This window comes from Bos taurus, chromosome 3 (assembly GCF_002263795.3).
Source record: "Bos taurus isolate L1 Dominette 01449 registration number 42190680 breed Hereford chromosome 3, ARS-UCD2.0, whole genome shotgun sequence".
Lineage (NCBI taxonomy): Eukaryota > Metazoa > Chordata > Mammalia > Artiodactyla > Bovidae > Bos > Bos taurus.
Genome location: NC_037330.1, coordinates 73,937,841 through 74,009,929, shown reverse-complemented (window position 1 = coordinate 74,009,929; position 72,089 = coordinate 73,937,841).

Genomic DNA, 72,089 nt, shown 5'->3' with positions numbered 1-72,089 from the left:
GCTTAGGGTCCCAGCTTTGTTAAAGAGCCCCTGCTCTACACGTGGCATGGAAATGACACACTGGTGGACTTGATGGGATCGTGTGGCTGCAGCAGAATGTAGCTGTTAACAAATGTGAACAGATACCTTATGATCAGTGTTCTAAAGCCCAGACCTGGAGTAAGACATTAGAACCTCAATACAAACCTGGGGGTGGGAGAAAGTCTGGAATTACCTGAAGTTGAATTTCTCACAAACTCAGTGTGACTTGCTTCTCAGAATAGAAATTAGATGATTTACAAACAATAATGGACTGTGGTTTTACTAATTTATCTGATTAAGATTCATACTTGCTGCATGAAGCAAATGAACAACAATAACAACAACAAAAGCTACGTTAGTCTTTTCTTCCTATTGTGAGGGGATGGTTCATTTTTATTTAAAAATTTTAAAAGTTCTGAGTGAAATGTGCAAGGTATTTCAAAGAGCTCAGCATTAACTATCTACTGAACTAACTGATCTCATCAGCAGCAGACAGCTCTTAATGGTACCTTGACAATTAAGACTAAGAAATAAAACCAAAATCTCACCTATTCTGATAGTCACATTGTGCTGCACTTGTCTGTGGGGGCATCCCTCTTTATCTGGAAGGAAAAAAGTAACACTGAGCACCAAACAACAGAGTTGATCTATTTTCAGCAAAGAGTGATTATCTCAGTGAAGCACGTATTACCTTAAATAGAGTAAGGCAGGTACAGTATGTGTTTCCCATTTTAGGAAGAAAATGCAAAGGCAATAGGTCTACTGTAAGAGGATCTTGATTTTGGGCTGGCAATACCAGCTTGGGTGGAGAACTGATGGCAAACAAAGTGAAATTTGGAAATCAGAATGTTGGCTACTTATTTTGTGCTTTGGTATTGAAACAAGATTCATTTTTGTTTGTGAATTATCATTCATTCCATTTTTTCAATATTTATTGAAGGTTTCACTGTGGGCTAGGCTTTGGAGACACATAAATTAACTTCAGAAAGTGATAGTACATGTGCAAGAATGATTGTGACACAAGGCAAGTAATAAGTTTGAAAAAGACAGGGGACAACAATACTTCCTTTACTCTGTTCTCCTCTTTTCCCTTCTCTTCCCTTTACTTTCATTTTCTTTTTAAAAATCAATACTTGCATATGTAATGTGTAAAAGTTTTATAAACAAGTAGGAAATACTAGGTTGACAATGTCAGCCTCTGCTGCCAACACTGGGTGTGGACACTGAGGAAAAAATTTAGGGCAAAGAAAGTGGGATCTGTGAATTTATGGGGAGTAGTGTTTCCCATAAATTTGAGCAAACTCCAGGAGATGGTAAAGGACAGGGAAGTCTGAGATGCTGCAGTCCATGGTGTCACACAGAGTCAGACACAACTTAGCAACTAAACAACAGCAATATTTGCCAAGACAGCCAGATGTAACTTTTTTTGCATGTAAAAAGCCACTGAAAAAGGCTGAGATAAGGAAAATTAAAGAAAGCAGTGCCAGTGGTGTGTTGGTGATTCTTCACATTTATGAAATACACTTGTCAGTTACTTAGGAATTTTGTGAGACAGTTGTTAAACTGTTGGTAGCTTGAAATTAGCCATGATGGAAGTATTTACATCATCAGTTCAGTTCAGTCGCTCAGTCATGTCCTACTCTTTGTGACCCCATGAACTGCAGCATGCCAGGCCTCCCTGTCCATCACCAACTCCTGGAGTCCACCCAAACCCATGTCCATCGAGTCGGTGATGACATCCAACCATCTCATCCTCTGTCATCCCCTTCTTTTCCTGCCCTCAATCTTTCCAAGCATCAGGGTCTTTTCCAATGAGTCAACTCTTCCCATGAGGTGGCCAAAGTACTGGAGTTTCAGCTTAAGCATCAGTCCTTCCAATGAACACCCAGGACTGATCTCCTTTAGGATGGACTGGTTGGATCTCCTTGCAGTCCCAGGGACTCTCAAGAGTCTTCTCCAACACCACAGTTCAAAAGCATCAATTCTTTGGTGCTCAGCTTTCTTTATAGTCCAACTCTCACATCTACACATAACTACTAGAAAAACCATAGCCTTGGCTAGATGGACCTTTGTTGACAAAGTAATGTCTCTGCTTTTTAATATAATGTCTAGGTTGGTCATAATTTTCCTTCCAAAGAGTAAGCGTCTTTTCATGGCTGCCATCACCATCTGCAGTGATTTTGGAGCCCCCCAAAATAAAGTCTGCCACTGTTTCCACTGTTTCCCCATCTATTTCCCATGAAGTGATGGGACCGGATGCCATGATCTTCATTTTCTGAATGTTGAGCTTTAAGCCAACTTTTTCACTCTCCTCTTTCACCTTCATCAAGAGGCTCTTTAGTTCTTCTTCACTTTCTGCCATAAGAGTGGTGTCATCTGCATATCTGAGGTTATTGATATTTACATCATAGCAAGAAGCAAATGCTACAAATCACAACTTAAACAAAAAACAGTGAATTTCTCTACCAGCCTACCAGTATAAATGACAACTCCAAGATTCTTTCACTTTCCTAGTGGGCAAAATTATGAGTATTCTGTATGTGAACGTTTAAAGGAGGCAATATGATAGTTGAGGATATACCAGAAACTGCAGAACTATCCATGGGTACCAGAGTAGCAGGAAACTTATAGACCTTAAAAGAATATAGAAGGAGGACATACTGATGAAGCCCATGTAGCCCACCCACCATATTTTTTGATCATCAGGAATAAGCCAAAGACCATTAGATAAGTGGATAATAGTCATTTGGGGAAGGAGAAATTTTCAATCCTTATGTTAGCCATTGATAACATTTTCCATGGTGTTTTCTGTTAAATAAATTTCATACTGCCATTCTGTGAGAAGGCATGGTATATAAAGGTAGCAGTGTTTTCACCCTATTATTTTATAATGTGGACTTGACTTATATAATAGTATCTACATTAGCTCAGACAGTAAAGAATCTGCCTGCAGTGCAGGATACCTGGCTTTGATTCCTGGTCAGGAGATACCCTGGAGAAGGGAATGTCTATCTACTCCAGTATTCTTACCTGGAAAATCCCATGGACAGAGGAGCCTGGCAGGCTACAGTCCATGGGGTCACAAACAGTCAGACACAACTGAGCAATTAACACTTTCTTTCACTATGTTTTATTTACTTATTTATATCTATACACTTGCACGGTATGCAGGCACAGTAATAATCATGTAAATGGTACAGGAAGGCACAAAAACAAAAATAAGAGTCCTTGTTTTCTAACTTCAGTGGGATGTTTCAGGCTCATCCTGAGACTATTGACTCTATCACCATATCTACTTTTAATGTGCCACACTCTCCACAAGACTTTAGTTGTTTTTGTTCAGAAATAACAATAAAGATCAAATCAGGGGCTCAACATAGAAATTTTAGTATTTTGTATAAGAGTTGGGGATACAGCATGTCAATGAAGCCACCTGAGGTACAGAGCAGAAAATATATATATTTTTTCTTTTTAAAGATAAGATAATTTTATGATATTTTTAAACAAAGTTTCTATATAAGCCCTAATATGAGATTTTAAAAATATAATTTCTTCTTTTTCTAGCAGTTTTGATGTAGCATATTGTCATACCAAGCAACATTTTGTCTTATTTTTATAAGTCCTTTCTTATTCTATTTTTATTCCCTTCCTCAAGTACCTTAGAATGTATTACCCTAAACCATTCCCCTCGTTAGCATTTTAGAGGACGGACTCTACGAGAAGTAAAAAATATTCTACCTTTTCTCCTAAGAAATTATAAAGAAGGTATCAGTTCAGTTCAGTTAAGTCGCTCAGTCGTGTCCGACTCTTTGCGACCCCATGAATTGCAGCACGCCAGGCCTCCCTGTCCATCACCAACTCCCGGAGTTCACTCAAACTCACGTCCATCAAATCGGTGATGCCATCCACCCATCTCATCCTCTGTCGTCCCCTTCTCCTCCTGTCCCCAATCCCTCCCAGCATCAGAGTCTTTTCCAATGCGTCAACTCTTCGCATCAGGTGGCCAAAGTACTGGAGTTTCAGCTTTAGCATCATTCTTTCCAAAGAAATCCCAGGGCTGATCTCCTTTAGGATGGACTGGTTGGATCTCCTTGCAGTCCAAGGGACTCTCAAGAGTCTTCTCCAACACCACAGTTCAAAAGCATCAATTCTTCGGTGCTCAGCTTTCTTCACAGTCCAACTCTCACATCCATACACGACTACTGGAAAAACCATAGCCTTGACTAGACGGACCTTTGTTGGCAAAGTCATGTCTCTGCTTTTCAATAGGCTGTCTAGGTTGGTCATAACTTTTCTTCCAAGGAGTAAGCGTCTTTTAATTTCATGGCTGCAGTCACCAACTGCAGTGATTTTGGAGCCCAGAAAAATAAAGTTTGACACTGTTTCCACTGTTTCCCCATCTATTTCCCATGAAGTGATGGGACTGGATGCCATGATCTTTGTTTCCTGAATGTTGAGCTTTAAGCCAACTTTTTCACTCTCCTCTTTCACTTTCATCAAGAGGCTTTTTAGTCCCTCTTCACTTTCTGCCATAAGGGTGGTGTCACCTGCATACCTGAGGTTATTGGTATTTCTCCTGGCAATCTTGATTCCAGCTTGTGCTTCTTCCAGCCCAGCGTTTCTCATGGTGTAAAGAAGATATAGGCAGATCCTAATGCTGGGAAAGATTGAAGGTAAAAGGATAAGGAGGTGGCAGAGGATGAGAGGGTTAGATAGCATCACTGACCTAATGGACATGAATTTGAGCAAACTCCAGGCAACAGTGGAGGACAGAAGAGCCTGGTGTGCTACAGTCCATGGGGTCACAAAGTCAGACACAACTGAGCAACTGAACAACAACAAAGGCAGATGACATCTAATTTAAGTGGAATTGTAAACAGAAGACACCCACAATAAAGGATGTCTTTGAGATTTTGCCTAAAAGTAACTTTTAACTTTTTATTTCTATGGAAACTTCAGTCAGTACACATCTTTTGTGTCAGATAGTTTTGCTTTTGAGTTACAAATGATATATACAAATAATTATTAGCTCAATGTTATTGTATCAGTCTAAGATTTCAGTTAGAGAATGTCAGATAGTACATCTCAGTAAATGCCAAGAATCATCAGAATGTTTTCAAACCCGAGAGTTTCAAGTGGAACAATTTATGCAAGTAACACTCCCTAGTTCCACAAGACTCAACTGAAATAGACAAGAGCACATTGCATTACAACATATTTAATATTATGTTTAAAATTTTATTTAAATATTCTGTAATTCCTTTACTAATAATTGCAGAAATGTTTGGCCCATTTCTAATAGTTTTCATCTTCACATAAGATTAAAGCAGAGAGGTCATCATTTTTTAGCAACAGGAAATTTCAATTCAAATATCTGTTCTTTTATATACAGAATATGAATATATAAAAGGAATATATTATTTGTGTGTATTTACGTATATATCATATATCAATGCATAGTATGCCTATACTCCCAAATTGTTAATTTGTATTAATTGAATGATTCTCCCAATATAAAGCTCCAATTACCTTATGCTTGAGACTTAGTAAATTTAGCTCAAAAAGATACACAAATGTAGAATATAGTTTTGCCAAAATCTTGATGAGGTTGACCAGGCATTGAGCTTTCTGTTTTTGGCCACGATCAGAAATTTGTTCTTAAGATTTTGTGGTTTATTTTATTTTTTAACTTTACAATATTGTATTGGTTTTGCCATATATCAACATGAATCCGCCACAGGTATACACGTGTTTCCCATCCTGAACCCTCCTCCTTCCTCCCTCCCCGTACCATCCCTTGTGGTTTATTTTAAATGCTTCAGCACCAAAGAGATTCCCAAGAAATTAAATGCTTTCAGGTTGACCTTGTAAAATTATAATCTCTTGTTTTGCATGTCCAGTTAGCATCAGAACTTGTTTAGGAGAGATGCTGCCATTTCAGGGCCTTGTGAGGTCCTGCATGGATATGTCCAGGTTCATTCATATGTCACGTCCACGAAAGACTGCTGGCCTTATTTTCAGTCTTCTGGGGCAACTTGCTATGTTCTTTTGTACCAGTTTTCAGCATATAACTGTTCCCCCTACTCCTTCCTTTTCTATATTCCTGATGCTAGAATTCCTGATGTTTTATTAACTATAATTCATTTTTAACTGCCTTGTGTAATATGTTTTATCTCTGCTAACTATTATCCATTTGATAACCCCTCCTATTCAGTCTAAATAGAAAAATGTTTAGATAGATATGTCTGAGAAATTGACATCTGTAAGTTCATTTCCAGGATGATACATGTCTCCGAAGAGTACTGAATTGTAATGTTGTCAAAATAATTCATCTAAAGAGGATAAGCAATTTATTCTCATGGGCATAATTTTATTTAGAAGAGATGATTCTCTTGGACAGGCCCAAGTGAGATAAGGAGGGTACTGACAATGTACTTGTTTTCTCTAAGTCTACAAATCTTGGGCAATAATTTTCCTTTATCTTTTCATACATGTTCTTAATAGGTGATTTAGAGTCTCAGTGTGAGATTGCCACTTCTTAATGAAAATGGTTGGATGTTTATCCCTACAATAGAAAGTGAAATGATGTTTTAAAACAGGGGTTGGCAAATTGCAGACCGTAGGCCAAATTTTGCCTGCAGGCTGCTTTTGTATGGCCTGTGAGTTAAGCATGGTTTTTACATATTTAGACTTGTAAATACACGCATACACACACACACAATACTATGCAACAAGGATCATATTTGGCCTACAAAACCTAAAATATTTACTCTCTGGCCTTTTATAGAAAAATCTATAAGCCTTCAAGTAGCTGTAATAAAATGATTTTTTTAATCATAAATCACATAGATAATGTTTTCTATGTGACGGGTACAGGAAATTTTGTGTGTATTAACTCATTGCAGTCTCAGATAAAGCTTAAATGTATTGAGAGTTAAAGTATCATCCTCATTTTGAAGAAAACTAAAGGCAGTTATGGACTAGAGACTATACTTATAACCACTATACTATATGGCCTGAGAATCTGATCTGTCTCATGTGGTTGTTTTGGGGGGTGGTATGCATGTGTATGTGTGTGTGAATCCTTCTCTTGACACCAGTCTGCAATTAGTCAAAATAGGATGGTTATGTGATTGGCAGAACACTGTTTAAACATAGGACAGACTATACAAGTTTCCTTAAGCATGTAAAGGGCAAAGCTACTGCTCACAAATTGGCTGTACACAGCAGCACTTCAGCTGGATGAGTAAGACCCTCTCACTCTCAAATGCCCATGAAATTGGCTGCCTACTAATACTACTACTTAGTCTGGGTGATGACTCTTCAGGACACTCGTCTTGACAACCTTATACTTGTTTTATATATAGTTGGTCCCTTATGACTGCTTTCTCTAGAGATTTGTGCTATGTGCCTCTCTGCTCAGCATTTGAAAATATTGTAATTGTTAGCACTCCCAAAGCATCCCTCAGTGCTATTGTAGGAATGGAGAGATTAAAGGTAAATTCTAGGCTTGCCACCCCCATTGGCAGGTTTTAGGCTTCAGGCCTGCCTGAAGCATATTCCTGCAATAGCCACTTTGCTATTCTTTCTGGTAGCTTTTCTTCTCTTACTCTTGGTTTCTCTACCTATAAATTCAGGAAGAGCTTTTGATTTGTTATGAAAAGAGTTTCTATCTCTATTCCAATTTTCTCCTATGCATAATCTAAGTTCTGGCCTCCTCAATTATTATTTCTTTGTTGATTTAGTTTTAATGCCTTTGGTTTTTCAGGTATCTGTTAAAATCTTTACCTGTCATTATACATTCAGTGCCTTTATAAATTTATTCCATTTATAGATTTATAGTGTTATTTCAAGAGGACTTTGGGGAGGAGAGGAGAAGTAAACATATGTATAGGCTCCATCATTTTGAACTAGAACCTTTCAAAATTTATGTGGCAAGAAAATGCACTGGGGGATATACTGATAGGTTTCCTTCCACTTCATGTTTTATTACAGTTCTCCTCCTATATTTTGGGAGACTTCCCATCAGTCCTGGAATAATGAAAATAAGACTCCAAGAAGCAATTCTTCATTTTAAGTTCAAAAATCCATAGTGGAAAACAAAAAACATTTGGGCAAATATATTATTTTCTTGTCCGTAGATTGGGTAGGACTCCATGCAATGGGAAAGAGAAGATTAGAGGAGCTATGTGGACTGGTATGATGTTAGCCTCAAGAGATCACCAAGCTCTGTCCATGCCAGACATCTCTGTGACTATTTCTTGGGAGATGCCCAGACTTGTGTTACTTCTGCACATCATCTAGTCTCCATTCCAATGAGTGGCATGCGTTGCTTAGACTGAACAGCTATTAGGATTTCCTTTTGTCCCCATTGATGAGGATCACCCATTGACAGCTGTCATCAGGGTGCTTGCTTGTCTTCCAGCAAGGCTGAATCCTTGATCTTTTTTAGACTTTAAATGACGTAGACAATGTGAATGGCCTCACTTTCGTGGCCTACCATATTTTTTACTCAAAAAGTGGTGTTGTTCTATACACCAGGTGAGGAAATGGTTGAGATGTGTCTATCAGTCAGGAACCTGGCAGGAAATAGTTGAGACACTTAATTAGATATTTTAAGAAGAGTTTAATTATAAAGGTTTGGACAGATTTAGGAGCACCAACAAACATAGTACTAAACCCTATGGCTAGTTACAGTAGGGCTTTATCTTTGTAGGGGCTGATGGGTCAAGGAGACAGAGTGGCTCCCAAAACCTAGAAAGGAGGGATTATTAAAAAAAAAGAAATCCAGTCTTTTTCAAGCTTATTTGACTAATCTTTTTTCTCATGTAACATCTGTTATCATTTTGTGGAACTTTGGAAAATACTGGTATAGATGTATTCCTGCCTAATAAGGTAAACTAAATGACTTTTCCTGACAATATTCCTAATTTTTGGTTCTACGAAATTTTCAGAATTGAACCTGTCATCCAATAAGTTCAATTAAAAAACAGCCTTTGCTAAACTTTAATTTTCGGAGTTGTTATTCTGTGCTTTGTAGCTGCTCTTTATTGGAAAGTAAGGAACTGTGGCACAGAATTAGTCTTAATGAAGCAATTTTCTAATTTCATGTTATCTTCTGCTTTTCATATTTACCTATGGTTTGCTAGAAACATGGCTTAGAGGAAAATTTAGAACATATTACTAAACACTTGGCTGTTGCAGTGCTTCATATATATCAAGTTCTGAAAATATATAACAATTTCATAAATATCTTTGAACAACAGTACTGTGTAGTATTAATAGAGAAGAATAATTCATTTTGATTTCACAGGGCATATGTCAGCACATGACTTTATGCAAAATAAATTGTTAAGTTCAAGTGGGAATTGAGGATAAAGATTTTGGCTCTTCTGACTTTTGTGACTAGATTTGAAATAAGGTGGGTAATCAATGGAGGTGTGTGTTAGGGGATCAGAGGCTCTTTGGGCAAAAATTCCGCCAGTTACTTCTTCCTTAATATATGAATTTTCTGCACACAGAGAGTTGATTTAAGATCTTTCAGTATGTTTCTTTTACTGTCTGTAGTCTAAACAAGAAGTTTTATATTTTGTATTTTTCATTTCATTTTCTAGATATTAAATTACTCCTTTGCTCAGAAAGGTCATTTAAGAGGGACAGCAATATATCACTTCACTGATACTTGTCATGTAAGTAATACATTTACTGTCATGGGCATCTGTCAGTTTGAGGAGAATGGATTTTGTTCTTTTCTATTACTATAGAAAGTAGAACATTTATTTACCTACCCTAGTCCACAGTATGTGAAATATCTAAGATTCTGTTAACTCTTTAGACCACAGGGGTGCCAGATTACATGGTAGTTTAGTTCAGTTCAGTTGCTAAGTCGTGTCCAACTCTTTGCCACTTCATGAATCGTAGCATGCCAGGCCTCCCTGTCCATCACCAACTCCCGCAGTTCACTCAAACTCACGTCCATCAAGTCGGTGATGCCATCCAGCCATCTCATCCTCTGTCGTCCCCTTCTCCTCCTGCCCCCAATCCCTCCCAGCATCAGAGTCTTTTCCAATGAGTCAACTCTTCTCATGAGGTGGCCAAAGTATTGGAGTTTCAGCTTCAGCATCAGTCCTTCCAATGAACACCCAGGACTGATCTTCTTTAGGATGGACTGGTTGGATCTCCTTGCAGTTCAAGGGACTCTCAAGAGTGTTCTCCAGCACCACAGTTCAAAAGCATCAATTCTTTGGTGCTCAGCTTTCTTTACAGTCCAACTCTCACATCCATACATGACCACTGGAAAAACCATAGCCTTGACTAGATGGACCTTTGTTGGCAAAGTAATATCTCTGCTTTTGAACATGCTATCTAGGTTGGTCATAACTTTTCTTCCAAGGAGTAAGTGTCTTTTAATTTCATGGCTGCAATCACCATCTGCAGTGATTTTGGAGCCCCCAAAAATAAAGTCTGACACTGTTTCCACTGTTTCCCCATCTATTTCCCATGAAGTGATGGGACCGGATGCCATGATCTTCGTTTTCTGAATGTTGAGCTTTAAGCCAATTTTTTCACTCTCCTCTTTCACTTTCATCAAGAGGCTCTTTAGTTCCTCTTCACTTTCTGCCATAAGGGTGGTGTCATCTGCATATCTGAGGTTATTGATATTTCTCCTGGCAATCTTGATTCCAGCTTGTGCTTCTTTCAGCCCAGTGTTTCTCATGATGTACTCTGCATATAAGTTAAATAAGCAAGGTGACAATATACAGCCTTGACGGATTCCTTTTCCTATTTGGAACCAGTTTGTTGTTCCATGTCCAGTTCTAATTGTTGCTTCCTGACCTGCATATAGGTTTCTCAAGAGGCAGGTCAGGTGGCCTGGTATTCCCATCTCTTTCAGAATTTTCCACAGTTTATTGTGATCCACACAGTCAAAGGCTTTGGCATAGTCAATAAAGCAGAAATAGATGTTTTTCTGGAACTCTCTTACATGGCAGTGATAAGATCAATTCTCTGATACATTTGGTTGTAGTGAAGCATTTTCATAGAGAGAAATAATCACTCTTCAAGGGTTGGATAGTGTAATCATTGAGAGAAATAGTGTAATGATAAATATTTAATAATCACCTCTGGTAGGGAAGCGGAGTACTGCTAATTCCTATGATATAAATAATGCCATCCTGGCCCCTTTCAAGTTATAAACTTGAAAATATTGAACTTGAGTTGGGAACAGATGTGCAGTAGCCCACCATTTTATAGGCTGTTCTACCTTAAAGATATTAAAAAAAAACATAAATTCAGGAACAGCGATAGTAGTGTAGTTAATTAGTGAGGAAGCAATGTATTTTTGGCTACTTATTACCTTTGTAATTAATTAGCTTGTATAATTTTGCTGCGCCCAGCGCAGCTTGTAGGGATCGAAAATGGTCGACGCACAGTTTGGAAGCAGGAAACTAGAGACAGAATTAAAGTTTTCAAGATGGGATTGGGAGACTTAAGACCTCTAGGATCAAGAGCCCCGCTGACACATCACTTTTATTGAGCTCTTGGTATGCAGAAAGTATCTGGTTTTTAGATAACATAAGGTTCCCATGCCCCAGTCACATCCCAGAATTGATGTTCTTTGTACTTTTATGTTATCTCCTAGTACCAAGGGTATTACACAGCCAGGGGCAGCAGTCCTCACATGACCATCGAAAGAACAATCAGAGCGTGCTCAAGCAGCATTCTGAATTTGCACGACCTGGTGTTCCACGGTTCATGCTATGTTCCTCCTGAGCTCAGCAAGGCATGACAATCCTAACTAATCAGCCTGATGTACTTTTTGTTTAGATTATACTTAGTTGCTGTATTTCACTTTTATTCTTTTCCCATGGTGTTCTTCTCATGGCTTAGCCAGAGTGACAGGCAGCTATTAACCCCTGAGTAATTTGATTTTCACTAATGGTTTTGTTTAACAACCAACTCAAAAAAGTTTGAATATTTAACAATTGACTTCCTAAGCTAGTACAAGGTGTCTCCCATACAACACAGATAAGAGTGTGAAGTTTATCATTACATAGTTCTGAATTTCATTCCTTGCTCTGTCATTTAAAAACTGGCCATGTGAAGTTTATATTTCTTTTTAAAGTTTTAGTTTTCAAGGTGTAGGAAAGAGCAAATTAGCCAGGATGGCAGTGATCAGGCTCTTGCCCCACGGCCTCTCATTCTCGCCCCACGTTTTGTAAATACATGGTTATGTGACAGCTGAGATTACTTATAGCACTGCACATGTGGTCACAATGTACCTGATTGGCCACAGGGCCCTTTTGTCCTATAAACATATATAAGCTCCACCTGAAAAACCTTTGAGGCTGCGTTATGGCTGCTTTATGGCTGTGTCTGCTGGGTCAGCCACGAGAGGAGAGACTACAGCGTGTCTGCTGCTATGGCTGCTGTGCCAGTCAGGAGAGTATAAATGTGTCTGCAGTTCCTACCACTCCTTGGAGTTTTCTTCCAGCTTTCCTGCTCACGCCTTGCCTACCATGGGTTCAACAAACAGTGTGAACAGTAAGATACAGTGAGACAAAAGGTAAGGGTAAAAGTTATATCTACTTTGATTAGCTGTGTATGTGTGTTAGTCACTCAATAGTGTCCAACTCTTTGTGACCCATCGACTGTAGCCCTCCAGGCTCCTCACTCCATGCAATTCTCCAGGCAAGAATACTGGAATAGGTAGCTATTCCCTTCTCCAGGGGGTTTTTCCAACCCAGGGATAGAAGCTGGATCTCCTATATTGCAGGCAGATTCTTTACCATCTGAGCTACCAGGGAAGCACTCAATTAGCTATTGTCAGGATTAAATAAAATGGGACTTCCCCTCCTCTGGACAGTAAGAGACCTATAGCTAAAGATTCGGAGAAGGCAATGGCACTCCATTCCAGTACTCTTGCCTGGAAAATCCCATGGATGGAGGAGCCTGGTAGGGTGCAGTCCATGTGGTCGCTAAGAGTTGGACATGACTGAGCGATTTCCCTTTCACTTTTCACTTTCATGCATTGGAGAAGGAAATGGCAACCCACTCCATTGTTCTTGCCTGGAGAATCCCAGGGACAGAGGAGCCTGGTAGGAGGCCGTCTATGGGGTCGCACAGAGTCGGACATGGCTGAAGTGACTTAGCAGCAGCAGCAGCAGCTAAAGATTTCATAAGGTCCTTATTAGAACTGTGATCACAAAGGTTTTTTTTTTTTTTTTTTTCTGAACTAAAAGAGAAAGCCATTAAGAGGAATGTGCTCGACTCTACATAATGATGCAATTTGCATGATTCAAGGGAAGATAGGCAGGCTTCTTTAAGAATTCAGACTATACTGTCATCATGAATGAATATTTTTCCTTGGATTGTGAGTAGTTTGGTTACAAAAGTCATTCCTTCTGCCTTTAGTAGTAAGATTGCAAAGAAAATTGTATTTCTTGGAGAGTTGGCCCATGCCCTGTAGTGTTTTGTGAGTTGTGTAGGCCAAAGCCTCCTTCTTGGTTCCTCCTCTATAGATTCTGTGGGAAAATGGTGATACTTTTTCCCATTTGGTGGGATACTTACACAATACTTACACAGTCTGGGGGGATACTTACACAGGTTACCTTAGAAAGGAAGTGGGTGATTTAGGAGACAGGCGTAAATCTGAGGATAGGGAACAAGACTGAGAACTGAGTTTTAGGAACACAAAGGTCAGGAACAGCTTTATATACTGATGAAGTCACTGCGTTCAGTAATTATGATCTTTAAACATTGTAATCTTCTTTATTAAGAAATAATTCCACTCAACATTGTTTAGTAAAAAAGATTATTTGCTTAAAATTAATAACTTCACAGAGAAGTAAATAGAACATAAAATCATAAAAAAAAAAAACTCAAGGAGATATTATGAAAAGTAAATGATTAAACTACTGTAGATCCTGGCTTGTCTATAGCAAGACTAAAAGCTTATGTCTCTTGTTTAAGCTGTTTTTAACAAGACAGTCATTACTTACAACAGATGAGTTTCCAGACCAGATGTATATAATGAGAACCCTTGAAAGTCATGAAGACTCCACAGAGCACAGGAAATCTATATTTACTTGGATTACCAAAAATTAAATCAATTACAAATGCCACTACACTAATGTCTTGAATAAAAGATAAGAAAGAACATTCAGTATTATTTTGAAGAGCTTAACAAAATTAATTAGGATTATTAAATTTTTAAGTGAAGGACATTTGCCCTTCAGCTTTCACAATAAAGACTGTCTTTCTCTAAATTGTTAAACTTGACCATTTTTACATAAGTAGTTGGGAAATGTCAAAATGAAAAAAGTAAATGTGACATATCTGAAACAGTTTAAGGAGAATTAACTTTAATAATGGGAAAATGTGTACAAAATGAGAAGATAAACAATATTAAGGGGAAAAGACACCAAATATTCTTTTTAAATATTCTAAACTGAATATGAAACATTGATTAGTAATTAACAACAACAAAGACCCAATGAATAGTTTTTAATATTTTTTTGTCCATTGGAAGCCATCTTGATGTTTGACTTTGAATTTTAAAAAATGAAACAAGTTCTGGAATGCGAAAACCAGCTGCTGAAAAATATTAGCAATACATTTTCTGACTAGGCAGCTGTTATGAAAGGTGAGGACAAAGGGCTGCAAACACTCTTTAAAAACTAATAAGTAAGCAGAATATGTGCCATGCCAGCTCATTTCCTTAGTCTTGTCAGAGAAAAAGCTACTGTGACAGTAAATGAAATTTTTTGACTACTTTACTATTTTTCAACAGCTATGTTTTCTTTCCAGATTCACCTCATAAGAGTATTTTAAACACATGCAACTTATATTTTTTTCCAAGAGTTATAATATGCAAAAAGTTTATTGAAATAATTGAAGCTTGAGTGTGCCATTAATTGTCTTCTGAAAACATTTGGAATGTTTCACTAAAACAAGTGGGAAATTGCAGCCTTTCTATTTGGAAGAATATAAAAACCATATTTTATCTTTTTACTGAAGAATAATTGCTTTACAGTATTGTGTTGGTATTTTCTTTATGAATTGGGAGAAAATTCAAATAAAAGTTAATAGAATCTGATTTGAAAATGACAGAGTTTAGCGATGTTAGTAAAAATTTATTCTGATGGTGAGAAGCAAATAACAGCAGAAGTTTTTCAGGAGATACAAAAATTCATTAAGAGAAAGAGATAAAGTTCAAGTAAAAGTACTGAATAGGTTCTTTGGTGAAGGAAATGGCAACCCACTCCAGTATTCTTGCCTGGAGAATCCCATGGACAGAGGAGCCTGGTGGTCCATGGTCCATGGGGTCACAGAGAGTCGGACACGACTGACGTGACGGAGCATGCACACAGGTTCTTTTTATAATCTACTTAATGAAGACATGAACTCTGGGAACATAATTTGAAAGATGTTTAAGAATAAATATTTGCTTACATGAAGATAACACAGCAATCACAATTCTTTATATGGATAGAAAACTGGGAAATAATACTGTTGATTCAAGGAAAAGTGGAAATGCTTTGAAATCTACAGCCCACATAGAAAAGAAACTGAATAGAGTATATCCAAAATTTACAGTAATCCTAGAAACGTATATAACATAAATAATTTTATTGATAATCTAGAGAAGTCTTTAATGTGTAAAGCTGAAATAATTTTTTCCAACACTAAAACAATGCAATCAGTCATTCTAAGCCAAATTGTTGTTGTTCAGTTGCTAATTGTTTGACTCTTTGTGACTCCATGGACTATAGCACACCAGGCTTCCCTGTCCTTCACTATCTCCCAGAGTTTGCTCAGACTCATGTCCATTGTGTTGATGATGCCATCCAACCGTCTCATCCTCTGTTGACCCGTTTTCTTCCTGCCCTCAATCTTTCTCAGCATCAGGGTCTTTTCCAATGAGTTGGCTCTTTGCATCAGGTGGCCAAAGTATTGGGAGCTTCAGTATCAGTCCTTCCAATGAATATTCAGGATTGATTTCCTTTAGGATCCATATTGTTTAAGCCATTCTCTCTAAAGTATGATATTATAGCAGCTTGAACTTGGGCCATTTTTGTAGCCAGGGTATATATTAAGCTTTTTATAGCTCTTTTGCTTGGAGAGGAGAGCAGCCTCTGTCAAGAAATGACCTGTATTTAAGACAATTCCACCAAAAAAAAAAAAAAAAAAAAACCACAATAAAAGTGACAACCAATATGATTGAGACAATCATGTGCCAGTTCCAAGGTTAAGGTTTAGATGTGTCATGTCAACCCACACATACTATGTCTTCCTTGAGGTGGCCTTCTCTGTCATGGAGGAGGAAAGTTGATTTTGATGCCTTCCTGAATTGATCATTTTGGAATTGCTCTCCCCAGCAGTGTGTGTTCCTCTCAAAACTTCCACTTCTGCCAGCACCATTTTTGAACACTTATTATATGCCGGATGGTGTTCTAGGTGTTCATAGCATATTAACAAATGAAACAGAACACTGAAAATGGAATTTTGACTGGGGTACATTTGGTAGTTGCTTTCTAAGGTTTTTTTTTTTTTTTTTTGTAGATTTGTTGTTAATTTTAAATCTTTGCCAAATTTGTAATTTTCCACATTCACATTCTTACTACCTTCATATTAAACCATACAAAACATTTCTAATCTGAATGTATGATCTACATTTAATGTAGTCATAGTCATCACTAATTTTTCTGTATAAGAGATTAGCTTTTAGGCATGGATATGCTTTACATTTTTAAATTTCATAATCACGTTACACAGATATGTCATTCTCCAGAACCACTGGAGATTTGTTCTACTTAATGATCAATTAATGCTACTTGAAAGCATTCAATTATTCTGGATATTTTATTTTATCTCATTCCCTGCTCCATATCAGTGGCCATCACTTTTAGGTTAGTGGATTCTCAGCCTTCAGGCAAAACTTAAAAAACAAACAAAAACAACCCTGTTGGTTTGTACATTGCTCCAGGCTGATACCAGAAATGTCTGGAAAATAGCAATTTTCTTAATTGGATTGAAAATATATATATAAGCAGGCATAACATGGTTATGGTTAATTGTAAATTCATATTACTGTTAAAAGTTTTATTCTGATTTTGAGAAACCAGAACATATATCTAAAAGGAAGGAAAAAATTGGGGGCTACAGTGAAATTAATAAGATGGGCATAATTTTGCAGTTAAGATAATCTTGCTAAATTCCTTGTATTGCAGCTGTCAGTTCAGTTCAGTCGCTCAGTTGTGTCTGACTCTTGGTGACCCCATGAATCGCAGCACGCCAGGCCTCCCTGTCCACCACCAACTCCTGGAGTTCACTGAGACTCACGTCCATTGAGTCAGTGATGCCATCCAGCCATCTCATCCTCTGTCGTCCCCTTCTCCTCCTGCCCCCAATCCCTCCCAGCATCAGAGTCTTTTCCAATGAGTCAACTCTTCGCATCAGGTGGCCAAAGTACTGGAGTTTCAGCTTTAGCATCATTCCTTCCAAAGAAATCCCAGGGCTGATCTCCTTCAGAATGGACTGGTTGGATCTCCTTGCAGTCCAAGGGACTCTCAAGAGTCTTCTCCAACACCACAGTTCAAAAGCATCAATTCTTCGGCTCTCAGCCTTCTTCACAGTTCAACTCTCACGTCCATACATGACCACAGGAAAAAGCATAGCCTTGACTAGACCGACCTTTGTTGGCAAAGTAATGTCTCTGCTTTTGAATATGCTATCTATGTTGGTCATAACTTTCCTTCCAAGGAGTAAGTGTCTTTTAATTTCATGGCTGCAGTCATCATCTGCAGTGATTTTGGAGCCCAGAAAAATAAAGTTTGACACTGTTTCCACTGTTTCCCCATCTATTTCCCGTAGGTATAAAAAGTAATTAGAATTTCATATGAGAGGACTTCTGCAGACTCTTAGAATCCACATGGGAGACTGGCTGCAGAGCTATTGATCAGGAGAAATATGTACATATATCTTGTCTTAAATTCAGCAAAAGTTTGATAAAGTTTTGATATTATTTTCACTAAGCTGGAAAAGTGCGAGTGGAATGAGGTATAGTTGAATGAATCTGCCCAATTGTACTGAGGTAGTTTATTTGACTTATAGATGTTCAGTGATGGTTGTGGAGCTAAATTGAAGTGAACCGATCTGTGTTCATCTATACAGAGTGCCAAAGTAGTGTACCTTGTGTCATTCTAAACCTTGTCCTGTTCAGTATGCTGATCAAAGATGTGTGAAGATTTCCAAGCCCAATTTGTTGACCCCTGTGCTTCCTCATAGTTAAACCTCACAAGTCTTTTTCAGCCTTCTTGTATCTGCTGCCTCGCTGGCATGTGGCACTGACTTCTGTTTTTAGAAAATGTATCTTCAACTTCTAAGGTATCATTTTTCTAGTTTCCTACTCAACTCTTGAGTTTTCCGCTTTCTTCTCTAAGTTCATGCCTGTTCATCCCTTAAATATTCATTCTAGTTCTTCACAACTTTACCACTCTCTGGATGTTTTCATTCATGTTCTTGGCTACATACTATTTATAATATGATGACTCTCAAATCTGTATCTTCAGTCTAGACCACTTTCCTGGGCATCCTAACAGTATGTTACATCCCACTCTTGGTGTATTGCCTCTTCTCACTTTAATTAGTATCTTGAAAGTATTTGGCATGAAATATCTTAACCTCCCTTCTCCCCTCAGTCTTAAAGTTTCTGATAATTGAAAAAAGCACTGGCACTGGACACAGAGCTGTGCTTGATTTTTTTTTTTTTTTTAAACATTCATCACCTACTAGTTATACAAATTAGGGCAAATTTTTTTTATCCTATCTGTATTAGTTTTCTATTGTTTCATAACAAATTACCACAAACTCAGTGGCTTCAAACAACTTATATAATATCACTTAACTTTTGTGGGCTTCCCTGGTGGCTCAGACAGTAAAGAATGTGCCTGTAATGCAGGAGTCCTGGTTTCAGTTCCTGGGTCGGGAAGTTCCTCTGGAGAAGCAAATGGCAACCCACTCCAGTGTTCTCGCCGGGGAATTTCATGGACAGAGGAGTCTGGTAAACTACAGTCCATGGGGTTGCAAAGGGTCAGACACGACTGAGTGACTAACACTTTTGTGGGTCAGGCATCAGGGCATACCATAGTTGGATACTCTGGTTAGGGTGTCTCTTAAGGCTGTAATCAAGGTTTCAACAAGGGCTAAGTTCTTATCAGATGCTCAACTGAAGTATCTGTTTCCAAGCTCCCATAAAACTGTATACAACTTACTTGTATTTACATGTAAAATGGGATTAGGTATAAAACTCGGATGATTATAAGGGTTAGTAGCTCTTGTGTGTCTGACTCTTTGCAATTCCATGGACTATAACCCTCCAGGCTCCTCTGTCCATGGAATTTTCCAGGCAAGAATACTGGAATGGGTTGTCATTCCCTTCTCCAGGGTATCTTCTTGACCTAGGGCTCAAACCTGGATCTCCTACATTGCAGGCAGATTTTTACCATCAGAGCCATCAGGGAAGCCCAAGTGCTGTACCTGCAAGAACAATGCTATGTTATGTAAAATATTCCTATGCATTTTTGGCCTTCACATATTAAATATCATTGATGTCTCCTATTCCTTATTATTACCAGAAACACCTTCATATTTTTTAAAACACCTTTTATGGGTGATATTGCCCTATTGCAAGTCACTAGATGAGGGACTTAAAATATCATTCCTAATTCCTAACAAATGTAAGTTTTGTGGCAGAAAGTCATCAAAACACTGTACTAGTCATCCTCATACTCACTCAACAAATTCTTACTGAGCACCTACCTGTGGAAAGTGTTTAGGTGCTATCTTGCGATGCAGTGAACAAGACAATATCTCACCTTCTCTCAGGGAACTAATATAAACAACAGAAGGGATATTAAGAATGGATATTGACCATTTCATACTCTTCCTTTCTTTGTACCAAGACAAGTCTTTTAAGTACGTAGAACTTATCAGTTACCTGAATCCTCTATTCTTTAACTCCTTGTCTGAAGTGCATTTGAAGTTTATTAGGGAATGTTCTATGGAGAACAGACCTGTCTACTATATAATTTTTTTCAAAATATAGCCACAAACTTCCTTTTCAAGATTTTCTCCTGTTTCTTGACACATGCATTTTCTTTTCAGATTAAATTGAACCATTGACTCTTTGGTGAATAGGTCTTAAATTCTTTTACTTCTGTGCCTCCCTTTACACTGTCATTGTCTAGAATGCTCCCCACTGTCCTCACAGTTTCATGTGTCAAAATTGTCTTCCTCAGACTTCCCTGGAGGTCCAAGGGTTAAGTCTCCATGCATTAACTATAGGGGATACAGATTTGATCCCTGGTCAGGGAAGTTCTACCTGGCAGTTGGTGCAGTCTCCCCCCAAAATTGTCTTCATCTTTCAGGGTCTTTCAAGGTCCTTCCATGAAGCCTTTTTTAAAAAAGATTTATCTATATTTATTTATTTATGGCTGCACTAAGTCTTCATTGCTCCATACGAGCCTTCTCCAGTTGCAGAGAGTGGGGGCTACTTCCTAGTTGCGGTGTGTGGCCTTCAGTTGCAGTTATGTTAATACTGTTGACAATATTCTCTTCTCTTGGTTTTGAGCTTGACATAGAGACAGATATCAGGAGTCCAAAAAATATTTGCTAAAAATAAGAAACAAAAATCTGCCTTGTAGTATGGTTATCTGTACATTTGATTAATCTGTAATCCCTACTTTATCTCCATTTTAAGCATTTTAACAGTTGGGTCTCTATTTTACTCATTTATCAGTTTGCTTCAGAGTCGAATACAATGTCGTATACTTATTGTTCTATTTATTTTTCAGGAAATAATTGTTAAATGTCTACCACCTGCTAGAAACTATAGGTGCTGAGGTAAAGCACCTTAGTTCTGGAGTTAGAGAACCTGAATTCAAATGCTATCCCTTCTACTCACTGGCTGTGACATTGGGCAAGTTTCTCAGAATTTAAAGACCTTGACTTCCTTATCTGTAAAATAATGGTGACAATATGATTATTGAGGGGGTGGGGATGATGATGGCTAATGTTCTGTGTACTGGGCCGGAATCAAGATCAAGAACTAATGTCTTTGACATCAAACTTCAACTATAAATTGATTAAATGGAGATAAATGTGCTGGTGTTTTCTATTGCTCGTAGAATGAAATTCAGTTTACCTACAATGGCCTAAAGCCAAGACCTACAAGATCTGACTCCTCCCTACCCATCCATAACATTCTGACCACTTAGTTGCTTGCTTTGAGGGGACTATTTTCTGTCTTTCAAGCAAGATGAGTAACTTTCCATATTAGTCTTTCACACTGTCACATGATAGTCTCATTTCCTTGTTGACCTCAACAACACTTTCTCTCAGAAGACTTTATGAACCACTTTATCTAAAGTAGCCCTCTGCTTACCATCTCCCTCATCATCCAGTTACTCTCTGACCTCATTTACCTTAATAGATATTCTTTGCCAATATCTTTTTCACTTTTTTGGGGGTCTGATTGTTTCTTATTGATCGCCTATTTCCCCTACCAGAAGGTAAGCGTCATCAAGTTTGAGCCTGCTTGTGTGCTATTTGCTAATCTAGTTACAAAGTCTGGCACAGTACTCAACCCAATCAGGTACTCCCAAAATAGAACCGTATGCATAAGTGAAAGAACAAATACTCTACAGGTTGTTAAGAATGTTAAATGTACAGTGTCTGGCAAAAAGTAGGTGATAAATTAATGTTAGCTATTATTATCATTCCTAGTGATACCAAGAAAGTCTCTCCAATTTTGTACAGTTCAGTCTAGAGAGGAAGATATAGGTGTGTAACAAGCCAATTATAGTAATAGTGCTGCATGAATTGGGCTTTTGTAATCTGGGAAAATGTAGATATGCTTATGAAATATTTGCTGAATTGTTGGTTGTCATTTGAATGGTCTTTAAAAACGGCCTAAGAATGAGCACAGGATGAGAATGGAGGCTGGAGCCCATGCCAATCCTTGTAAATGATTGAACATTTTGTTACCTTCAGTAGTAATAATATACTTTCCCAGACAGGGTATTCCAGTATAGGGAAGGGCTGTGTTATGTTTGGTAACTTTATGATCTGCTCTGTCATAATACATATCTTGGTGCAGATCATATTTATGCTTTCATGACCTTTTTCTCTCCTCCCTAGTACATAAATCAAAGAGGTATTTGTAAGGTGCAGCCCTTCCCAAGGTCTCTTTGACCCCAAATTAAATCTATTCTAAATGAAGGAGCATCCTTGTAGCTTCAGAACCAGACCTCTACCCCCCCTCTTCTAACCTGTTTGCTGCTCCTCATTCTCTCATGTAAACATTTTGAGGCTGCCACTTCTGTCTTTATTACTTCCTCTGCCTATGCCCTGTAATCACTCTCCCCAATTTAAAGTTTATACTTGCATCTTCACAAAATGTTCTGTATCTGCATCTCCTCTCCTCTTACCAACTTTTGGTAATTAGATTTACTCTTATGAAATACATCTCCTTCTATTAGAAAATCTTGAGAGCACAGTTGTGGAGATAAGACTGACCTCTCAAATTTTATGACTAGAACCATAATGTTTCCATGTTGATAAATTATAGATACAGCAAGACAGTTTCTTTTCCCACCAGGATTTCTGTTTGGGCATGTTAAAACTGCCAAACAGTAAGAGAGAGATAAGATCATTTTTTCTCGTTGGTTGATTTCCCACATCAGGGATATGCATTAACAGGGGTTTCAATAAGAACATTAATTTTATTTTAAAACAAGGAAATACACAAACAAGGTCTTCGTGTTATGTAGAAAATATATTACTGTTAGGAATGGATCTGGTGAGTCATCGATAAGTACTTTCAGTTTGTTGATTCTGTAGACGCACAAGTTCAAAGATCAAGTAATGCCCATCAAGTTTGAGACACTAATGACAGTTGCCCTTCTGGTGATACTATCACTGAACTTGCTAAAAGTAGCAGAGAGTCTGCCATGAGTCTTTCTGAGGGCATAACAGGACTCTGATAGGAAAACAGGGAAGGGAGGCACTGGGCCTGGGTGAATGGATAATGATTGCAATGGACTCACTTTTAGAAGGAACAAGATCAACAACAACACTTTACCTCTTCAGATTATCAGGCAATAGATTGCTGGTGAGTAACATGTTCAGGGAATCTCTGCCCTAGGACTTTAAAAAGAAGATTGAAATAAAATCCCAGAAAAATTAATGCATGCTGCTAGAAGAAGAGATTTCAGGTGATAGTGATCATTTAAATAAACAATAAGAATAATAACAATTAGAACAATACATGGGAGAGACAGTACACACATAATAGCAATATAAAAACAGACAACTCCAGAGAAAATGTAGAGCTAATGATGGTAGCCAAGAATTATTTAGCACCTAGTGTATGTTCTTATGCTTATATTTTATTCACATGACAGATTAAAAAGATAATATACGAGTAGCAAAGTTAAAGTTTGAAGCAAAAGCAGTCTGACTCTAGGGCTCATGCTTTTAACTCCTATATTATATATTACTACACTATACTACACTGTAAATATAGTATTTTTATTATTTCTTTTGCATATTGTATTATAGATTTCTGTGAACCTGTACTTCTGTGTGTTTATCCTTTACCAGTTTGCAAGCTCCACAAGAGAAGGGACTGGGTCTGCCTAGTTTACCACTAAGTTCCCAGAAGCCCAGTGCTAGTCACATTGGTGTCTAAAAGACATTTATTGATTGATCAGTTTCAACAAGCAAAACTGAAACAAATTAGGCACTTCTGGCTTTAAATGCTGAAGGAGGAAAGGGGTTTAACACCACTGTGCATCTTTCCTTTGAGAACCTAAAATCTCCTTCATTGTCCACTGCTGCTAAGTCTCTTCAGTTGTGTCCGACTCTGTGCGACCCCATGGACAGCAACCCACCAGCTCCCTCATCCTTGGGATTCTCCAGGCAAGAACACTGGAGTGGGTTGCCATTTCCTTCTCCAATGCGTGAAAGTGAAAAGTGAAACTGAAGTCGCTCAGTCGTGTCCGACTCTTCTCGACCCCATGGACTACAGCCCACCAGGCTCCTCCGTCCATGGGGTTTTCCAGGCAAGAATACTGGAGTGGGGTGCCATTGCCTTCTCCATCATTGTCTACTATCGTGTGCCAAAATGCAAGAAAGCAAGATCGACAAGGACATTTCCAATGGCAAGCGGAAGGTGGTAGACTGAGATGAGAAAAAGGAGAGAAAAATTTTCTCAAAATCTTACTATAATGCCCATCAAGTTTCTTTAAAGGCTTGGGATAGAACTACGCGTGGCAGAAGTTAAATTTGAGAAAACACTCCCTGAATCTTAAAAAAGTCTCCATCTTAATTAGAATGTTAATCATAAAAGTATCAAGTAGAATAAGATATGAAGTATATGAAATTCTTTTGACTCTTAGATCCCCACACTCTTCTCTGAAAGAGAAAGTAGAACAATGCAGGTTGATTTTAGTGTCTAAGACAGTACTGTGGGAGGTCCAGAAGACACATATTATCCCCCAAACATTCCAAAATCTCACTAATCTTTGGGTATGAATGCAGTCAATTTAGCAGTACCCAAGATTTTCACCCTGTATATTGTCATCCTGCTTATTTAACTTTTATATGCAGAGTACATCATGAGAAATGCTGGGCTTGAAGAAGCACAAGCTGGAATCAAGATTGCTGGGAGAAATATCAATAACCTCAAATATGCAGATGACACCACCCTTATGGCAGAAAGTGAAGAACAACTCAAGAGCCTCTTGATGAAAGTGAAAGAGGAGAGTGAAAAAGTTGGCTTAAAGCTCAACATTCAGAAAACTAAGATCATGGCATCTGGTCCCATCACTTCATGGCAAATAGATGGGGAAACAATGGCAATAGTGACAGACTTTATTTTGGGGGGCTCCAAAATCAGAGCAGATGGTGCCTGCAGCCGTAAGATTAAAAGATGCTTACTCCTTGGAAGAAAAGTTATGACAACCTAGAGAGCATATTAAAAAACAGAGACATTACTTTGCCAACAAAGGTCCATATAATCAAAGCTATGGTTTTTCCTGTAGTCATGTATGGATGTGAGAGTTGGACTATAAAGAAAGCTGAGCACTGAAGAACTGATGCTTTTGAACTGTGGTGTTGGAGAAGACTCTTGAGAGTTCCTTGGACTGCAAGGAGATCCAACTAGTCAATCCTCAAGGAAATCAGTCCTGAATATTCATTGGAAGGACTGATGCTGAAGCTGAAACTCCAATACTTTGGCCACCTGATGAGAAGGAACTTACTGATTTGAAAAGACCCTGATGATGGGAAAGATTGAAGGTAGGAGGAGAAGGGGATGACAGAGGATGAGATAGTTGGATGGCATCACCAACTCTATGGATATGAGTTTGAGTAAGGTCCAGGAGTTTGGTGATGGACAGGAAAGCCTGGCATGCTTTAGTCCATGGGGTCGCAAGGAGTTGGGCACAACTGAGTGACTGAACTGAAGATTTTCACTTCTAAATCTCATTCAAGAGTTCCAATACTTTCACCGTCCCACCATTCTGAAACTACCTTTGGAAATCCAGAAGAGTTTCTTACATAAGTTCATGAATTAATACAGGCTTCTATCATGTCATTTCATTTGTACTTCTGCATTCACTCAGGCCCCTGCTGATTCACCTCAGTTCTGATGCTTTTAATCTTCATGGTGCTGTAAAATTTGGCAGTCTCCTGTGAGAGCAACGGAGGAGGTGATGGCACCCCACTCCAGTACTCTTGCCTGGAAAATCCCATGGATGGAGGAGCCTGGGAGGCTGCAGTCCATGGGGTCGCGAAGAGTCAGACACGACTGACTGACTTCTCTTTCACTTTTCACTTTCACGCATTGGAGAAGGAAATGGCAACCCACTCCAGTGTTCCTGCCTGGAGAATCCCAGGGACGGGGGAGCCTGATGGGCTGCCGTCCACGGGGTCGAACAGAGTCGGACACGACTGAAGCGACTTAGCAGCAGCAGTGTGAGAGCAAAAAAACACATATAGCATACTCAGTTGAAGCTCCCCAGGTAGCTCAGTGGTAAAGAATCCTTCTACTAATGGAGGAGACACAGGCTCAGTCCCTGGGTTGGGAAGATCCCCTGGAGGGGGGAATGACAACCCACTCTAGTATTCTTGTTGGAATACTAGAAATTGCTGGAAATCCCATGGACAGAGGAGCCTGGCGGGCTACTGTCCAGGAGGTTGTAAAGGTTTGGACACGACTGAGTGGCTGAGCATACCTAATGCTCAGTTGGGTAGTTTGGGGGTGGTTTGAATCCTGAAATGTTAAGCTACTTAGGGAGAGATTCACTTTCTATTCTCAAACTCATGATCCTGATCCTTTGTCTGTGTGGAGTGTATATTGACAAAAAGGTAGCCAGATTGGGATGAGATTTCTTTATCAGCTGCCTCACTATATCTTTGCTGTCATCTGATCCTCAAACCCTGTTGTGAAATTGCCATTCCAAATTCCTTCTTCTCTTGGTATGAATTCTTTCTCAAGATCTTTGCCAGCTTTCTGTGCCATCTGGCAATCTTACTTTCTCCGTTTCCAATCTCGTCCAGAAAAACTGTCTATGTCTGTAAATCTGAATTCCTCTCATCATGTTGTGAATCAACCCCCATGTAAATCAGTGAAACAAATAATGTGTAGGATGTCATCTAACTCCATATGTATGACTCTAAGCCCTGGCCTGGCTGTGGCTTCATCATGTAAAATACTGTAATAGGTTTTGTTTCTAGGTCCCACGATATGTCTGTCCATAGCCAGGCTTTCCTTGGAGGTTATACTCACTTATTCATTGGAATTACTGTTTTGTTAAGAGTGAAGAGAAGTGCTGAAACTGTATTAGGGTTTTCCAGAGAAACAAAATCAATAGGGAATATATATATATATGTGTGTGTGTGTATATATATATATTCCAAATATATGTATTTATTATAAGGAATTGAATCTTGCAATATGGAGCCTGAGAACTCCCAAGATCCGAAGTTAGTAAGCTGGGGACCCAGGGGAACCAATGGTATAGTTCCAGACCAAATGTCAGCAACCTCAGGACACAGGAAAAGCAAATGTTTCAGTTTGAATTTAGGAAGAAACTGATGTCCCACCTTGAAAGCAGTCAGTCAGGAAGAGTTCCTTCCCATTCAAAGGAGAGTCAGTCTTTTCATTTTAGTCAGGCCTTCAACTTATTGGATGAAGCCCACCCACATTAGGGAGGGAAATCTACTTAACCCAGTCTACAAATGTTTATACCACTCAGAAGTGCCCTCTCAGACATACCCAAATCTGGGCACCCCCAGGTGGTCCAGTTACACTGATACCTAAAGTGAACCATCCAAGAGGTCACATGCCCTGATTCACATTCTCAAAAATTGTGTTTCCCTACTACATACCTCTGCTGCTAAGTCACTTCAGTTGTGTCCGACTCTGTGCGACCCCATAGATGGCAGCCCACCAGGCTCCCCTGTCCCTGGGAGTCTCCACGCAATAACACTGGAGTGGGTTGCCATTTCCTTCTCCAATGTGTGAAAGTGAAGTCGCTCAGTCGTGTCTGACCCTCAGCGACCCCATGGACTGCAGCCCACCAGGCTGCTCTGTCCATGGGATTTTCCAGGCAAGAGTCCTAGAGTGGGCTGCCATTGCATACCTCTAGGCCTAGATAAAAGGTAAGCAAGTTCCCCAAAAGCTACAAAAATGGAACCTTGGGCTTTGGGGAGATGTAGAATTGAGCTATATCACAGGATCTCTAATATTACAAACCAAAAATAGAAAGGGAAAAAGAAAAACATGAACAAAAACTCAACCAAAAATTCTAGTCATTAACTACCATGAAGAAAAAATGGAAATAGTACAGTAATAGACATTTCAGAAAGGCAGCAGCCATGGAAATGAAGATTTCCATAGAATCCAGAAGATTCTAGAGTGGAGCAGTCCTGTCTTTAGTACTGAGAATACATTTGAGAATGTTAACAAAGTCCTGAGAATTCCCATTAATTCTTTCTTTCACATCTTGAGAAAGTAAAACTTAGTAGCATATACTTATGTCTTCCTTTCTCAAACTGGTTGATTCACTATATGAAACCATGGAAATGAACAAGTGTTGATTTCTTTTTTTTCCCCCCTGAAAGAAGTTGTATTGTTAAGGTCAAAGGATGTAAATGACAGAAAATGTGAACTAATAGCTATTTCAGGTGTTTTTGTATTACTTTCACACTTAAATATTGCAGTAGGTAGCCCTGGTTATGCCATTGTGTATGGGTGAACTGAGGCTTCTTTCCTCTTGATGCACCACTGTTTGCTGGCTTGACTTCTTATAAGAGAAGATGACATTCTCATTCTAAGCAGTGGGATGGAGGAAAGAACAAGCTGTCTCTGAAGGAAGGTTCTTGAAAGCTTTCATATACTTCCCTTGCATCCCATCAGCCAGAGATTAGTAACTACACTCAACAGCAAGACAGGTACAGAAATGTAATTTTTATTCTGATCAGCAAGAGCACACCTTAATATCAGGAGTTTTATTACTATTAAAAGAGAATGGATATTGGATAAAAGCAATTCTAATATTGATTTTAAAGATGAACAGGAAGTCTGAGACTATTCTCTAGGGGAATGGCAAGTTTTCTACAATTAGAGTAATTTAGCTCCAGTACAGTACACTTAACAAATTCTGGAAGAGGAGAAGTGAGGGATTACAGAAGAGACTGCAGCTTAGTTCATGCCAACTTTGATCTTTTCACCTCATCCATACTATCGTGTCCTTAGGTAATAGAAAATGCACATGGAACATAAAACCGTAACACTTCAAACTATAGGTAGTTTAGAAGAGACAAACTGATTTCTGATATTAAAAGAATCAATCAAAAATTCACTTAGTATAGAAGAGAAAAGATAAATTAGAGAATTGGAATAAAACCACTGAAGATGAACAGATGAAAGAAGTGGCTTGGCACTGCTATCTAAGCAACTTAAAAAAACCTTTTTTAAAAAAATGTACAATGCATAAGACAAAACAAAACTTAGATGAAACAAAAACTCAAGGAAAAAATGAGATTCTCTACAAGAGATTCATGCTATGAGGCAATTTATGTAATATTATTAAAATGAGAAATCAGAGAAGATGACAGAAGAGAGAATGAAAGTAGAAGGGGCAGGTTGCATGCTAAAGAGAACAAAGGATGGGTCAACATATATTATTTGATACTGTCAAAGATGCTGGACTAAAACTTAGAAAATATCAGTTATTAATGATTTATTTTATCATGATAAATGAATACACATAATTGAGGGTTAGAATTCTATTTCCATTTCAAATATGACAAAACTATTTTGCGGCTTATGCATCATATATATTATTGAGGATAGTATTGAGGATATTATTGAGAATTGAGGATATTTTCATAGTTATCCAAACAAAAACATTTGTTTTTTTCCTGTAGATTAAATTTCTTTTTCTTAAACAAACAAAAAATATTCCAGTCTGAAGAGACAAATATGGAGTGAAAAAATAGCATGCAGCATTTGACATTTTGAAATTTGTTTTCTACCAATTCCATGCAAAGAATAGCCTGCTGCAATGCTGGTCTGAGATTTGGACCACAAGAGCTCAGCATGGTGAAGTTAATGCCCTGTACAGACTAGACCGTTGGCCATTTGCTTAGTCTTCCTGGTAGAATTTGTTCCACCTTTCGCTTTCCTGTTGGTTTCCTAGTGGTTGTTACAGAAGTCAGGAAAGACACATATGTATAGCTTTGGTAAATGGGTAGTTTAAAATTTTCTCCTTGCATAAACTGTATTTATTTAAACTAAAACTTGGTTTGAAAAGGTATTTGTATTATGGCTACATCTGTTTGTCTATATTGCTTTAATTTATGCAGCATATGTTAATTACTTTTTTCATGTGAAAATATTTTGACACTGCTTCTTCTTTCTTTGACTTCTTGAATAATTTTATCATGTGACTGTCTCTGAATCACATCTGCTCTCAGCATATAAATCTTTCAGTATTGATGTTCATGTCTCTTATTCCTGGACTCTTAAAACATTTTAAGTAAACTTTAGTCAATATTACTATTATCTTTATAATTTCTTTTTTTTCTTTTGACCAAACCATGGGGCATGTGGAACTTCTCGGACCAGGGATCAAATCTGCGCCCCCTGCAGTGGAAGTGCAGAGTCTTAACCTCTGGACTACCGGGGAAGTCCTAATCAATATTATTTTTGATGCTTAATTCTAGATAACACCCTATCCAGACATTTAAAATATAAAGGTACACATTTAAACTAATCAAATTTAGATTTATTCCTGTTCCAAGAACAAAATAAGACACTGAGGTTTGAGCTGAGGCAGGTCATTCAACAAAGTTGAATTTACCTGACCCTCTCATGTGCTGTATAATGTGTTTTATCTATTGCCAAAGCTGAGGTATTTTTTTATATGAAAGGAAGCATCATGTGAATTCAGAGATAACACTTTTAACCTGCTCATAAATCTTAAAATACTTAAGAAATGTACATGAGGAGGAAGATATGTATTTCTGAACTCAGGAAACAGATTTGGGAAGGTTTCATCTCTTCAATCAAATACATTTGCAAGCTTTCTAAAATCAAATGCCATCGTATAGATAGTGCCCACCCCTGGGGATGAGTCTCTTTCCTGTCATTGCCCAGTATACTCATCACATGCGTTATTACCCTTCTTTTCTAACAAAGCATCACTCTGATGGGCTGTTTAAATGATTGAAGAGAAGATGAACATGTAGTTCAGAAAGACTCTTGTTGACTAATCACTTTTCTACACAGTTGTTAAATCTTTATGGTTTCTTGAGTGGATATTCCTGAAACATCATATTAATAGTTGCTATTAGGAAATGTTCACATATACAATGGAAATATTATGCTTCTTCTTGTTACTGGTTTGATATCTGGCCTATACAAAATTTAGGGGAAAAAAAGTAGAACTGCTGTGCAGATATTTTCTCAGGGCATATCGAAGCACCCTTTGCTGTAGCTGTGAGATTTTTAAAAAGTATTTTCCAAGACATCTATCTCGCACAGACAAGGCCATTTTAAATTGGACTCATTAAATCATTTGTTGTCACAGCCAACAGTTGTGTGGAGGCTAGTTAACACATGAAAAATGAGCCTTTCTAACTTGTTTACTTTATATGGATGCTTCTTTTATTTCAGTTTTTTTTTTTTTTTTTTCCCTTCAGGTAACACATTGACTTAGGGGATCTTGTTACAGTATTGCCTGACAAAAATTAAAAATGTGAAGGCTGAAAATACTATAGACATAGCGTCCAAGTTCATATTAAAATACCGGTGAAGAAGTTCCCAGTGATAGTGATACCTGAGCCTATCTTCTAGTTCAAGGAAAGGAACCAATTAAAACCTCATTTACTTTGTTGAAAAGGTAACACAGAATCACTTGAGAAACATAAAATTCTTGGCAGAGGAAGAAAAAAGTAATGATTCTAAATTCATCTCTTTTTCCTTCTAGCCCTTATTCTGCCACTTCAAGATATTTTCAACAATACAGGCTAAAGTATCTTTGTTCATTCATTTATCCAATCACTCATTCATTCATCAATCTGCTTCTAAATGTCACAGTAAAGGGAAGCTACTTTTTACAAGTTTGTTGGCAGGTAGTGTTTTTCTTTGCTCTCTGGTATAAATTAATCTGATATTAATTTTAGTTTATCAATATTTCCTTCTTGTTGTAGGTCAATATTTTTTGATTTTTTCATACTATTGCTTTCTTAGCTGCTGCTGCTAAGTCACTTCAGTCATGTCTGACTCTGTGCGACCCCATAGATGGCAGCCCATCAGGCTCCCCCGTCCCTGGGATTCTCCAGGCAAGAACACTTGAGTGGGTTGCCATTGCCTTCTCCAATGCATGAAAGTAAAAAGTGAAAGTGAAGTCTCTCAGTCGTGTCCGACTCTTAGCGACCCCATGGACTGTAGCCTACCAGGCTCCTCCATCCACAGGATTTTCCAGGCAAGAGTATTGGAGTGGGGTGCCACTGCCTTCTCCAGCTTTCTTAGCTGTGACCTAGAAAAAATGTTCACTTATTTTTGTTTGTTTTATTTTTCATTCAGAAATCCTTTTTGAAGTTCTGTTATTTACTACTGAATGTGTCCCCGTCTTAAGTGAACTGAAATGGTATTTTCTGATTATCCCTGTACAATGCTGTATATGCTAGAGCTTGCAATAGGAAAATGTTAATGATGAAAAAGAACTTTGGGAATAAGTTGATGAAGAGTTGAATCTCAGTTCCACCAGTTTTCTTATATGTGAAATGGAGATGAACCTTTGAGGAGTTAGACTTAAAATAAACATACATGTAGTTCCTTACTTCCCTGGTGGCTCAGAGGTTAAAGCCTCTCTCTGCAATGCAGGAGACCTGAGTTCAATCCCTGGGTTGGGAAGATCCCCTGGAGAAGGAAATGGCAACCCACTCCAGTATTCTTGCCTGGAGAATCCCATGGACAGAGGAGCCTGGTGGGCTACAGTCCATGGGGTCGCAAAGAGTCGGACATGACTGAGCGACTTCACTTTCACTTTCATAGTTCCTTACATATAGTAGACACTCAATAAATGTCTCATGTATTCAGAAAATTTAAAAATATATATATTCTTTTGGATTATCAAATGGTATCTAATTTTATGCCCAGTATCTACCACTGGTTCTTTTAACTCCTTAGCTTTCTCCTGCTTGATGAGTGATTCTTGATGAGAATTCAGGTGAATTCTATGCTAATATTTATATTTTAAAAAGAATTCAAATCAGTTCTCAAGTTTTAGTCAACTTAGGTTTTTGATGTAATTGCTATTACCTGCTAATTGGATCCTTACTGATATTTAAGGCAAAACTCAATTTAGCATTATCTACAGTTCCCCTGAGCCTTTCAGGGTAAAGAATTTGCCTGCAATGCAGGAGATAGAGGTTCGATCCCTGGATCAGGAAGATCCCTTGAAGAAGGACATGGCAACCCATTCCAATATTCTTGCCTGGGAAATCCCATGGACAGAGGAGCCTGGCAGGCTGTAGTCCATGGGATCTCAGAGTTGGACATGACTTAGCAACTGGGCATGCGTGCACAATTCCTTAATGTGATACCTATTTTCTTTTCCAACTGATAATAGTGTTAAATAAGAATCTCACAACGTCACTAGTTAGAACATTCCTACAGTCTAATTTATTCCTATTCATTGTTACTTTACTCTGTGGTCTAGTGGTCAGTTTGCTTTGAAGAATGATATTGCAGGAAACATATTTAACTAATCCCTCAAGTTATTGTACTTTCTTCAAATTTCCCCTCTAACTCATATATTCTATATTCTATTCAGTTAGTAGTTTCATTTATCCAAAACTTTATCTTCCCTAACTTTCTAACCTATTTCCTGAATTTTCAAGTTTGAGCTCAGTCTCATTTGTAATCTTGTATTCATTCAGTAAATGTATACCGAATGCTACCTTGAGTCAGGCATTCTTGGCACTGACTAAAAGCAAAGAGGAAAGTTATATCCTGTGGAGGGCAGAGAAAGGCCAATAATCATTGTGTAAGGAATTAAATGAAGAATCTGATTTGACATAATGATGAGCACTGTGGAGAAAATAAAATGTGGCAATGGTGTAGGAAGTTGGTGGAGTGGTGGTACAGGGGCAGTTACTTCAGCTAAGATGGTCAGGAAAGACTTGTCAGAGGAGGTGAGACCAAATTAATGATAAAAGAAGAATATTACAGGCAGAAAAGCAAGTTAAAAGACCCTGAGATGAGAATGGTTTGGGTGCTTCTGAGGTATAAAGTGAAAGTGTGGCTGGATGAGGTGGACAGGGAGAACAAGGTAGGAACTGATGTTGAAAAGGTAGGTAAGGGTCAGGTCATGCAAGGCCTGGTTGGGAGTGGAAAGGTATTTAGATTTTTTTTCCTCTATAGGCAGTGAAAAGACATTCAAGTGTTTTAAACAGCAGAGTGTATGACCTGATTTATGCTTGTGTAAAGATCATTTATGGATGTTAGAGTTGGACTGTGAAGAAGGTTGAGCACCAAAGAATTGATGCTTTTGAACTGTGGTGTTGGAGAAGACTCTTGAGAGTCCCTTGGACTGCAAGGAGATCCAACCAGTCCATTCTAAAGGAAATCAGCCCTGGGATTTCTTTGGAAGGAGTGATGCTAAAGCTGAAACTCCAGTACTTTGGCCACCTGATGCGAAGAGTTGACTCATTGGAAAAGACTCTGATGCTGGGAGGGATTGGAGGCAGGAGGAGAAGGGGACGACAGAGGATGAGATGGCTGGATGGCATCACTGACTTGATGGACCTGAGTCTGAGTGAACTCTGGGGGTTGGTGATGGACAGGGAGGCCTGGCGTGCTGCAATTCATGGGGTCGCAAAGAGTCGGACATGACTGAGCGACTGATCTGATCTCTGAAAGATCATTTGAGCTATTGTATGGAGAATAGCCTGGGAATTGTGAGGTTACAAGAGTTGAGACAAGGAGACTAGTTAGGACATTGTTGCAGTAGTGAAGTGAAGTGAAAGCTCCTCAGTTTGTGTCTGACTCTTTGTGACCCCATGGACTATACATGGAATTCTCCAGGCCAGAATACTCGAGTGGGTAGTCTTTCCCTTCTCCAGGGGATCTTCCCAACCCAGGGATTGAGCAGTAGTAGAGGTAAGAAATAATGATGACTTCGATTAGGGTTTTCAAGATGGTGCTAGGAGAAATGGTCCAATCTGGGAGAGATTTGGAGGGCTATACTGAAAGGACTTGCTGATAGGTTGGATGTGAGAAGTGATGAAAAGAGTAGCACCTTATTAGATGTAGCACTTGAGAGATTTAAACCTACATAGCAGTTGTCACACAGTATTTAGTCATCCCTTTATATCACTTTATGCTCTCTTAAAGAGCCTAGAAAAGCTCCTTGAAAATAGCAACCCTTCTCGTTTAACTTTGGATCACCAATACCATTACATTTATATTGTTCAGTAAGTAGTTGTGGAATGAATGGAAGTCATGGAGGTACATCTAACATTATTCGATTTGACAGAATAATAGCTGCTGTGTTAAAAACCATTTATAGGTCCATTTTATGGCATAAGAACAAAGGATACAGCATTTTGGCAACACACTTTATAGAATGATATGATTTACCAGATTCACACAAGCAAGTGCACAGTCTAGAAATGAACTGGCATGTTTACAGGTGAAAAACAAGTATAAAAATACTTATGAATAGATCATAAATATCTTCCTATCTGAATGCTTAAAAGTTCACACATAGATAAGACGCAGGTCCTCTTTAATTGCTTAAGAGAAAATATAACTACCTTAATTCTTAAACTTTTGTTTGTGATATTAAAGATACATTTCTATCAATTAGAACACTTTTGGATAAGTTGACCTAAGCCCAAATCCAAATGGTTTTGAAGCTTGAAATGGCTTAAACAGGATTTAAAGGATGTTACCAGGGTTCCTTCCCCTTATTTTATAGCTATACTCTTTACTGTAGCTTTAGCTTTATTCTCTTATGGTTAAAAGATGGCAGCATTAACTCAAGACCTCACATACTCTAATTTTAACAGGGAGAGAGAGCTACCAGTGGAACAAATGTCTTAAGCCTGGCTCTCACTGGTTTAAATCTGGATCATGTGCCCAGCTCTGAACCAAGCTATGTGGCATAAGAGAAGTTGTTCTTCAAGGGAATTTGGAATACTATTGGGAAGAAAGAAGAGAAAATGGCAGGCTAAAATATAACAAATGTCTAGCACATAGAGGAATGTTTTCTGTCAAATTTTAAGCATGTGTATGGATTCAATACATTCTTTAAAAATAGATTATATTTTGAGGTATATTAGACTTTCAGCTTTATAAATACAAGGACCATCTGTTGTTTTTGTGTCCTTGTGGCTTAACAGTGTGCCTTATATAAAGTAGATATTCAATAATACTTTTTGAATGAGTGAGTAAACATGAGCCATCCCTTAACCTTACAGAAATCATTGCAGGACTTCTCTATTGACTTGTGTGATAGAGCAAAATAAGAATTTCTATACATATGTATAAAATAGTTTGGAAAAAAGTATTCATTTGCTACCAAATTAAAGAAGAATTTGTTAGATTCAATTACAATATCATGAAAAGATCTTTACAAGTTGAGATTTTGGCCTCTATTTTAAAATTTGGATTCTTTTTGATCTCTTTCACCTTTTGGGTATAAAATAAACACCATATTTCCTTCGGCATTTCGGAGAACTGAACTTGATAATTCTGGCAGTGCTATTTTGCTCTTTCAAGACATTCAACAGCAAGCACATATGTGTCTGACTAAATGTCACTATGCTTAAGGTTTCTATAATTTGGATTTGAAGGTTGGCAGAGAGAGAAGGCAGGCAGAACTTTTTAGTTTCTTATTACCCTATCCCATGATGTTTCTTTGTTCATTTGATTCTAATGATTCCAACAGGAGTGGAAACCAAAGCTGGAGGATTGGCCTACCACGGGTTAATTAATTAGTGGAAGGGCTATTTCTTGAGTCTGATGGTGGGGAATGGGTCAGAAAAGACTAATTAGACAAGCTTCAAGTTCTAGGGAACTGCCTGTGGAACAGGTGAAAATAAACTGGTGATAATTGAGGGGCTAATTATCCTCTACCTAGCAATTGGCCACCAGGTGTTCTGCAGCACATAAAAGAAGAGACTGGCAGAGCAACAGAGGCTGTTTTGTTCAGAGAAATGGGGATGAGGGTGGGGGGGATGGGGGGTAGGGAACAGAACACACACAAAAAAACCCAGAGGACTTTTAAATCTTTAAAATGATGTCTATTTTTTTTTTTTTTTGCATAATCTTTCTTGTTTTATTGGGTAGAAAACTGGACCAAGGATATGTGCTGGTGTTTTGTTTTATTTGTTTTGAAAGAACTAGTGTCCCTTCTAGTCTGTGCACTCATGAAGAATTTCAGTGCTGGGTGTACACATACATTTATCCTTGTAATTGAGTTTATGGTAACAATCTACATGGAGCATTTATTAGATAGAAAGTTTATTGGCATTTAGAAAGTCAAGGATTAATAATAGAATGGAAACCAACCAGTCTGAATTGTTATGAGCAACTGTTTGTTTCACAACAACCAAACCTTCTCTTATTTATGCTATATTGGAATAATGAGGTCTCAGAATATCTCTAGTGGTGTGAAAGGTATTACGAAGGTATCCCTTAACAGATTTTTCAGCTCTCTTTTACTGTCCTAACATGTCATTTTGTGAAAAATCAGCACTTAGAAGCCAATAACTAAACAGGACTGGCTCTGATGTAATGTTTTATAGGCAGTATAAAGAGTGAATACACGGGGTTAATTATTACCATTAAGATAATTTAATGTCCCTTTCATAAATATGTCTGTAAGTCTGAGACAGCATGACAAAAGATAGGAACTATTTTTAAATGGCAAAAGTAAAAATTAGGTTGTCAGGAGAGTTAAGCTTAGACATACATCTTGTCTAATAGCAGCTCTGATCTGCTGTCTTCGCAGGTGTCCAAGGCTGGAGAAGGCATTGCTTCTTTGGAGCAGGGCACTTTGCTCTGAAGCAGGGACAGGTCTCCCCTCAGGCTCTCAGCACTCAGTGTGGGTGGAGCTCCCTATAATGCACTGTTCTGGCCTGGGACAACTATGCTGCAGTTATATGGCTGTTTTTAGGCCTGGTTTTTTTTTTGTTTGTTTTGCTTTTTTTCCCCTCTGCTGTTGACATTTCCCTCTGTAGGAAGAGCAATTTAAGGGTAAGTTCAGAACTGGATTGGAATCATGGCTAGAACATGTACCAGTGTTGTGACTTTGAGTAAAGACCTTAAATTCATAGACTTTTGCTTTTTCTCATCTGTAAAATGGAAGTAATGATTACTACCTTCCAGGGAACTTGTAAGGACTAAATAGAATGTAAAATGTCTTTGGTTTCATTAAATTCTGACTGGAAAAATGAACCTATCATCTAGTGTATAAACACCACAAATGTATTATATAGTGAACTGAAATACAGAGAACGTGATACAAATGTTATGGAATAGCTGAAAAGCCAAGCAAGGAGTGGTTAGGCAACTTGGTGATTAGTATTAATAGCATCAGGAAGCAAATTCCACTCCTCTACTGAGGGCACAGGGAGAGGGGACAGCATTACTACAACTCAAGGACCATGTTGGTCTTGGCAAGCCAGAACTGAACTGTAGCCAGTACATCTTCATGGGGACACACTAACACTGATGCTCTGAAACAGAAGAGAAACGTTCTACTTCTCCCAAGTCCCACCCTCAGTCCCCACCCTTTTTCTCCCATCAGTTGAACTAAGCCAGAAGCCACTAGACATGGAAGCCAGCCTAAGAAATCCATTAGCCTGTTGGACACAACTTCCATAACATCCAGAGAGACTAGAAAAAGGTCAAAGAATGGCTCAGATAGTAATAGTCCTAGGACTGGTACCCATGGCATGATACATTGGTACTTAATTGAGATGTCAGTAGATCCGTGTCTTTTTCCCCTGGGGTCCAGGAGTCTTTCAGTTCTCTTTCTCCTCCCTCATTTCCCTACTCTGACCTTTTAAAGGTCCCCTGAAACCTGGTAGAGGTCAGAAAAGAGACTTCAGCCTCAGCACAGGGCCTTCATTCTCTCTAATGCTTCTTCCTTCCTATGCTATGGACTTCTTGGAATCCATCTCTTTTCTGCCCATTTTTTTTTTCCCCTGAGAGAAAATAATTTATCCTTTAGATGAATGCAGAGAATTTTCTTAATATCTCTCACTTCATTCTCTTCAGGGGAACCTTCCAGCTTTCCAATTCGTCATCCTAAATCCAGGGGACCTGATTTACTTTAAAAGCATACATCCAAACATCATATTAGGCGCTAGAAAACCCTACCATAATATTGATGAATGTAACTCTTCCCAACAATGCCTATGACTGGACAAAAGACTAATTCTTAAGTAGTTGCTGAAAAATCAAGAAATGTTATTCTTGACCCCTGGCTATATTTATTGGGCTTCTCAAGGGGCAGAGTAGTAAAAAATCTACTTGCCAGGAGACACAAGAGACACGGGTTCAATCCCAGGTTGGAAGACCCTCTGGAGTAGGAAATGGCAAACCCACTCCAGAACTTGCCTGGAAAATTCCATGGTCAGAGGAGCATGGTGGGCCACAACCCATAGGATTGCAAAGATTCAGACATGACTAAGTGTGCACAGGTGCCCATCCCCCCAACATTTATTATAGAATTCTTAATGGGCTTGTATATCTAATTTCCATACCCTCAGCAAGTCATCAAAACTGGGAGCATTGTAGGGGGATGAGGAAAATGGGAACAAGACAAAAATACACATATCCTTACAGGCAAGCCTGGATTGAGTGAAGAAACATTAAACATCATTTTGAAGTGCCAAAATGAACCAAACTGTATTCCCCAATGGTCTGGATGTTGTGAATGTTTATTTTGAATAAAGGATTATTAAATAGTTTCTGGCACCTTCTGGTTAAGGTGGGCATATAACTCCTTTAAGATTTTGAACCCAAAAAATGGTTAATGATTTGACTTATTAAGAAGTAAGTCTCAGCTGTGTGACTAATTATCTACATTAGGCTAATCTGGCCTTCTTTTATGCCATTCAAATGAGGTTTACTGCATAGCAAAGCCTGCTTTTTTTTCTTTTCTTTTTTAAAAATAAGTTGCCCCACGTAGACTCATCAAAGGTTTATCACTTTCTAAAAGCTGAATGGAGGACCAGATAACATTTGTATTATAAAACAGATTACCTTTTCCTTTTTTCTGTGTGTAATATGTATGTAAAAATTAGACATTGAAGATCAGAGAAAGACTACAATCATCTTTTTCTTTTATTGTGGAAGTCTCCATTTAAGAAGTCCCTAGACTTAGAACTAGACATTAGGAGAGGCGTCTGAGGAGTAAGGAGTCATGGGGATGCAAGGTTAAAGATAAGAGAACTCTGTATGGGATTTTAATCCACTGGGGAAGCTGTCACAGCATAATTAGAAGAATAAGCTGTGTAGGGACCATGCAGAATGCAGCTGCTCAACCACAGCCTATGACAATTTAGAAAATTCATCTTTTTTAGCCTCAAAATAAAAGCTTTTCCCACATCAGGACTGTCGGGAGAATATGTCTTCTGTAAACTCTGCATGAAGACTGATTTAAGATTCCTGAAAGAATACAGCATATTTCATTGGGGATATATTTCTAAATTAGAATAGCTTTTCTTTTATAGTGTTTCATCTTTTTAACTCTTCAGTGGTTTAAGTTCTTGATTTTGTATGGCTCATGTATTTCTATTTTTTGAAATGGTGCTTAGCCAAAGTCTAAACTATTTGGGAAGAAGAGTCAGCAGTAGTTTGATTTAGTCAGGTCCAATAGCCAAAAGGGGAAAATAGGTGAATAAATTAGCTGAGTACTATACTAAAACATCTAGACAGGCCAAACGATCTATCACCCGGAACACCAGCCCCTGTCAGAGTAGAGGGAATGGCGAGAGAGAGGGGACTGTGGATTCTAAGCCCAAGTAGTAAACTGTATAAACAGTGTAAACTTTCAGAAGACTGCCTCACGTGTCCACTAGGTAAGTGTTACTATTGTTGTTTGAAAGAAAAAAAAAATTACGCTAGTGAGGCAAAATAATTTATTGAGACATTAATTTTTGGTTCTCTCAATTATTTTCTTCATTTCAAATAGATAGCCAGGCCTTTTAAAAATGCAGTTCTTGGGACTTCCCTGGTGGTTCACAGAAGAATTAATAATCTGCTTTGCAATGCAGGGAACTAAGGTTAAGTATCAGCTTTGCAATGCGAGGAACTAAGATCCCACATGCTGCAGAGCAACTAAACCTGTATGCCACAACTAAGACCCAATATAGCAAAATAAATAAATAAATATTTAAAATGCAGTTCTTTTCCCTTCTCTTTCATTTATTCTAGTTTTATTGAGGCATAATTGAAATACATCATTGTATAACATGTACAACGTAAAGGTTTGACTTACATATGTGTGGAATGATCACCACAGTAAGTTTAGTTAACACCCATCATCTCATATAGATATAATAGAAAGAAATGGAAGAAAAAGTTTTTCTCCTTGTAATGAGACTTATTGGAGCTTCCCTGTGGCTCAGTGGTAAAGAATTCACCTGCCAGTGCAGGGGATGTAGATTCGATCCCTGAGTCAAGAAGATCCCCTGGAGAAGGTAATGGCAACCCACCCCAGTATCCTTGCCTGGGAAGTCCCATGGACAGAGGAGCCTAGTGTGCTGCAGTCCATGTGGTCACAAAGAGACATGACTTAGTGACTAACAGCAACAAATGAGAACTCTTAGGATTAACTCTCTTAATTAACAATTTTCATATATATCATTCATCTGTGTTAACTAAAATCATCATGTTATACATTACATTTATAGTACTTATTTATCTTATAACTGGAAGTTTGTACCTTTTGACCATTTTCCTTCAATTTCTTCTCCCCTCACCTCCACCCCAACCTTTGGGAGCTACAAATCTGCTCTGTTTTTCACTGATTTTTTTCCCCCATATATAAGTGAGGTCATATATACAGTATTTGTCTGTCTGACTCATTTCACTTAGCATAATGCCCTCAAGCTCCATTTATTTTGTCACAATGGCAGAATTTCCTTTTTTTTTTTTTATGGTTGAATAGTACTCTTGGGATTTCTCTGGTGGTCCAGTGGCTAAAACTTCCAAGTTCCCAATTCAGGAAACTCAAGTTTGATTTCTGTCTGGGAAATTAGATCCCATATGCTGCAATGAAGACCCAACCTAGGCAAAAAAAAAAGGGGGGGCGGATAATATTCCTTTGAATGTTTTATCCATTCATCCATCAGTGGACACTTAGGTTGTTTCTATGTCTTGCCTTTTGTAAGTATTGCTGGATAGCCAGACTCTATATTTCATATCTTCATGATTATTTACAGAACCTGAATTAGAAGCTACTTGAAGGCAACTTCTCTGTCTTTTGTGAAAGCCTAAACTCTTGTGGCTAATCTGGTAAAGAATCTGCCTGCAATACGGGAGACATGGGTTTGATCCCTGGGTTGGGAAGATCCCCTGGAGAAGGGAAAGGCTACCCACTCCAGTATTCTGGCCTAGAGAATTCCATGGACTGTGTAGTACATGGGGTTGCAAAGAATCAGACAAGACTGAGCTACTTTCACTTACTTACTTACTATCAGACTTCTCTCTTCTATTTGGGCTTCCCTGGTGGCTCAGAGGTTAAAGCGTCTGCCTGGAATGCAGAAGACCTGGGTTCTATCCCTGGGTTGGGAAGATCCCCTGGAGAAAGAAATGGCAAGAGCCTGGTAGGCTACAGTCCATGGGGTCCCAAAGAGTGGGACACGACTGAGTGACTTTACTTTCACTTTAAACTCTTTAAAGGGATTATGTAAGGGAGGAAAGAGAAGTGCATGTCTTTAAGAGAACTTAGGAGGGGCAAGTTGAGAGCAATAGCGAGAGCTTTTTTGGTAGTAGCGACTTGTTCAGTGCTCATAGTGACATCAAAAGGGGTAAAACCTCAGAGGGGATGTAACTGTGGTCACCTCTGGAGCACAGGATCCTCCTGTTTCACTGAAGTTTCACACACACTGAGCTCAGCTCAGCCTTCAAATCCCAGGAGACCCTGAGGACTGAGATAGTGTGTGTCTCAGCAGTGACCCCTGCTGCCAAATAACCACTTATTAAAGGACCTTCCTGAGCCATTGATGTGAGGTTGCCTAAAACCCTAGAACTTTACAGAATACTTTGAGTGGATGTGAGAGTGGGAGCAATAACAAGTGAAATAAAATCCCATCCAATGTGGTAGGATAAGGGCTGGGAGATGGATTTAAGTGAACTTAGAGAAATGAATAAATATTGGGCTTCCCCGATGGCTCAGCAGGAATCCACCTGCAATGCAGAAGACATGGGAGGCATGGGTTCAATCCCTGGGTTGGGAAGATCCCTTGGAGGAGGAAATGACAACCCACTCTCGCATTCTTGCCTGGAAAACCCCATGGACAGAGCAACTATAGTCCATGGGGTCGCAAAGAGTGAGACACGACTGAGCAACCTAAGCAAAAGAACAGAGAAATAAATAAGACTTGTTATTTATCATAGTTTACCAATTAAAATTCAGACCCACCTTATTTGGGTCTGAAAAATTTATCATAAGGATAAAGTGATATTGTAGCCTTACTTCTATCTGCAAACCCACCTCATTCTACCACCCCCCTTCCTTACTGCACTCTAGCCGTGCTGATTAGTTTCCAATCTGCTCTGCTCCTTTGTTATCTGGGGATCTTTGCCATTCAGCTTTCTTTTGCCTAAAAAAATGCTCCTCTAAATATTTGCATGATTGGCTTTTCCTCACCTTTTAGGTCTTACCTTAAGTGCCATTTCCCAAGAGAAGTTATCCCTTAGAACCAAATGAAAAGAACCTTTTCTTAGATCTATGACAAAACAGTTACTCTCAATTCAGTTCAGTCAGTTCAGTGGCTCAGTCGTGTCTTTGCGACTTGAATTACAGCACACCAGGCCTCCCTGTGCATCACCAACTCCCAGAGTTCACTCAAACTCATGTCCATCGAGTCGGTGATGCCATCCAACCATCTCATCCTCTGTCTTCCCCTTTTCCTCCTGCCCCCAATCCCTCCCAGCATCAGAGTCTTTTCCAATGAGTCAACTCTTTGCATGAGGTGGCCAAAGTACTGGAGTTTCAGCTTTAGCATCATTCTTTCCAAAGAACACCTGGGGCTGATCTCCTTTAGAATGGACTGGTTGGATCTCCTTGCAGTCCAACGGACTCTCAAGAGTCTTCTCCAACACCACAGTTCAAAAGCATCAATTCTTTGGCGCTCAGCCTTCTTCACAGTCCAACTCTCACATCTATACATGACCACTGGAAAACCATAGCCTTGACTGCTGCTGCTAAGTCGCTTCAGTTGTGTCTGACTCTGTGCGACCCCATAGACGGCAGCCCACCACGCTCCCCCATCCCTGGGATTCTCCAGGCAAGAACAGTGGAGTGGGTTGCCATTTCCTTCTCCAGTGCATAAAAGTGAAAAGTGAAAGTGAAGTCACTGAGTTGTGTCCGATTCCTAGCGACCCCATGGACTGCACCCTACCAGACTCCTCCGTCCATGGGATTTTCCAAGCAAGAGTACTAGAGTGGGTTGCCATTGCCTTCTCTGAGCCTTGATTAGATGGACTTTTGTTGGCAAAGTAATGTCTCTGCTTTTCAATATGCTATCTAATTTGGTCATAACTTTCCTTCCAAGGAGTAAGCGTCTTTTAATTTCATGGCTGCAATCACCATCTGCAGTGATTTTGGAGCCCCCAAAAATAAAGTCTGACACTGTTTCCACTGTTTCCCCATCTATTTCCCATGAAGTGATGGGACCAGATGCCATGATCTTCGTTTTCTGAATGTTGAGCTTTAAGCCAACTTTTTCACTCTCCTCTTTCACTTTCATCAAGAGGCTTTTTAGTTCCTCTTCACTTTCTGCCATAAGGGTGGTGTCATCTGCATATCTGAGGTTATTGATATTTCTCCCAGCAATCTTGATTCCAGCTTGTGCTTCTTCCAGCCCAGAGTTTCTCATGATGTATTCTGCATAGAAGTTAAATAAGCAGGGTGACAATATACTCTCAATTACCTTCCTTTATATTCCTTCTTAGCAGTCATCATAAAGCAGATAAATAGAGGGATGGGCAGATAGACAGACAAGGTATTAGTAATCTAGAGCTGCCATACCACAGACTGAATGGCTTAACAGACATTTATTCTCTCATAGCTTTGGAGGCTAGAAATCCAACATCAAGGTGTTGCCAGGTTTAGTTTCTTCTGAGGCTTCTCTTCTTGGCTTGCAGATGGCTACCTTCTTGCTATGTCCCAACCTAGTTTTTTTGTTTCTTTTGTTTTTTCTGTGTGTCTTTGTCCTAATTTTTGTTCTTATAAGGATACTAGTCGTATTGGAGGAGAAGGCAATGGCACCCCACTCCAGTACTCTTGCCTGGAAAATCCCATGGGTGGAGGAGCCTGGTAGGCTGCAGTCCATGGGGTCATGAAGAGTTGGACACGACTGAGTGACTTCACCTTGACTTTTCACTTTTATGCTCTGGAGAAGGAAATGGCAACCCACTCCAGTGTTCTTGCCTGGAGAATCCCAGGGACGGGGGAGCCTGGTGGATTGCCGTCTATGGGGTCGAACAGAGTCAGACACGACTGAAGCAACTTAGCAGCAGCAGCAGTCATATTGGATTAGTCAGATTGATCCAACTATATAGCCTCATTTTGTCTTAACTGCCTTTTTAAAGGCCTCCAAATACAGTCACCTTCTAGGGTACCAAGGGTTAGAACTTCAACATGTGAATTTTGAGGGGATACAATTCAGTTCGTAAGAGATAGATAGACTATCACTAGTTTTTTCTTCTGGGGAGAGACACTGGCTTGGCTGTGGGCCTAAAGGAGAGGTTTGGGGTCCTCCTACTTACCGTCATCATTACTCTTCCACCTTAAGAGGTACCTAGAATCTCTTACTCCTAACCCTTATGGTGCTAATGGCATGAATCAACTTTCTTCTTTGAATTTTTCTGTACCTCACTTTTACCAAATCCTATTCAGTTACTTGGAGGAGGAAATGGCAGCCCACTCTTGTGTTCTTGCCTGGAGAATCCCCATGGGCAGAGGAGTCTGGTGGGCTACAGTCCATGGGGTTGCAAAGAGTCGGACATGACTGAGTGACTAAGCACATTCAGTTACTAGTCATCTACCTGCTTCTTATCTTCTAAAATATTGTTGACATGTCTTACTTTATCATTTTGATTTTTTCTACAGTTTTTCCTTCCTTCACCATAATTTTTGTAGCATTTCATGATTGTTTGGAGATAAGTCTACATATTCAGTGCTTCATGTTTAAAGTTTGTTATGTTGTTTAGCTTTGTTTAATGTAACTTTAAGGCTCTTAACTCTGGTTCCTGAATCTTGGAGAATTCCTTATTATTACTTGTGTAAAAGTTATATTATTAATTATCAATCCATTTATTTTTATAAAATTAATTACATAAGAAATTATGGATTTAATTTATTAAAATTTCATGGGTATTATCCAGAAAATTATAAATATTTTATCTAACATTGGCTTTAGGTACTGTGGATCTGGTGAAATTTTTATGTATAAACCTGGGTCTATATATTAACAAAATAGTATCGCATCACGTAATAACATTTAGATTCATTAAAATGATATTTGGCTCAAAGTAGATTGCAGTTTCGGTTCCCATTATGTGCATAGACAAAGCCTGTATGAAGTCCAACCAAATTATCAGTTTTTGTTCTCCAAACATGCCTGCACATTTCAGCCTCTGTGCTTTTGTTTAATACACTTCCTCCTCTTAGAATGATTCATCCTTATTTGTTAAAGTCCTTTCCTTTTCAAAGCCCACCTCAAAATCCATCATCCCTGAGGCTTTTATCTAGATGTTCTGTTTCTCCTTTTATACTTATCTTTTGGTCCGTAGTGTGGAAACTTGATTTATCTTTCTTGTTAGCCTATAAGCATCTAGGATACGGAAAAGTGACAATGAAAGTCACTCAGTTGTGTTTGGCTCTTCGTGACTCCATGGACTATACAGTCCATGGAATTCTCCAGGCCAGAATACTGGAAATTCCCTTCTTCAGGGGAACTTCCCAACTCAGGGATCGAGCCCAAGTCTCCCGCACTGTAGGCAGATTCTTTACCAGCTGAGCCACAAGGGAAGCCCAAGAATACTGGAGTGGGTAGCCTATCCCTTCCAGCAGATCTTCTCGACCCAGGAATTGAACTGGGGTCTCCTACATTGCAGGTGGATTCTTTACCAACTGAGCTACCAGGGAAGCCCTTGGATACAGAAAAAGTTCTCATCAATTCTTCATGAGTGCCTAATAGCACCACTTTACATTTAGTAAGAGCTCAATAAAATCTGTTGATGTAAATTGAACTCCTAAGTCACAGGAACTTTTAGTTGATAAGTATTGGGAAATATAAACTTATTTACAGCCTTCCTTGGTGATAGCACAGATTCAGTTCTGGACCACCTCAGTAAAATGAATATTACAATAAAACAAGTCACACAAATGTTTTGGTTTCCCATTACGTTTAAAAGTTCTGTTTGTACTATACTGTAGTCTGTGCAATAGTATTATGCCTAAAAAACAATGCACATATCTTAATTTTAAAATACTTTGTTAAAAAATGCTAACCATCATCTGACAATGCAGCCCTGCCACAAGTCTTAAATTTGTAAAAAATGCAAATATTTGTAAATTACAATAAAGCAAAGCACAATAAAATGAGATATGCCTGTGAATACTTATCTCTATGAAATAATTAGAAAACTAAATCTGTTGATAATACTATTATGCACCCCCTTGCCAAATTAAAACCCAAACCAAAACATTTTAAATGCAAAATCATACTTCATTTTCATATTACATGGATAATTTGGGGATTTGTTTTTTACATTTCTTTAAATAAGGAAAGTGTCTTGAAAACTGGTTACATAGATTCATAAGCAAAGGTTTTAGAACAAATTGAATAGAGGATTAAAGACTTGTAAGTCTGTTAAGTTCAAAAGACCTAAGGAGTGTCTACAGAAAATGGAGAAGACATCTGTTTAAGAGATATTCCTGCTGAAGCAGAATTAGGAGCAGAGATCAATGGTTTAAGAAGGGAATAGAGCAGAACTAGGCAGATGATACATCTAGCAGTTTTCCCCCAAGAGGTTTTGAGTATAAAGAAGTGGCACTACCAATGTCCTAACAGCCCTTCAGGGAATCATGAAGCTTCAGTGTATTGATCTGTGCCACAAAATAGGATATTCAGAGGAGTGGAGATGGGACAGTCTCAATAATTTCAGAAGAGTTTGGCTTCCTTAAAAAGAGCACACACTTCAGTGTAACAAATGGTATAATTTTTCAACATTGCATAGCATTATCAAGTGATAACCAATGATTTCTTCATCTTGTTTATTCCATGGCTATGTCATCTGGGACAAAACAAGGCAAATTTCATTTTGTGCACACTATACACCTGACCAAGTAGTGATATTACATGAGCAAAATGAGAATATAGGAAGATACAGGAATAGGCATTGATACAAATTAAGCACAAGGAGTAACAGGCCAGTACTTTGTCACATTATGTTGTTCAGTCACTAAGTTGTGTCAAACTCTTTGCAACCTCATGGACTGTAGCATGCCAGGCTTCCCTATCCTTCATTATTTCCCAGAGTTTGCTCAGATTCATGTCATTGAGTTGATATTTTGTCACATTATAGGCTGTAATAAATATCTGCTCAATAAATGAGTAATAGGTTAATGCCTCAAATCTGATCAATGATGGTAGTATTAATTTATAGTTATTATTGATAGTTATAAGGTAATATGAAAGAAATAACACAAACCAGAATATTTTTTTTCTCTATCTTGCTGCTGCTAAGTCACTTCAGTTGTGTCCGACTCTGTGTGACCCCATAGACGGCAGCCCACCAGGCTCCGCCGTCCCTGGGATTCTCCAGGCAAGGACAGTGGAGTGGGCTGCCACTTCCTTCTCCAATGCGTGAAAGTGAAAAGTGAAAGAGAAGTCATTCAGTCGTGTCTGACTCTTCGAGATCCCATGGACTGCAGCCTCCCAGGCTCCTCCATCCATGGGATTTTCCAGGCGAGTACTGGAGTGGGGTGCCATTGCCTTCTCCAGCTTGGAAGTTAGCAAATCATACTCCCTCCATAGATAGCCTGTTAGAACAGGTTATAACATCAAATAAGTCATAATTCCTCATTATGCATAAGGGAGCCTAGTACCTGGGTTGTTGTAATCTTTTGTCCAGTGCCCAAAGCTAATTAACCTAAAGCTAAAAGTCAGGACTAGAATTCCAGCCTCCTCCTTTTTTTTGGTTCACTTTTCATGCTTTTTCTACCCACTATACTGCCAAAAACAAGCCAGGGTTATTGAGCAATAGATGTAGCAACTATTTTGATAATTTACCCAAAAATCACTTTGATCCATTAATTTATCAGGACAATTTATATAATTCTTCAATTATCTGTATGTGTTGTGTTATGTATTTATCTCCAGCTAGAGTGAGTCATAACCATACGCCTTCATTCAGTCACTTAACCAACGTTTATTGCTTCATTCCTAACATATGTTAGTTTTAGCAAAAATCTATTTTAAGTTTGCACTGATGATATCCTTAATAATAAGTATTTGATACAAGCAAATGCATTCATATAGTCCGGGAAAACAAACAGGTTTTTATAAAGAGCTTGGCCCTGTTTTGCTTAAGATCTTTTTCATTTGGCACACAATCTATTTTCTTCTGTATAGCTACAAAAAATTCCTTTACATTAGTCAGTCATTTGTAAACTAATGCCCTTCTAGAACTTTTGAGAGTATGGATTAATCATTGTGCATCCATTCGGTCTCTTACATGATAAGTAAGGTAGCAGAGTCATATTATTACACACAGGGTTAAAGGGAAATCTTGCCTTGTTTAGTTGCTAAGTTGTTTCCAACTCTTGCAACCCCATGGACAGTAGCCCACTATTCTCCTCTGTCCATGGGATTTTCCAAGCAAGAATATGAGAGTGGGTTGCCATTTCCTTATCCAGGTAATCTTTCCAACTCAGGGATTGAACCCATGTCTTCTGCATTGGCAGGTGGATCCTTTACCACTGAGCCACCAGGGAAGCCCTGCACAGGAGATCTATTATTATAGATGAGACCCTTTGGTTTTTTAAGAAAAATTGTACTAAACATATGTTATATAAAAGTGAAGTAACCTTAATAGCTTTTTAACTTCCCTTGTGGGAACTTGGTCGTTGGGCGGTAGTATAGAGCTTTTCAAGGGCATTTGTGGTGGATTTCTTTTTATAGCTTTCATGATTATTAGGCAAAAGCATGTCAGGAGAATAGTAAAGCCATGCCTTTTGCTTTCTGAGTGGGTCTCTGTAAGCAATTTAATGTGGTTCACTGAGAGAGGGTATGGTAGCTAGTCCATGTTAAGCCTAAACAAACCGCAGTAGAAATTGAAATGGTTGTTCCTGGCTCAATTCATGCCCCTGGATTAAACTGAAATATTACCCATGTCATGTAGGGATATTGAAGAGAGTTGTAATTCTGTTGGTTTCAACTAGGTACTGCCAGCAGTAACTGCCATATGAAAAACAGTGAAAATACATCTCCTGAAGAATTATTGGTAAAAGGTGAAACTCCAACGAGTGCAATTCAAAATAGCAATAAAATAAAGAATAAGGAAAATTATTTGCTATCTAAAAGTAAAATTATGGAAAGCTGTCATCAGTGAAATTACCCTCCTCATAGAATTACAGAATTGCTTAGATTTCTTTTACTGTGTCTGTCTATTGAGTAGGCTGAGTTTGCATTGTTTCCAGAGATACACACATTATATTATTTATTTCCCAAACTGGTAAAATTCCAGCACCATTAATAACTTTTCCCACAGACTGTCTGGTTTTATTTAGTGTGTACATATTAATGCCTTAAATTACATTTCTATAGCGTATTCAATGGGCATAATAATAAAATCACAGTTGCTCCAATGACCTTGAGACTGAACTTCATTTCTTTGCCTGCAGAATTTTAAAAATATAGACAATGAGGAGGCACAGGGAAGATGCATAAGTAATTGTGGATTCAAAGCATATGTTTATCTCTGGGAGTATTTGCTTCTCAAGTGTTGTTAATATTTAAATATACATTTTCTGAAAGCAGCTATTCTCTGATAATGAGAACTAACCTAAAATTTTTCAACCAACCTAAAATTTTTCTGGCTGCCAATCTTCCAGGTAGACTCCTTTACTATATCAGCCTCTATAATAACAATTATCAATTTTACAATCCCTTTAATCACCATAGAACTTTGCAAATATTAACCAGGAAATCTCATATGACTCCTCTGAGAAGGGACAACTGACTTTTCCTATAACTGCAAAAAAGGACTGAGATAGAAGTTCTAGGACCAGAAATTACTGAAATCAACATTCTAGTATTAGCAAAGCCAGTTTTGGATTTTGGTTTCCTAATGAGGAGTGGAGTATAGAGACATGAAGATATTAAAGACTGTTTAGTTAAGTATTTTCATACTTTGCCTCTGCCATGTATGTTTGTATTTTTCTAATTCATAAAGAATGAGATTATAATAAAGGTAATGTTACCAACAAAAACTCTTTATGAGCTTTTTTTTTTTTTTTCATCATTACAACCTAGAGTGAACCCAAAGCTCACTACTGCTCAACCCATCAGAAAGTACTTGAAAAGCATCTCTTTTATTGAGGACATTCCAAGAAGTAGCAATATAGAATTTATGACTATCAAGTAAACTAAGTATTATCCCTATTATCCCTCATCTTTTTTTAGCTCTAACATTATCATAGTATTTTTAAAATGAGCGGATAAAAATACTTTTTGGATGGTTGGTTTTGTGCCATCTGCTGTTTTAAGAAAAAAATTAAATGAGGAAAGTATATTTTTTAAATTATTTACATTCTATAGAACATATTTACATTGCACATTAAATATTTTATTAAAAATTAAGTCAATATATTTTTATTATGAATGAAGTATATACTTATGAAACACTTAAAACTATCAATGAACACTATAAAAACCTAAAAATTAAGGTTTGGTTACAATTTACTTAGAGTAGAAGATAGAAATATTTAAAAAAAAAAACCCCAGAAAACTATCAGGATAAGAATGGAGGAAGAAGACTGAAGAGAAGAGAAAGACATGACTAACATTCCGGGCAGCTATTAGTGTGCTCTCCTTCCTAGAAAATTCTAAACCATAAGCTTACTGAATATTTTAGACCTGGAAGAAATGTGAGGGAGATTATCTTCTAATATGATGTTGTCATTAATACTGCATTTCCTGAATTCTGAGACCCATGTTTCCCCCTAGTGCCAAAGAATTGATGCTTTTGAACTGTGGTGTTGGAGAAGACTCTTGAGAGTCCCTTGGACTGCAAGGAGATCCAACCAGTCCATTCTAAAGGAAATCAGCCCTGGGTGTTCTTTGGAAGGAATGATGCTAAAGCTGAAACTCCAGTACTTTGGCCACCTCATGCGAAGAGTTGACTCATTGGAAAAGACTCTGATGCTGGGAGGGATTGGGGGCAGGAGGAGAAAGGGACGACAGAGGATGAGATGGCTGGATGGCATCACTGACTCGATGGACATAAGTTTGGGTAAACTCCGGGAGTTGGTGATGGACAGGGAGGCCTGGCGTGCTGTGATTCATGGGGTTGCAAAGAGTCAGACACGCCTGAGCAAATGAACTGAACTGAACTGGCAGTCGAAAGCATTTTATTTTTGCTTTTGGCCAGTGTTTTCAAATTTCGAGTTGATACTTATCTTTGGGATTCATAAATGAAAAATCAGAATTTGGGGAATTTTCAGAGATTCCCTTAACTACGTTATTCTGCCTTTTCTATAACACACTATTTGTATGTTTTAAATAATAATTAGTGACCATAATAATAAACAGTGAATCATTTTTTTGTATGATAGGATTGTACTGGGATTTTCTTATTTCAAAACAGGAAAATGCATGGTTTATTGGCACTATCAATTAAAATGTTGTAATAACCCATAAATATCTACTTGATATAGACATTTCATAACAGGGCACATTTAGAACGTGAAGTAAAAATTGTTTACAATATAAAAATTATACTAAATATTTAATATTTAAAAGTTATTATTCTTAAAGTGAAATTTTAAAACACAAAGCATTTCTTGCCCACTAGGTAATCCTGATTTTTGTTTTGTGATAAATATTCTAGATGTAAAAATATATTTCCATTTTGCATTGATCTGATTGTATTAAGAGTATGTCCAAAGTAACCTAGATTTTGTCAAGTTTCTTGTTAAGGCATAAGCTGCTTCATATAAAGGGCTTCCCAGGTGGCACAGTGTAAAGAATCCACCTGCCAATGCAGAAGACTCATGAGAAGCAGATTCGATCCCTGGGTCAGGAAGATTCCCTGGAGTAGGAAATGGAAACCTACTCCAGTATTCTTGCCTGGAAAATTGCATGGACAGAGGATCCTGGTGGTCCATGAGGTCACAATGGACACGACTGAATGGCTGAGCATCCACATTTCATATAAGCAATTTTTTTAAAAAAGTGAAGATGTATTTTCAGCTTGTCTTGATTCTGATGTTGAAATCAATATTGCCATTGCTATTTCATATTTTAAATCAGTTTCTAATTTCAGGTTGTAATGTTCTACAAGAATATTTGCAATTGTTTCCTCTTTTTTGCTAAGGTAGTTACAAATAAGTGTACCTGTAGCAAATATCCAAGCAGTACAAAATGCCAGTGAATATTATGGGGTAGTATTAGAATAGCATAACATTTGGATCTCCTAGCAAGGTCAACCGAAGGCAATGGCACCCCACTCCAGTACTCTTGCCTGGAAAATCCCATGGATGGAGGAGCCTGGTAGGCTGCAGTCCAGGGGGTCGCTAAGATTTGGACACGACTGAGCGACTTCTTTCACTTTTAACTTTCATGCATTGGAGAAGGAAATGGCAACCCACTCCAGTGTTCTTGCCTGGAGAATCCCAGGGACGGGGGAGCCTGGTGGGCTGCCGTCTATGGGGTCGCACAGAGTCGGACATGACTGAAGCAACTTAGCAGCAGCAAGGTCAACACTGCTGTACAGATTCACATGGTGAAATTGCTGATTTAAGGATTAGAAATTTGTTTTTTCTTCAAAACCACTCATAAAATCCATATGAATATAGTCTGCTTATAAACTTCTTAATAATTATTTTAAAAAAGGCTCATTATAGAAAGTAAACTGCAGAAAAGACCACAGACTCACATATAATATGGCAACAACTGCAAGCAAGATGGTTGCATAGTAATGTCTCTCTATTGATTATTAAGCTTTAATAGAATTATAATACTTTTCTTGTTTTCTCTATTAATTTTCCACAAGATTTCAGATTCAGAGACATATGTTAAGTTTCTTAAGGAACTTCCACGTGGAAATGCTACTCTCAGCCAGACAGCAGTGATCACATGGTGGTTGCCTGTGCATTTGTGAACCTCAAAAGAACCAAAGCATCAAAATTTACAAAATGAGTGTCAGCAGCTTAGAAGAAAATTCCAGAAATAATTGTAGAGCACTCTTTTAATTCTTACTCTAAATGGTTGTGAGGTAAAGTAGACAAGGGGATACATCAGAATTGTTTAATAACATTTCTGAACTGAGTTTCAAAAGTAAGATAGTTCAGTTCAGTTCAGTCTCTCAGTCATGTCCGACTCTTTGTGACCCCATGAATTGCAGCACGCCAGGCCTCCCTGTCCATCACCAACTCCCGAAGTTCACTCAGACTCAGGTCCATCGAGTCAGTGATGCCATCCAGACATCTCATCCTCTGTCATCCCCTTCTCCTCCTGCCCCCAATCCCTCCCAGCATCAGAGTCTTTTCCAGTGAGTCAACTCTTCACATGAGGTGGCCAAAGTACTAGAGTTTCAGCTTTAGCATCATTCCTTCCAAAGAAAGCCCAGGGTTGATCTCCTTCAGAATGGACTGGTTGGATCTCCTTGCAGTCCAAGGGACTCTCAAGAGTCTTCTCCAACACCACAGTTCAAAAGCATCAATTCTTCGGCGCTCAGCCTTTTTCACAGTCCAACTCTCACATCCATACATGACCACTGGAAAAACCATAGCCTTGACCAGACGGACCTTTGTTGGCAAAGTAATGTCTCTGCTTTTCAATATGCTATCTAGGTTGGTCATAACTTTCCTTCCAAGGAGTAAGCGTCTTTTAATTTCATGGCTGCAGTCACCATCTGCAGTGATTTTGGAGCCCAGAAAAATAAAGTCTGACACTGTTTCCACTGTTTCCCCATCTATTTCCCATGAAGTGATGGGACCAGATGCCATGATCTTCGTTTTCTGAATGTTGAGCTTTAAGCCAACTTTTTCACTCTCCTCTTTCACTTTCCTCAAGAGGCTCTTTAGTTCCTCTTCACTTTCTGCCATAAGGGTGGTGTTATCTGCATATCTGAGGTTATTGATATTTCTCCCAACAATCTTGATTCCAGCTTGTGTTTCTTCCAGTCCAGCGTTTCTCATGATGTACACTGCATATAAGTTAAATAATCAGGGTGACAATATACAGCCTTGACGTACTCCTTTTCCTATTTGGAACCAGTCTGTTGTTCCATGTCCAGTTCTAACTGTTGCCTCCTGACCTGCATATAGGTTTCTCAAGAGGCAGGTCAGGTGGTCTGGTATTCCCATCTCTTTCAGAATTTTCCAGAGTTTATTGTGATCCACACAGATAGTTCAACATAACTGCAAATCCTTGATCTTTTATTATGTAGGGAAAGATTTTTGTTTTCTTTTTCTGTTTATATTACACCAAGCTTTTTTATTAGATACTGTTTCTGTATTTTATAAAATATCTTTATATGATCTATTGATATGTCTGTGGGGAATTAATTGATCCCTATTTTTCATTTCTCTCAGCATCCATACACATGCCACTGTCTCATCATGGAAGGAATATTTTTTCCTTACCTATTGACTTTGACCTTTGTCATGTGACTTGTTCAAGTAGAAGTAACAGTGTGATATTTGTAGGCCTTAAGAAACCTTGTGGGTTTCCATTTGCCCCTTTGTATTCTGTAATCACCATGAGAAGAGCCTCTTTAGCTTGGTTCAGAATGAACATACGGAGAGCAGAGCTACCAGAGATGCTGTAAGTAGGAAAAGTCACCCAGTTCAGCCCAATTAAGATCAGCAGAATCACTCCAGCTGGCTTGCTGACCCATGAAAATTTAATCACTGGTATTTTATGCACTGAGTCATTTTAAAATGTAGTTGTAATGTGCCAACAGTTAACTGATTATGGTTTCTTAGTTGGCACAATGGTAAAGAATCTGCCTGCCAGTGTAATAGATGTAAGAGATGTGAGTTCAATCCCTGGGTCGGGAAGATCCCCTGGAGTAGGAAATGGCAACCTTCTCCAGTATTCTTGCCTGAAAAATTCTATGGATAGAGAAGCCTGGTGGGTCACAAACAGTCGGACATAACTGAGTGACTCAGCACGGCAGAGCAAGGAGAATTTAGAGGGAATGTAGCTTGCAGAGTTGGAGAATTAAAACTTTTGTTATCACAGTTTCTGGAGTCAGTAAAAGATACTGAAATTAAGATTGAGTTCAAAGACAAAGAATAATCAAATGTATGAGCATTATGTGTAACCTGATGATATATAACCAGACCAAACCAGGGAAGTAGACTCAAAACATTTATTAAGATCTCTGAAATGGTATCTAGAAAACTTGTAGTACTGTCGAAGCCTCATAGACCCAAAGTACGTGATTAAGTAGAAAGAAGGAAAGAGAGAGGCATGTCTAAAAAATAATTGTAAGTGTGGCTTTTGACTTGCATCAAACATATAGATAATCCATACAGTTTTGAAGAAAGAACCAGTTGGAACTAAAAGAAACTGAGCCTAGATGTTTGAAAAGGACTTTAGGTCTTCAAATTTCTACAGGCAGGAAGCAGCTGAGAAAACTGCTCAACAATCTAAAAAGAGCATGTTTTCCAAAATGTTCTTCAGAAGTGGACAGTGAGAATTATGGACAGGAAAGTAGCTCTCGGGGGATGGGACCAAAGTCTGTGGATGGCAATGGACTGAGGATGCACTCCAGAGGATCAAAGATAAGACCTAAAGGACAAATCTCCCCCATCACAAAGTAGGGTGACTTAGAGCATTTGATCAGTCAGATTTTCTAATTGCTATCGGAACAATGGCTGCAGTATGATGAGCTTGTCCCCGTTTCACCATTTTTATATTGGGTTCCTTGGGTGGGGAGTGGGAAGAAGAGGAGGGATAACTTATTTTCTTTTAGTTCATAGGTCTCTGGGTTAAGATCTACTGATATAGATCTACTTTGAGCTTGATGCTATGATTGGATTAGACTTTCTGGAGTCCTTGGATAAGGGTGCTTGTGGTAGTTTGATTTACTGACCTTGATTCCTCATTTCTTATAGCATCTGCAACCTTGTCATGGATCATCTGAGTCTTTCCTTACTCTGACTTTGTGCTTGGCCATGTAAAATTCCCATTTGACCTCTTGTATCTCCTCTTTCACCATGAGAAGAAGTCTTCCCAGGTGTCTTTTCCTTCCATGGGAACCCTGAAATGAACACAAGAGCAGCAGAGCCATTCCAGCCAAACAACAGGCCTTCATGAAGGAAGCAGAGCTGCCCAACTGAGGCCATCCCAGATTAGCAGAGCTTCTTCAGTCAGTCTGCAGCTTCACAAGAACCAGCAGTTAAAGCAGTGGTTGTCAAACTTTTTCTTTAAAGGGCCAGTCAGTAAATATGTTAGGTTTGAGTCCTGTCATCTGGTTGTCTATAGTGCAAAAGCAGCCATAGACAATTCATAACAAATGAGACAGCTGCATTCCAATAAAACCATTTACAGACAGAAATTCATACAATTTTTTATTGTGTGAGATACTATTCTTATGGTTTTTTTCAATTACTTAACTTGCATAAAATTATATAAAAATCATTCTTAACTCACTGGCTATTAAAAAAAATATTGCTGGTTGGATTTGGCACCAGGGCCAAAAACAGGTCACAGCAAATATTCCTAAAAATTGTTTATAGACAACTTCCTCTTGCCAAAGTTCCATTTCTTATGGTGAGTGTTCAACTTCATCTTCCTTTTCTAGTTTTTTTCTCTGCCAGATCTTAGGCCATTTTATTCCCATCAGTGTACCTCCAAGTTACTTGTTATGTAAAACTACTGATATTAATATTTATTCCTTTATTTGTCTTCCATCTTTATTTTATTCTTTATCTCTAATCAGCATAAATCAAATGCTTTCCTTGAGACCTACTCTCTCAGAAGGCTGAGTACATGGGAAAATGAACATATTTTTCATTTAGCTCAGGTACACATAGTTTACTCATGCTGATAGTATTACCTCTTAGTGTTATTAGAAAATTCTTGAAAGCAATATTGTGAGATAAAATTAAACCTTTTTTTAAAGTGGCATTTCATACAGATAAGAATAAATAGAAGGCTGAACATGAGTCCATCCTATCACAGAGACAGACAGAAATGACTAATTGATGTATCATAGTTAAATGCAACCACAAACCCAGAATTTTTAAGTGTGATTCAGCACTGCTAGTATTTCCACCTCCATTTCAGTAGATACTGACACTGAAACTGGAGTTTACTGTGACAAGTACAGAAAGCACAGTTAGGTTACTAACATCTGCTCTTGTTCAAATAAACATGCTCACCAAACTCCCTAATTTTCTTTAGAGGGGTAAAGAAGCCTATTAACTGATTTCATCACTGACCAGGATGGAACTGGTTATCATTTGTCAAGGACAGTTTATAACATATCCTTTAGTACCTAAAGCAATCTGACATGCTAGTGGTATTTCAGACTGTGGGATATATTTCTAGTCTAAAATCCAAATTAAATGAAGAAAAACAGTCTTATGGACTCTGTGGGAGAGGGAAAGGGTGGGAAGATTTGGGAGAATGACATTGAAACATGTAAAATATCATGTAAGAAACGAGTTGCCAGTCCAGGTTCGATGCACAATACTGGCTTGGGGCTAGTGCACAGGGATGACCCAGAGGGATGGTATGGGGAGGGAGGAGGGAGGAGGGTTCAGGATGGGGAACACATGTATACATGTGGCAGATTCATTTTGATATTTGGCAAAACTAATACAATTATGTACAGTTTAAAAATAAAATAAAATTAAAAAAAAAAAAAGAAAAAGTCAAGCATTCCTTTCACCATTTTCTTTTCTTCTTAACTTCCTTCATAGTATTTTAATCTGAAGTTTTTTTTTTTTTGCAGCTTTCTAGGGAAAAGATATGGATCACAACATCAACCCTATAATGGCTAAGTTTGATTAATTTTGATAGAACTTCAGAAGGAAAGAAAAGAAAGGAAAGGAGAAGGAGAAACAGGGAAAAGGGTGGTGGGGGGAGAAGATAAAGCCAGAGAGAGGGAGGAAGGGCAGAGGAAAAGGAGAAAGGAAACAGGAAGAGGGAGTGGCAGGGAGCAAGGGAAAAAGTAGAACCTACATTAGAGAATAAGGGCAATTTTCCCTAAAATCTCCTAGATACAGAGGAAATAGGGTGCTGTCTCAGTCCCTGCCTAGTAGAAAAGATTTAATTAAAAAATTTAAAACTGCTGAAATTGCTGTTTCAATGTTAACAGCACTTCTGAATTTTAAATACAACCCTTTTGTCCTTACCTCAGAAAATCTGGAAAAGAGATACAATTTTGAAAGTTCAAACAGGAAGATATCTCAAAGATTGGGGTTCTAAACCTTAAGGGCAGAGGTAGCATAATGATTCATCTTACATCTTAACTTTCACCTATTGATCTACTCAGAGTGGTGTGCAGAGAAAAACTCCAATGCCATTTCTGGGTGCAGTAGACATGAGATTCACCTTTCAGATCACTCTTCAAGAAGGATTTGTTGCCCCAGCTGCTGGATGAGCAGTCAGCTGATAGCTCCCAGCATTCAACTACCTCAGGGGTCACCTCAGCTGCAAAGAATCATATTGACCAAAGCCATGTCCTTCCCAAGGCAGCACGCATTCAGTGGTCAATCATGGTGAGGATACAAAGGTCCAGCCATTTTGACCCACAGCAGAACAACTCTGATCATGTCTAAGGCTTGTCAGGCATTCGTCAGAGTCCCATTTCTTCCTCTGCCTTCCATGGGGTTGTTCCCTAATGAATATCCTAGACCCATATTCTATCTCTCTCAGTGTCTCCTTCCAGAGAGCTCAGTTTACAGACCTTGGTGCAGGGAAATTGATTTGTAATTGATTTCTGATGTCTGCCATGACAAGGATAACCATTGCTGTTGAGGAAGAAAGGTATTCTTTAAGCCTCAAGCCATCGGGGCAGAAGAATTAGTAGTGTTGTGGTCCTGAGAGTAACATCAAAGGGAAGACTGGAATCTTGTGGGAGAAAAAAAACCAGAAAGAGTCAATGATTTAATCATAAAGTGTTTATTGATATAAGCTGTATACCAGGTAGAATCCAATAATGCATACAAACAATTAAAATATAATTTAATAGACACTGCCTAGAGCTCAGAGGTTAAAAGCATCTGCCTGCAGTACGGGAGACCTGAGTTCGATCCCTGGGTTGGGAAGATCCCCTGGAGAAGGATATGGCAACCCACTCCAGTATTCTTGCCTGGAGAATCCCATGGGTGGAGGAGCCTGGTGGGTTACAGTCCACGGGGTTGTAAAGAGTTGGATACGACTGAGCGACTTCCCTTCAGACTTTCAGAGTTCCTTAAAGGGGCTATGGAAGCCTAGAAAGCAAAGTGAACTTTGCTGAAAGAGGTTGGGAAAAAGAAATGACACATATTTTCCTACCATAGGAAGAACACAACAGGGCTCCTCAAATGTCGAAGGTGGAATATACACAGGCAGAGAGTCAGGAAGCATGGAGTGTGCTTGGGGAATGGCAGGTAGTTTAGCATGGTGAAGTGTAGTGTGAACAAAGCTTGGAAAGTGGATCAGGTGGGGAGGCAGGAAATAAGACTAGAACATCTGGTTATTGCCGTTGGGGAGGGTCTACTTTGCCTTGCTTGGGAATTTGGACTTAATCCAGCAGCCAATGGGCACTTTTGGAAAGGAAGCTGTGATTCTGTTATGTGTTTGCTAATGTCTTGGACAGATGTTTGGATTTTCTTGCGCTGTTCTGGATTCTGATATTGCTGTCCTCTGGATTAGTGTACACCTCTGGGGGCCCTTTAAAGAGGGTGTTTCAGGTGTACCTCGTTTAGGAAAGGCATTCCTCAGAACAACTAGAGAAAGAATCGCTATTTCTCTCTGGGCTTCTCTTAGTCTGGGACCTGAATGTTAATGAGGTTTAATATGTTTGAAGCTACTACAGCATCCCAGGGTATTATGCAGGGCAGGAAGAGGGACTTTGACCTGAAGAAGCAGACCAGGAACTAGGAGAGGGGACCACAAACTATAGATGAAATATGTAAAATTATAAAATATGACTCGTGAATCAAATTTCTGAATTAACATTCTTTATGTTTTCTGGAAGCTTTGGGGAAATTATGTGTAAAAGAGTGTGTCTGGGCTGGACTAGAGGTATCTCCCTGGTGTGCCAGGAAGTGGAATTAGGAAACACCCTGCTGGAAGTCCTCCAATTGCTCTGGGCAGGCTGTCTCCTTAACTGTAATAGAATGCTCAGGGACACAAACAGATGTCCAGCCACAATCCTGGATTTGTCTGGGTCTCAGGAGCCACATATGAAATCTATAAACTCATACATAATTAGAGTTCATTACAGATAGAGCTGAAAAACCTAGGGAGGGGCTAGATGTTCAGGACAGTGGGAGGGAGAGGGGATGGCTCATGGAGTAGACTCTCAGGAAATGTGAATGCAGGAGAATCACCAGGATCCTTGGCAGAAACAGCTTATAAGTGTAAGGTAAAGGGTAGGCTGAACAGCAGGGCTAAATGTGCAAAGGGGCAGTTCTAGGACAGCAGGAAATTGTACTTGAAACTCTTCTCACCACACTGACTCCTAGAGGAACATGTGCTCCTGGAAAGAAAGGGCTAGATGGTAAGATAGGATTATCACTCAAGTAATTTTGCCATGAAACTTCATCAAATAGAACTGGACCTGGAAAGGAGTAGCTATCACTCCCAGCTAGAGAGAAAAATGTAGTCCAGAGACTGGGAGGCAGGGAGTGAAGGAACTCACCAGTGTCATCAGAGAGAAGATAAGGTTTTAATCTATGATAGAGGCTTGACAGTGAAGAGTGAGGGAAATGTAGGTGATAACATTAATAGGATACCGTGGCAGCAAATGTGAAGAATGAGTGAGGTAGAGGATCTAACAGTGCCTCTGTGACTGTTTAGAAAGAAAATGACATGAGAATTTAGTGAGAGATGCAGGTAAAAGACCAGAAGAAGAAAGGTGAGAAAAAGGTGAGTTTTATTTGGGGATAGTTTTTATATGTTGGAGCATGTTGCTTGATTGTCTGATACTGTATTTGGATAGGGAAAAACACCCGGCAGTTAGGTATGGATTAAGAACTTTTAAGAGAAGTGACAGGTGAAAAATTAATACTGGAGATGGTAAAAAAAAATAGAAGACTGGATTATACCATATTTAAGGAATAATTTGAGGCATGTACAAAATGCATGGCAAAAAATTTACAGGGGAAAGAAGGGGAGATTCAGGAATACAGTAAGTCTTCTACATATGAACAGGTTCTGTTCTGAGAGTGCTTTTGTAAGTCCAGTTTGTTCGTAAGTCCAACATTAGCCTAGGTACCCAACTAACACAATTGGCTATATAGTATTATACTGTAATAGGTTTAGAATATTTTTCATACAAATGATACGTAAAAGGCAAACAAACACAAAAAAAATAAAACTTTTAAAATCTTACAGAACCTTGAAAAGTACAGTAGTACAATACAATAACTGGCATACAGGAGTTGACATCGAGTGAACAGGCAAGAAGAGTTACTGACTTGAGGAGGGAGAGGAAGTGGGAGATGGTAGAGCTGAAGGAATAGGAGACAGAAGCCTGATGTTGATGGAAGGCAGGTTTGCATCTTTGAAAGTTCTCAACTTTAAGGTTTGTATGTAGGGGACTTACTATAATTATTTTGTGGAAAATTGGGACATTAGTTAGCCTGAGATATACCATATTGGAAAGAGGAAATGGTAAGGGTGAGGTCACCTCTGTGGGGTCAGATGGTCCTACAGTAAGACACTGTGGCCTGTGACACGGTTGACCTGCCATCACATAGCTGGAGAGGTCCTCCCAGGGCACGAGGAGTATAATATGCAACACTGGACAGGTCTGAGTAGTTTGACAAAGCATTGTACAGGAGATTTTATCATGTATTCCCATGACTAAGAAATTCCTGCTATTCAGGATCTGCAATTCAACCATTTCTAAAATATCAGGTTTCAGAAATTTTGCAGCAGTTGGGGAACTCAAGTGGCCACCTAGTGAGGATTTTAGCGCTTCATCAAGAACTGTCTTGACATGGTCATCAGTTCTCCAACTACCCAGCACTATTTAGAAAGGGATGTATGTTGGAGCATGCTGCTTTCCCAAAGTTATTCTTTGATTTAGATATATTTCTTGAAGAGAAGAATCAGCTACCTCTCCTTTGTCACCCTTTCCAAATCCTGTCTGGGATGTGCCAAGCTTTAGGGGAATACTTAAAGGTTTCACCTCATGCTTGTGCTCTCTCCACCACCCCATACCCCACCCAAATCCTCCTTTTCTGGGTGTGCTCCAGGAACTCTAGTTACTCCATACGAAACAATGCCAAAATAGGGTAGAGCACTGAAAAATCACATCCTGCCTCTCTCCAAAGAAGGGTAGTTTTTTTTTTTTTTTTTTTGCTCAGAATTAAGGAATAAACCAATGCCACATTTTTCTTGTCTTATCATGCACAGACAAGAAGAAAAACAGGATTTACTGAAGGAGAACATGTAAATATTTGTTATTTATAATGTGGAAAACTAAGTTAAACAAGCAAAAACAATTTTGGCTCTTGTAGCCTCTGAGTAACAGTCACTTTTCTTGCAAATGATGTTTAACTGAGATCTGGTTTTCAAACGGCACAAAAGCAGAATTAATTAATATTTCCCTTTTTATTATGTCTTTGTTTTCAAACACGAATGAGACATTTGAGTCTATTAATAACTAAAAATGCAAATGTTATTATTAGCACAATCTAAGCAAAATCGAAACTCTTTTATACAAGATGCTACTTAAAGATGCAAGAGAGTTGCCTGATGAAAATCAATCAAAATAAGTCCAGAAGTATTTCTTCTACTTGAGGAAAAAATAATGTAATTGGTAATTACAAAGCCAGAATACAAGAGGATAGCTACTCTAAATAGTTGATTAAGGTTCAGTGAGTTTCTCTGTAGTGTTTTGGAAAAAACAAAGTGACTATTTAGTAGGTAAAGGAGAAGACCTCCTGAGATAACAAATGGAATTAGGTAAAGACGTTTTCTCATTTATGTCAGAGCGAGGAACAGTCTCATCCTCCTAGTCACTTATATTAAAAATGAGTTTCATTTAAAAATGAACTAAACTTACTATTTGCAAAGATTTCATGTTTTAAATAAATGTTTTCTTTCCCAATGATCACTTAGTTTTTGTTTTCAGCTCATTAATTGAAGGCACTATGAAATGAATTCTTAGAAATTCTCTGATATCATTTCTTAGGGTATTTTAAGGCACAACACTCAATTGGCTTTCCTAATATTTCATTTGTTCATTTCTTCTGCAAATATTTACTGAGCACCCACACTGTTTGAGGTACTGTGTTCGGAACTCTAAACAACCTCTGCCCCACCATTATAATTTTGCTTTCTGCAGAGTTGAGAGTGAAAACATTTTCCTCTCATAATCATGTAAGAATATAACTTCTTTTTATCTCTTTTCATGCTGAAATTTTTTTGGCATAAACATATTTTCACTTTTGACAAAAGAAAATAAGTTTAATTCTCACCACTGATAAATCTAAAGGCAGGTTTTTCAGTTCTTGTCTTAAGTTTGATTATCATTTGCTTTGCCTTGCAGGGTGCTCAGCACTAAGAGGATATATACATATCTTCCTTTTCTTCTCACTGCCCTTTACACTGTTCCGATTGCTTTCCTTCCTACAACCCTTAGCAAAGAACTCTTATCTGGCTAAATACTAGCAAGTGATCTTACTGGCAAACATTGACCCAAGGTCTAGTTACATATGTTCTGATCTGAAAAAAACAGGCATGTATTTCTCCAGCAAAGATGGGTTTACTGGGTATAAGCAGAGAATTGCAATTCAGGGTCTAAAGCCACAGCAAGCCAGGTGCAAGTACCTGCATGGCAAAGGAAGGGGAACTCTTTTAAAGAGGCAAAAAAAGGTGAGGAGGACTGTAGTAAACAGAGTCTGTGGCTTTTCTTTCACTGAGTATTTGCCGAGAAATAAGTCTTTTCTTCTCCCTGTTGGCTCTGCTATTGTCCCAGGCTGTGGGAAAGCCCTCTTCTTGTTACCCAACTATATTTTGTTGAAATTTCTGTTTATTTATTTCACATGTTAATTTCATTAGTCTATATATTAGAAATTCACAGTAGCCATGGCAGAGATCACCTTCAGTTAAGTTCAGTCGCTTAGTCGTGTCCAACTCTTTGCGACCCCATGAATCACAGCACGCCAGGCCTCCCTGTCCATCACCAACTCCCGGAGTTCACTCAGACTCACGTCCATCAAGTCAGTGATGCCATCCAGCCATCTCATCCTCTATCGTCCCCTCCTGCTCCTGCCCCCAATCCCTCCCAGCATCAGAGTCTTTTCCAATGAGTCAACTCTTCGCATGAGGTGGCCAAAGTATTGGAGTTTCAGCTTTAGCATCATTCCTTCCAAAGAAATCCCAGGGCTGATCTCCTTCAGAATGGACTGGTTGGATCTCCTTGCAGTCCAAGGGACTCTCAAGAGTCTTCTCCAACACCACAGTTCAAGAGCATCCATTCTTTGGCGCTCAGCTTTCTTCACAGTCCAACTCTCACATCCATACATGACCACTGGAAAAACCATAGCCTTGACTAGATGGACCTTTGTTGGCAAAGTAATGTCTCTGCTTTTCAATATGCTATCTAGGTTGGTCATAACTTTTCTTCCAAGGAGTAAGCGTCTTTTAATTTCATGGCTGCAATCACCACCTGCAGTGATTTTGGAGCCCAGAAAAATAAAGTCTGACACTGTTTCCACTGTTTCCCCATCTATTTCCCATGAAGTGATGGGACCGGATGCCATGATCTTCGTTTTCTGAATGTTGAGCTTTAAGCCAACTTTGTCACTCTCCTCTTTCACTTTCCTCAAGAGGCTTTTTAGTTCCTCTTCACTTTCTGCCATAAGGGTGGTGTCATCTGCATATCTGAGGTTATTAATATTTCTCCCAACAATCTTGATTCCAGCTTGTGCTTCTTCAAGCCCAGCATTTCTCATGATGTACTCTGAATATAAGTTAAATAATCAGGGTGACAATATACAGCCTTGACGTACTCCTTTTCCTATTTGGAACCAGTCTGTTGTTCCATGTCCAGTTCTAACTGTTGCTTCCTGACCTGCATACAGATTTCTCAAGAGGCAGGTCAGGTGGTCTGGTATTCCCATCTCTTTCAGAATTTTCCACAGTTTATTGTGATCCATACAATCAAAGGCTTTGGCATAGTCAATAAAGCAGAAATAGATGTTTTTCTGGAACTCTCTTGCTTTTTCCATGATCCAGCTGATGTTGGCAATTTGATCTCTGGTTCCTCTGCCTTTCCTAAAACCACCTTGAACATTAGGAAGTTCATGGTTCATGTATTGCTGAAGCCTGGCTTGGAGAATTTTGAGCATTACTTTACTAGCGTGTGAGATGAGTGCAATTGTGCAGTAGTTTGAGCATTGTTTAGCATTGACTTTCTTTGGGATTGGAATGAAAACTGACCTTTTCCAGTCCTGTGGCCACTGCTGAGTTTTCCAAATTTGCTGGCATATTGAGTGCAGCACTTTTACAGCATCATCTTTCAGGATTTGAAATAGCTCAACTGGAATTCCATCACCTCCACTAGCTTTGTTCGTAGTGATGCTTTCTAAGGCCCAGTTTACTTCTTCACATTCCTGGATGTCTGGCTCTAGGTGAGTGATCACAGCATCATGACTATCTGGGTCATGAAGGTCTTTTTTGTACATTTCTTCTGTGTATTCCTGCCACCTCTTCTTAACATCTTTTGCTTCTGTTAGGGCCCTAACATTTCTGTTCTTTATTTTGCCCACCTTTGCATGAAGTGTTCCCTTGTTATCTCTAATTTTCTTGAAGAGATCCTTAGTCTTTTCCATTCTATTGTTTTCCTCTATTTCTTTGTATTGATTGCTGAGGAAGGCTTTCTTATCTGTCCTTGCTATTCTTTGGAACTCTCCATTTAAATGGGTATATCTTTCCTTTTCTCCTTTGCTTTTCACTTCTCTTCTTTTCACAGCTATTTGTAAGGCCTCCTCAGACAGCCATTTTGCTTTTTTGCATTTCCTTTTCTTGGGGATGGTCTTGATTCCTGTCTCCTGTACAATGTCATGAACCTCCATCCATAGTTCATCAGGCACTCTGTCTATCAGATCTACTCCCTTAAATATATTTCTCACTTCCACTGTATAGTTATAAGGGATTTGATTTAGGTCATACCTGAATGGTCTAGTGGTTTTCTCTACTTTCTTCAATTTCAGTCTGAATTTTGCAATAAGGATTTCATGATCTGAGCCACAGTCAGCTCCCGGTCTTGTTTTTGCTGACTGTATAGAGCTTCTCCATCTTTAGCTGCAAATAATATAATCAATCTGATTTTGGTGTCGACCATCTGGTCACTGCTGCTGCTGCTGCTTGCTGCTAAGTTGCTTCAGTCATGTCCGACTCTGTGCGACCCCACTAGAGACCACCAAATGCATATATCAGTTTTAACTGAGAGAAAAACTAAATTAATCATGTTTGAAAGGGAAATCAACCAATCAAACAAATATACTAAGTAGCCAATTTAGGGAGCCTGGGAACTCAACTGTATATGGCATCACAGATAATGAATAGGAGGACCATGAAGAGGGAGTGAATTGGAGAAGATAGCCAGTCCCTTCTTGTAATTAGATTTTGCAGAACAGTAGTAAGAAGGCTTTATTAATTCCTTGATAAAGTTGCAACTGAGCCAGGCTGAAATTTTGTATGAATGGAGGTGTGTGGGAGTATGCACTTTCAGAGGACTTTATAGCAAATTCCTCACCCTCAGTTTCTTTATTTTCATTTTTCTCCCATCTTCCCTCCCTCTCTTTCTTTCTTCCTTCCTTCTTCTCATTTCCTAATAAGATCATATTCTTCCTAATTTATGAAGATGAAAATCTCTCCATCAGGCTCTTTCCAGGTATTAGATATTAACAATCTTATCCTGAAAATATGCCAAAGAGATGAGTTTGATGGTTAAAAGCATGAATACTGAAATCAGATGGACTAGATTCAAGTCTTTATCACTTGCTATCTGTGTGGCCTTTCACAAATTACTTATCCTTTGTATATCTCAGTTCCCTTCTCTGTAAAATTCAAATAATAGTAGTTACTATAGAGGTTTGTATAGAGGTAGTTACTATAGAGAATAAAAATGATAAAAAATAGCACTGAACATATTATAAGACTTATATGTTATGTTTTCTTTTTCTTTTTTATTTTTTTAATTTTATTTTATTTTTAAACTTTACATACTTGTATTAGTTTTGCCAAATATCAAAATGAATCCGCCACAGGTATACATGTGTTCCATGTGTGTAAAACATCAATAACCTCAGATTTGCAGATAACACCACCCTTATGGCAGAAAGTGAAGAGGAACTAAAAAGCCTCTTGATGAACGTGAAAGAGGAGAGTGAAAAAGTTGGCTTAAAGCTCAACATTCAGTAAACTAAGATCATGGCATCTGGTCCCATCACTTCATGGGAAATAGATGGGGAAACAGTGGAAACAATGTCGGACTTCATTTTTGGGGGGCTCCAAAATCACTGTAGATGGTGCTTGCAGCCATGAAATTAAAAGATGCTTACTCCTTGGAAGGAAAGTCATGACCAACCTAGACAGCATATTAAAAAGCAGAGACATTACTTTGCCAACAAAGGTCCGTCTAGTCAAGGCTATGGTTTTTCCAGTGGTCATGTATGGATGTGAGAGTTGGACTGAAGAAATCTGAGCACCAAAGAATTGATGGTTTTGAACTGCGTTGTTGAAGACTCTTGAGAGTCCCTTGGACTGCAAGGAGATCCAATCAGTCCATTCTGAAGGAGATCAGTCCTGGGTGTTCATTGGAAGGACTGATGCTGAAACTGAAACTCCAATACTTTGGCCACCTCATGTGAAGAGTTGACTCATTAGAAAAGACTCTGATGCTGGGAGGGATTGGAGGCAGGAGGAGAAGGGGACGACAGAGGATGAGATGGCTGGATGGCATCACCGACTCGACGGACATGGGTTTCGGTGGACTCCGGGAGTTGGTGATAGACAGGGAGGCCTGGTGTGCTGCGATTCATGGGGTCACAAAGAGTCGGATACGGCTGAGCGACTGAACTGAACTGAAACATCTTTGAATGAAGAGCTTTGACATGTGGCACATGAATGCTGTAAAAAGCAACTTGGAAATGGAAGCCAAGCATAAGTAGAAAGCGCTTTTCTGCCATTTATTGTTTGCAGGGTGCATGACTTATTTATCACTGTGTCCACAATATCAAGCACTATTTCTAAAACAATAGTGGGCATTCAGTGTTAGTTCAGTAAATGAGTAAATGAATGAATGGATAATCTAGAGAGCCAAAATAAATTTCATTCTTCTGTTCCAAATCTGATTAATTCGTAGGATCCGGAAAGAATTAATAGGGCAATTAGCTTGGCTGCACCAGTGAATCTGCCAGATATGTACAGGGAACAGTTGCATGAGTGCTTACTGATGCACTGACCCAGGCTTTGGCCCTTAATCTAGTAAAGCAGAGAAATAAGAAGTTGGAATTGAGGAGATGGTAGTTCCTTCTGTGTTCACTTGCTCTTAATTAGAAGAGACAGGTAATCTCACCACATTCATCTTGGAAGGATTGGCATCAGAGAAAGTCTATGTTGGTAACAATCTAAAGCCCAATTTTGTAAACCATGAGCACAGTTTCTCTCATTAGTTCTTTTATGCTCAGAGAAGCAGATGATCCTTCCACTTTAACTCTTCCCATTATGTTTTTAGCTTGTATTTCATTTAGATACTAGAGCATTCAATTTGCTATTTGACAGGTTTGCTCCATTAAGCTAGATCAGGTTTATCAGCAAAGATTTTTAAAAATAACAACAGACTCCATTATAGAGACTCTGAGTCACAGTTCTCAGCAAGGCACCAGATATTTGTACTTTTGGAAGGTCCACATGTGATTCTGAAGTGTAGCTTAGTTGAGAACTATTAGTATTTTAAATGATTTTATTAACTTATATTTGAATTATGGTTTCAGATATTTTTACCTATAGAGCCTTAGTCCATATTGTTAAAATAACATTCTAAAGTTACTGTAATAGTCAGAAATAGTACTAAGTATTAATTATTAATATTTGAGTCTTTAAAGAGATAATCTAAGAAATATATTCTAAATCTATAAGAATTTGAGGAATTTGGAAAAAATATAATATTATCAATATCAACAGTCTTTTATTTATTTTCTCTTTTTTTATTTTTAAACTTTACAAAATTGTATTAGTTTTGCCAAATATCAAAATGAATCCACCACAGGTATACATGTGTTCCCCGTCCTGAACCCTCCTCCCTCCTCTCTCCCCATACCATCCCTCTGGGTCGTCCCAGTGCATTAGCCCCAAGCATCCAGTATCATGCATTGAACCTGGACTGGCAACTCGTTTCATACATGATATTTTACATGTTTCAATGCCATTCTCCCAAATCATCCCACCCTCTCCCTCTACCACAGAGTCCATAAGACTGTTCTATATATCAGTGTCTCTTTTGCTGTCTCGTACACAGGGTTATTGTTACCATCTTTCTAAATTCCATATATATGCGTTAGTATACTGTATTGGTGTTTTTCCTTCTGGCTTACTTCACTCTGTATAATAGGCTCCAGTTTCATCCACCTCATTAGAACTGCTTCAAATGTATTCTTTTTAATGGCTGAGTAATACTCCATTGTGTATATGTACCACTACTTTCTTATCCATTCATCTGCTGATGGACATCTAGGTTGCTTCCATGTCCTGGCTATTATAAAGAGTGCTGTGATGAACATTGGGGTACACGTGTCTCTTTCCTTTCTGGTTTCCTCAGTGTGTATGCCTAGCAGTGGGATTGCTGGATCATAAGGCAGTTCTGTTTCCAGTTTTTTAAGAAATCTCCACACTGTTCTCCATAGTGGCTGTACTAGTTTGCATTCCCACCAACAGTGTAAGAGGGTTCCCTTTTCTCCACACCCTCTCCAGCATTTATTACTTGTAGACTTTTGGATCGCAGCCATTCTGACTGGTGTGAAATGGTACCTCATAGTGGTTTTGATTTGCATTTCTCTGATAATGAGTGATGTTGAGCATCTTTTCATGTGTTTGTTAGCCATCTGTATGTCTTCTTTGGAGAAATGTCTATTTAGTTCTTTGGCCCATTTTTTGATTGGGTCATTTATTTTTCTGGAGTTGAGCTGTAGGAGTTGCTTGTATATTTTTGAGATTAGTTGTTTGTCAGTTGCTTCATTTGCTATTATTTTCTCCCATTCTGAAGGCTGTCTTTTCACCTTGCTAATAGTTTCCTTTGATGTGCAGAAGTTTTTAAGGTTAATTAGGTCCCATTTGTTTATTTTTGCTTTTATTTCCAATATTCTGGGAGGTGGGTCATAGAGGATCCTGCTGTGATGTATGTCAGAGAGTGTTTTGCCTATGTTCTCCTCTAGGAGTTTTATAGTTTCTGGTCTTACATTGAGATCTTTAATCCATTTTGAGTTTATTTTTGTGTATGGTGTTAGAAAGTGTTCTAGTTTCATTCTTTTACAAGTGGTTGACCAGATTTCCCAGCACCACTTGTTAAAGAGATTGTCTTTAATCCATTGTATATTCTTGCCTCCTTTGTCAAAGATAAGGTGTCCATATGTGCATGGATTTATCTCTGGGTTTTCTATTTTGTTCCATTGATCTATATTTCTGTCTTTGTGCCAGCACCGTACTGTCTTGATAACTGTGGCTTTGTAGTAGAGCCTGAAGTCAGGTAGGTTGATTCCTCTAGTTCCATTCTTTTAAATTTATAAAATACTACTAGTTTACCCAGAATGGTTACAGAATTAGGTACT